This window comes from Chiloscyllium punctatum, chromosome 51 (assembly GCF_047496795.1).
Source record: "Chiloscyllium punctatum isolate Juve2018m chromosome 51, sChiPun1.3, whole genome shotgun sequence".
NCBI lineage: Eukaryota > Metazoa > Chordata > Chondrichthyes > Orectolobiformes > Hemiscylliidae > Chiloscyllium > Chiloscyllium punctatum.
Window position 1 is genome coordinate 37,729,200 of NC_092789.1, and position 71,786 is coordinate 37,800,985.

Genomic DNA, 71,786 nt, shown 5'->3' on the forward strand with positions numbered 1-71,786 from the left:
ATCTTCCTCAATCCCCTGAATTAATCTTCCACACACATGTGAAGTCTTTGAATACATTGGGTGCTAACATACTATCCAGCCCATAACGAGGCTGTGCATTCTGCTGCAGCTCCTCGACTTCTCGCAGTATTTTCTTCATTACTTTAACTCATCCCATTTGTTCAGCGCCTTTTACCACATTCTTTTTCCCTGTGTCTTTCTTAAACTGCCAGTACTTTGACTTTGTGTGCCCCACATTATTTCAACGAAAACACGAGTTCTTTCATCAATTTTCCAAACTCCTGGATTTCTTTATTTTTCATTATATGTGATAAATTGTTCCCAGTGAAATCTAATTTTTGCTTTTCATTGAAGGATCTTCCTCTTGCCCAATTTCTAGCCCTCGCGGAATGAAATTCCATTCTGACGCTAGATTTAGATTTGTGCCCAAATACATATTCACGCCATCTCTGCAGCTCTTCTCGCTGTTATAACTTCCGGCTCCTCAACATGAATTCTTATCATTTCTGTAGGTAAGTTTGCAAACTCGATAAACAGACTAATACCTCAAAGAGCCCAAGGTGTCTTTTCTATCTTTAATGCTCTCATCAATTTATCAGAGTTACTTTGTTTAATTCTTTCAAACTCGAGATAAGTCTGACTTGGTTCCTTTCATAAATGTTTGATACGCTGTTGATATGCTCTGGTACCAATTCGTAAATATTCAAGATAGCCTTTTTTTAAAAAAAAAAGCTCATCTTTTACAATTCTCTTCTGATACATCTTGCAAAAAAAATCATTAGCTCTAACTTTATTTAGATCAACAAAGCCCAACTTGTCTCTGGCCAGTTCATCTGTGTCGCCACTTTCTCAAATGCGAAACCTTTGAACCTGATGCAAATAGCAAAATGATAAGAAATTGATTGAGTCTCATAAATCCTCGATTCTCTGTTTATTTCCTATTACAGTCCAATCTTAATTATAAGGAAATCTCAATCACCTGCGTTAATAGACACATATTCATCCTGATTCTTTACTGAAGCAGGAAACGTGCAACCTAGTTTTAGTTATTTTTGTGCACTGGGAAGAAGAAGGTTGTGGAAGTGTAATCATTAAATCATCGCATCTACTAAGATTAACAGTTGAATGGAGTCTCACAAGGAATACGACCTGACAATGACAGAACTCCAACAAGCACATATTTAGTGATGTCTGCTCGATTCGAGCGAATCACCCACATGTAGATAATTAAAAACGATTATTCCTCTCAGTAACCAAATAGCACCGCTCTTAGGTGTGGTACTCTATGTTTTAAAGTAATCAGAACAGTTTGGCATTGACTGACACGCAGTAATGGACAGAACTGTGTATTGCAAGTGCTGGAGATTAGATTGGTGTTGGAAAAAACAGCGGTTGAAAGCAGGAATATCGACGTTTCGGGCAGGTGCCCCTCATCAGAAAAACCCTTCCTGATGAAGGGATCCTGCCTGAAACGTCGATTTTCCTGCTCCTCGGATGCTACCTGACTTGCTGTGCTTTTCTATCACCAATCTACTCGTGACACCCAGTAATACCTACTCGCAGATAACCTCCTGGACCTGGCTTTACAGTACAACCCGTTACATCGAAAGCAATAACTTTTCACAAAAAAAAAACAATGCCTGTGGTTTAGAAAGCATTGAGCCATTATTTTTCTGCAGACAATGTCTTCGAATGAAATGTTCCATTGCCAGTGTAATAACTTTGCACTTTGGGGGAGTTCCACAGGCATACTGAAGTTGTTTAGTTTTTGTCCACTTTGAGCACACATTTTACAACAGCCCATAAACTTTCCCATAAACTTCCTCTGTACAGCTGGGGGACCTGTGTGCAGCTGTGGTCTCTGCACGATAGGAAGGATAAGATTTCATTGGAACGGATGCAGAAGAGAATCACCAGACTGTTATCTGGTCCAGAGCGTTAGCTCCGATGACAGGCTGGATAACATTTGGTTATTTCTCTGAAGCAAGGAAGTCAGAGAGCGAACCCAACAACAGAGCATCTGTTTGCGAGAGGCATGGGTACAGTGAATAGAAAGCAGCTTCTCCCTTTTGTGAAAGCAAAGGTAGATGGGGTACGTGGCTCTTGTGGTGTAGAGACAGTATCCCTTGTTGAGCTAGGACGCCTAAGTTCAAGTCCGACCTGCTTCAGAAGTATACACTAGCATCTCTGAACAGGTTGATTAGAAAGATAGGATATCTTGTTTTAAAAGCAAGGGGCGCACTTTCAGAGACCAGAGGAGATATAAGGCTAGTTTTCACAAAGATTGGTAGTGGCGTTCTGGAATGTATTGGCTGTGAGGTTATTTGAGGGGTGCATCCTCAGAAAAATAAAGAGCATTTGGATCAGTACTTGAAGTCTCAGAAAATTCAAGGCTGCATCAAACTGATCTTTGCGATAAACACTGAAGCTCAGTGGTTGCCAGGGGATTTGAGGTGGATATTATCTTTCCCAAACTACTTCAGCAATTGGCAGTGAATGCATTGGTGTGTATATGATAGCAGCATAAGTTTGTCCAACGTGTTTAGCCCAGAATCCAGTACTACGAATGTTTAGTGTTTGGGTACCAGTCCATTACCAACAGAAACATAGAAACTCTGAGCATTCGGCGTTTCAACCTTGCTCAGTGTATCAAAGTAATCTTGGCTGATCCCACTTGCTCCTCATTCCCTTTTAACCCTTCGATCTTCAGAACTATATCAAACCCCTTCTTGAATGCTTTCAATGTTGCGCCCTCAATCATTTTCTATGGCAGAGAATTCCACTGGCTCATGAGTGTCTCAGTGAAGACACCTCTCCTGATCTGCCTACTAAGTGTCCTTCTTTGTATTCTTAGACAATCACCCCTGGTCTGGACTCCATGGTTACTGGGAATATCAAACCAGTTTTAATTCTGTCTAGCCTTGTTGGAGTTTTATCGGTTTGTACGAGATTCCCCCATCAATGTGGCAGAACTAGCTCCAATGGGAAGTGGCGGGGGGAGTATTTCGGGATCAAAGGCATTGCAGGTCAATCAGTACGATCGTTTGAGTGCCTTCACTGATGGCATCAGGGAGTTGGTGTTGAATGGGTTGTGGTTTGAGACCCCCCCTCTTTCTCATGATCTGTTGGACGATCATGACACTTGCTACGTGGAGCGCAGTCTTTACTGTGATACTGTCTCAGTGCCTTTGCGAACGAACAGTGGACCATGTGTCCAGTATTGAAGAACCCACCATCTTGTTGACCTGTATCCATAGGCTGGGCACATCTTGGCAAAACAATTTCCTTCTCCTCCCGATCCAGCTCCAGAAGGTAGGCTACGTTTCCATTTTGGGCGAAATGCTTCTAATCCTGCAGACAACGACAGGGTATTTTTCTCATTGTTGAGTAGCCATTTTCGCTCTCTCTCTCTCTCTCTCTTTCTCTTCCTGTCAAGGTGGTCTCACTCGGATAATGCTTTTAATCCTGCCCTCAGTTCCTCTTTTTGACATAATAGCCTGGGGTTAACTAAATGGCCAAAGTGGGGTGAGAGATGCAGGGTTTGGGGTAGGCCATGACCGAATGGTTGCATCACTCGAGTATTAATCCAGAGATTCAGTTTAAGCACTGCGTCTCAGTTTCGAAGCCACTCCTCATGGTTTGCAGTGAATAACACTTGGTATGAAGTGTTTAATGCCGGGCACGAAGCCATTGTTAATTATTTTATAATCCCATCTTGTTCAGTAATGTTACTGGAGGAAGACAATGTACCATCGTTAACCAATCCAGACCTGTAGCAATGGAGTGTACTCTTAAATGACCACTCGTGCAATTAGGCTTGGGAACAATAAATGCCAGCGATGCTCATGTCCATGTGATTGAATAAACGGAATACGGAAACCCTAGTTTGTATAAACATCCTGCACTGCCCAGCAGCTTCACAACATCTCAACAAACATCGTGAGATCCTTTCGTTCTTTCCTTTTAGGAGCCAGAGTTATCCATTTCGGAGAGGTCAATGTTTTCACCTCAATGTCATTTTTTTTGTGAATGGCGGGTTGCGGGTAGATGTCTCTTTGGCTCCACCACCACGCTCCTGACCAGTTTCTGCTCCCAATAAACACTTTGTCGCTATTCCATTCGCCAATTTCTCACTTCTCCCTTTCTTGACTTTGCTGTCTATCTTTCTCACCTCCTTGGCTACACCAAGGTAACCGTGTCATCCACTGAGTGGTGAGTTGCGTCCAATCGAGAAAAATTTGATTTTACCTGCTGTACACTATCTTCAGCATTTTCAAGAACGTAAGATCATTCCAGCAACAATCGTTCAACTGGGTGATTGTGTTGTCCGCTTTATTTCTCCGACCTAGGCGTTTACCTGTTTTATTTGAGTCCTCCCAAGTCCAACTGAACCCCTTTGCTTTTTTTGCTAGTTTTGTTTACATCTCTAAAATGCATGTCCTCGAATTTAGCCACACTCTTTTTGTCCACCTCCCATTTTTTCAATCAAGTCTGAATTCTTATCAAGGAGGTGTCTGATTTAATTAGAACAGGATCTGAATACTTGCTTTATGATGCCAATATCTAACACTTCCTTTCCTTATCCTCACCATCCATGTTGGTGTTATTCTATTACGGGATCTTCGGAGTGCACATCTGTTTCTCAGCTGGAGAGCAAGGATCATCACCTTGCCCCATCTGTGCTGTCTCTGTTGCTATAGGTGAACGGGTGGATTTCACCCCTTGTCCCATCATACCCTATTGTTTCATTGGCTGTTGTAATCGGCAGTTTGTCGATTGTGGCATTTAAAATGATCACCCAAATAATTAAGAAATATCTTCAGGCCTCCCACTCCTGTCAGCCATTTAAGCAGTGAGTTCTGGACACACACATTTAGTTGGCGCCTTCCCCTTCGCTCGCCTAAGGTATTTATTTTCCTTCAATTAAATCATTGCCCTCCTGCTAATTGATTAGAGTCATAGAGATGTACAGCATGGAAACAGACCCTTCGGTCCAACCCGTCCATGCCGACCAGATATCCCAACCCAATCTAGTCCCATCACTCCATTAAGAGAAAGATTTATTCTGTCTACCTAGATAACCCCTGCCAGACCCTCCAGAGAGGATAACCTCGATAAATCTCGTTCCATCTGCCAGCATTTGATCCATTTCCCTCTAAACCCTTCGTTTTTTTTCACCCATCCAGATACTTTTTTTTAAATTGCTGAAATCATACCAGCCTCCACCACTTTCTCTGGTCCTTCATTCCATACACAAATCACCCTCTGTGAAACGTAGGCGCGCTTATTTTTGTGTGAGAGAAAAAGAAGCTGTTAATGAAATTATTTCCAAGGGTCTTCGCCCCACACCTTTGCAAGAACAGAAAACTATCACTGATTAAGCCATTCTACTTGAAGTAGAATGGATATATACTATTCGAATTTTTAGATATCTCAATCTTCTCAATGGAGAAGAATTTGTTAAGTGAGTAAAAGAAACATTTCTTTCAATATGTGTATGTACCTTCTAGAGAAGGTGCAAACCCTGACTTACTTTTGGGAAATAAGGCAGAGTAGGTGAGTGAGTTATCAGTGAGGGAGCACTTTGGGGCCACCGACCATAATTTTATTAGATCTAAAATAGTGATGGAAAAGAATAGACCTCATCCAAAAGTTGGAAGAAGGCTAATTTTGATTGTACGGTTGCACAGTGGTTAGCACTGCTGCCTCACAGCGCCAGAGACCCGGGTTCAATTCCTGCCTCAGGCGACTGACTGTGTGGAGTTTGCACATTCTCCCCGTGTCTGCGTGGGTTTTCTCCGGGTGCTCCGGTTTCCTCCCACAGTCCAAAGATGTGCAGGTCAGGTGAATTGGCCATGCTAAATTGCCCGTAGTGTTAGGTAAAGGGTAGATGTAGGGGTATGGGTGGGTTGCGCTTCGACGGGGCAGTGTGGACTTGTTGGGCCGAAGGGCCTGTTTCCACACTGTAAGTAATCTAATCTAATCTAATCTAATCTAAATTTCAAAAGCGGATTGGGGCAGATGTTCGCAGGTTGCCTGGAAAATGAATAACCTTCAGAAATGAGATAACGGGAGTCCAGGGACAGTGTATTCCCGTTAGGGTGTCTGGAAAGTCTGGTAGGTGTAGTAAATCCTTGAGAATTAATAAATTAAGACTCTGGTTAAGAAGAAAAGAAAGCATGTGTCTCAGGTACAGGCAAGATAAATCAAATGAATCTTGAGAAAAGTATAACGGCAGTAGGCGCATACTTAACAGGGAAATCAGGAGGCCAGAAGGGGACATGAGATAGCTTGGCAAATAGAGTTAACGAGAATCCAAAGGGCTTTCACGAATATATTAAGGACAGAAGGGTAACTAGGGTGAGAATAGGACCCCTTAAAGATCAGCAAGGCGGTCTTTGTGTGGAAGCACAGGAGATGGGTGAGATACTAAACGAGTATTTTGCATCAGTGTTTCCTGTGGGAAAGGACATGGAACGTATAAAATGTAGGGAAATAGATGGTGACATCTTGAAAAGTATCCATATTACAGAGTAGGAAATGCTGAATGTCATGAGAAGCATAAAATTGGATAAATTTGCAGGACCTGATCGGGGTACCCGAGAACTCTGTGGGAAGCTAGGGAAATGATTGCTGCGCGCCTTCCTGAGATACTTGTATCAGCGATAGTCACAGGTGAATTGCCAGAAGACTGGAGGTTGGCCACTGTTTAAGAAGGGTGGTACGAGATCCTGTCATCTGTGTTGTGAAAGTTGTTGGAAGGATTTCTGAGATACAGGATGTACATGTATTTGGAAATGCAAGAAATTATTAGGGAGAGTCAACATCGTTTGTATATGGGAAATTATGTCTCACAAACTTGATAGAATTTTTTGAATAAGTAACAAAGAGGATTTGTGAGGGCACAGCGGTGGCCGTAGCCTACTTGGACTTCAGTAAGGCGTTCGGCAACGTTCCTTATGGGAGTCTGGTCAGCAAGGTTAGATTTCATGGAATAAAGGAAAACTAACCATTTGGTTAAAGAACTCGTTGAAAGATTGAAGAAAGAGAGTGGTGGTGGAGGGTAGTTTTTCAGAGCCCTGTGACCAGTGGAGTGGAACAAGGATGGGTGCTGGGTCCACTGCTTTTCGTTATTTACGTAAATGATTTGGATGTGAGCGTAAGAGGTATGGTTAGTAATTTGCCAATGACACCAAAATTGGAGGTGTATTGGACAGCGAAGTAGGTTACCACAGATTGCAACGGGAGTTTGATCAAATGGGCAATGGGCTGGGAAGTGGCAGATGGAGTTTAACTTAGATAAATATGAGGTGCTGCATTTTGGGAAAGCAAAATTTAGCAGGACTTATGCACTTAATGGTAAGGTCCTAAGGAGTGTGGTTGAACAAAGAGACATTGGATTGCAGGTTCTTGGCTCCTTGAAAGTGAAGTCGCAGGTAGATAGGATAATGAAGAAGGCGTTTGGTATGCTTTCCTTTATTGGTCAGAGAATTGAGTACAGGAGTTGGGAGGTCATTTTGCATTGGTTCGGCCACTTTTAGAATATTGCGTGCATTTCTGGTCTCCTTGCTATCGGAAGGATGTTGTGAATCTTGAAAGGCTTCTGAAAAGACTTATAAGAGTGTTTCCAGGGTTGGAGGATTTGAGCTGGAGGAGGACGTTGAATAGGCTTGGATTGCTTTCCTTGGCGCTTCGGAGGCTGAAGGGTGACCTTATAGAGGTCTATAAAATCATGAGGAGCATGGATAGGTTAAATAGACAGGGTCTCTTCCCTAGGGTCGGGGAGTCCAGAACGAGAGGGCATAGGTTTAGGGTGAGAGGGGAAAGATATAAGAGATTCCTAAGGGACAACTTTTTCTCGCAGAGGTTGGTACATGTATGGAATGAGCAGCCAGAGGAAGTGGTGGAAGCTAGTATGATTGCAACATTTAAAACGCATCTGCGTAGGTATATAAATAGGAAGAGTTTGGAAAGATAAGGGCAGAGTGCTGGCAGGTGGGATTAAATTGAGTCTGTATATTTGGTTGGCATGGAGATGTTGGACCAAAGGATTTGTTTCTGTGCTGTACATCTCGAAGACTCTATGAAAATATAGAAGGCATTTGCTATCGACATCGATTTTCTGAATTTGACAACAGCCTATAAACATTGCAAACACAGTAATGTACAAATATTCTGACTTCATCAGGTCACATTTAATATTGTATCTCAGTATACAAGAACCACAGTGAAACATTCAAAGGTATTAAGTATTGTGCTAACATGCCTTCGCATAAGCAAGTGTATCAAGATTAGAAAGAATTAATGTTCACGTGGTCTGGCATTCTAAATTAGAATCGATACCTGAAACTTAAAGGATTATGGATGGTAATAAAATGCACGAACAGTCTCAGCGATTTGAATGCTTTGATGGAACTTTTTTCTTATGCATTAATAGGGTATCGCTGGATAACCAGCATTCATTGCCCATCCGATCAGGCAGTTAAGAGATAACCACATTCCTGTTGGTTTATAGTCACATGTAGGCAAGCAGTTTCGTTCTCTAGAGGACATTACTGAACAAGATGGGCTTCCCCAAGAATCGACAATGGATTGCTAGAATCAGAAACGTTTGATTCCAATTATTTATTGAACTGATATTCCACGATTTGCCAAGCAAGAATTCGAACCCTGTTTCCCAGAACTTTACCTGGGTCTCTTGCTTAAATGCGCAGCGATAACACCATGAGGCCATTGCCTCCTCACTTGTCGAAAATAAATGAATTATTCAATGTGGACAAGTTTGCGAACAGATATATCAAACATATAGGGTAGGTTGCAAAGTGATTTTTTTAAAAAGTCGCTTCAGAGGAAGATAAAACAAAATATATTTTGAACAGAGATCTTTGATTTTAGTTTCAACATATTACAAGAATACGCTTCCTTGAAATTTGAATGTCGCCTGGAATTCGAGAAGCTAGTAACAGTTGAATTTCAAGATGAGATGAGGGTAAGGGATTCAGTGTGCAAATTAGTCGCGGAAGACACAAAGTAATTAATAATGGGGTGGAACAGTAATTGGGTTTAACAAGCATCCTGGGCAAAGGGATATATAGATGAGAATACTACATTTCTAGCGAGCACTTCGTCATATTTCTGTCCTTGTTTATTCTTTTCAAGAGGATTGTCTTTGATGACCGAACCACCAGAGGAAGCAGTGAGGCTATGTGCAGAGAGACAAGTGCAATCTCATATATTTTGATAATAGTATGTGAGGTATGCTCTTCCGAGGATTCATGCAGACTGAATGGGCCAAATGACCTTTGTTGTAGGGATTTGATGTGGTCAGGGGGTCAGGATGTACATTGGCTTCAGGAACTGATAACTGTAACCATTTGTTCCAAATAGTTCAGTATTCAAGAAGGTAAAGGAAAAAAAAGGGTTTGCCAAGTCTGAAATTGAAGATTCGTGACAACATTAGTACCTATCTGCGTTTTTGGGTCTGATAAGGAGTTCAAAACAAAATGCAGTGACTTATATTTTCACCGTCCTGGTAACAATCTTTTTGAGATTGACTTCTAATTATATTCATACCTTCGTTCGTCTTTTGCCATGTTTCTTTGGTGTTATTAACTCTTGGTCTTAAATTAAAAGGAGATTAGCGTCTTTTTTTGCATATCTTCAGTGCCTCAACACCAACTGCACAATAGTCGACAATTGTCCCTGAAGACAGCCTTCACGCTGGGATGTAATGTGTCCGGTGTTAACAGTACAGTTACCAGTGAGTAAACATTCACTGCTTGTTAACGTGAATTGACTGCAATGTCTCCTAAGCACAGTACTGCAGGAGAGCAAACGTACTATTGTGTGGAGAATAAATGTGCCTCAATCGCTTATCCCTGAGGAGATCTGAGTAGTGATGTTTTGTATACATCATTCACGTATGAGAGAGCAGTTTACTTTTTCTGCAGGATTCAAATCACTTTTCCGAGCGAGAGTTGCTTTGCAGGGAATGTATTATCTGATGAAGTACCGACTACTCTTTTACGCATTTTATTAATTTAGCAACTGAACTAAAAGCCTGTTTCAACACATTCTTCAATTGCTCTCTGAATTTAGTCTGGGTCACAGCATAAATAAAAGTGTTTGTACAGCAACTCAAGAGCTGGAGCATGAAACCAAATTCAAGTAGATAAGCATCTAAATATGCAGAATCATATCCAATGAGATACATTGCGTTCCATATAGAATACACCATAAACACGCTCCATAACAAAATAAAATTCCCGGAGATAACAAACAAGAGGATGATCGATTTCCTTCGATTCTCCATCTCTGAGTCTCTGGAGCTTTCTGTATTGCTGAAAGCCCGGAGTCTCTTGCGAGCTTTGCTGGTCACGATGATGTATCTGATGGTTAAGGCATTGAACAGCAGGATCAGAAGAAATGGCATGCCTGGATTTAGAATGTAGTGAGCGAATTCAATTGATGCCCAAACTTTGGAATGGACCACATTGTAATGCATAAAGCAAGGCCAAGGAAAATTCCTGAACCAATAATTGTTTGCTAGTCTGAAATACCAGAACGTATTTTTTGAACAGCTGAGCACAGTCACAGTTCCAAGAACAATATATGCCCCGTTTTCAGTGCGGTATTTACTTTTCAGCTTCCGGCAACAAATGGCGACAAATCTGTCAAATGTGAAAGTGACAGTGAACCAGACAGAACAATCTGTGACGGCATATATAAATGCTGAGTGTATATTACAGATACGGAGATCATACAGAATGTAAAAAAAGTCATCTCTATACACAACGGGTATGTGCCTCAATATTAGATCAAGGATGATGATCAGTAGATCTGCAGAGGACATGGCCGTAAGGTAGCGTGTGACACATTTGGAGAGACCGCATCTTCCTTTTGACAGGGCTACGATGGTCACAATGTTAGCTGCGAGCAAGGAAAGAAAAGATGAAAGTTATATTTCAATTGGAGGCAGAGTTACCAGTTTGTAGCAATTCTCCCTGATGATTCCAAATCCAGGAATTCTTGAACTGCTTGTGTACCACAACGTGTCATGAAATTGGAACATGAGTAGACCAATCGAGCCTGCGCTACAAATCAATAGTATCATGAAGGATCCAATAATCGTCACGCCAACCTTTCTGCCCTGTACTGGGAAACCTTGATTTCCCATTCTGTGAAGAATCTATATCAGCCTGAAATATACACAGTTCTCTGTCGCAATGCGTTCAAGAGAATCAAAAGAACGTTCTCCTCAGCTAAATCTTATAAGGATGTCCCTTAATTCTGAAATTAAGTTGAAACATCCTTTCAGCTTGTACCCAGCCAAACACATAAAGAATTCTGTACATTTCAAAGAGCGGCACCTCTCATTTTCCGAACCTCCATTGCATACTTTTATCCTTGGCCATAAGACAGTTGCTTCGAACCAAGGGTTGTTCCAATGAAACTACTCTGTAATGGTTCCAACGAAACACTATGCTTCCTTAAATAAGGTTACCAGTACTGTTCACAGTACTCCAGATGTGGTCTCACCAAATCATGCTCACTTGCTGAAACACTTCCCTGATCTTATAAGCCGGGTACCTTCAATTAAGAACCAACATTCCAATAAACGTCCAGAATATCTGCTGCCCTTCTGCACGAGCTTTCTATGTTTCAGGTACAATGTCTACATGTCCCCTCATGTTGCAGCTTTCTGCAGACTTTCCACATTTAAGCAATGTTCTATTTTTCTGTTCTCCTTTCTAAAATGGATAAGAAATGCAGTTGAAGGGAAATAAATACGAATGTGCTGGAAGGCGAGAGAGATAAATGAAAGAGGTACAAAAGTGAACTTTTTGATTTAGTTGCTAATTAACGTTTCACAATCTCCACAAAACCATTTCCTGTTTTGTCAAAAAAGGGAAAATCCACCGTGCATGATCTGTTTTGTCGTGCAATGAACAACATGTCTCCGTGAGTCTGTTGACCCTGTTTTATAGGTACTGCAAGACCTGCCGATGTTGCCTGCATGATCTGTTTTATTTCAGATCGTCAACATGAAAAGTACGTTGTTCTGGTTTCAATGTTGGACTGTCTCTGAACGTCTCTGCCATTATACAGGCAGTATTATTTCATTATTTCAAATCAGTGACAGGATTGCTTGTCTCTCCTGATCCATTTCAGCCAATTCCTCATTCCGTTCACTGCAAACAGACGATTTGGGAACATTTGCAGCAGACTGGACATGAAAGGAACAGATTAACCAATTTCTCTGGAGTTTAGAAAAATGACAGGTGAGGGATATCCAATGCAAATACTTAAACATTTAACTGGAATCAACAAGATAATTACAGTACGGAGTTCCCAATAACCGGCTAGTCCAGAAGCAGGGATCGCAGACTAAGGATATGGATTGCATTCCCGATTGAGATATGGAGAAATTGCTTCACTCAGAGAGTAGTCAGTGTGGTGATTTCAATCGGGTGGACCACATAGAATATATTTTTCCTGATAAGAGATGGTGTCAGGGAGCCTTGGTTGGCCGATATAAACAGGTGTGAAGGGCATTCTGAGACTCTGAGGGCTGTGTCTGAGGGAGATGGACCATTGTCAAGGATTTTCCACGTGTAACCGAAGAGTGACTTGGCAAAGAGAAACTGGCATCTTGAAGTCATTTCAGTGAGATTATGATAGTCTTCACAAGAAAACGATATTGACTTGAAAACATTGAAAGTTTCCAAGATGTAGTTTTCAGAACTTAAAGCTATGAGGAGAAAGCGGGAACAGTGATTGAGTTACATCGTCAGTCTTCATTAAATTGAATATTACAGCAGGATCGAGGGGAGGAATGGCCTACTCCGTCTCCTATTATATATGTTTCTGTTTTTAATGTCTCTCAGGTTACCGATTGTAGATTGTGTACACCTTTCAAGTGTGCATTGGAATAGTGGAGTTCATTGCTCAAGGATGGGGAATGAATTAGGAGATTCGATTTTTTTTCAGGGCTGTGCGTGTGTGGGCCTAATAACGTCTCTGGTACGTTTTTGGAAGCTGAACCAGTGCTAAATGTAACATGAATTTGGTGGAGACTTCCATTTCATTGCAAAGCAAGAGGGAGCTTGAAGATTTACTATGATGGATAAATTGTTTAATAAGCAAAGGGCAAACAGTTTGGAAATTTACTCACTGAAGATTAGAAGAACCAAAAGGTAATCTCATTGAAACAGGCAGGATTCTTAACATTTACCTTGCAAGGTAAATGCCAACCAGACGTTTCCTCCCCTGAGAGAGACTCGGGCCAGACGGCATAGTCTCAGAATTAAGGAGCACATTAAGACGAACATGGAACATAGATAATAGAACATTACAGCCCAGCACAGGCCCTTCTGCCCTTGATGTTGCGCCAACCTGTCATACTGATCTGAAGCCCATCTGACCTACACTATTCCATGTACGTCCATATGCTTGTCCAATGACGGCTTGAATGGACTTAAAGTTGGCGAATCTACTATCATTGCAGGCAAAGCATTCCATACACTTACTACTCTCTAAGTAAAGAAACTACCGATGATGTCTGTCCTATATCTATCGCCCCTCAATTTAAAGCTATGCCCCCTCGTGCTCGCCGTCACCATACTTGGAAAAAGGCTCTCCCTGTCCACCCTATCTATTATCTGATTATCTTATATGACTCTATTAAGTCACCTCTCAACCTTCTTCTCTCGAACGAAAACAGCCTCAAGTCCCTCAGCCTTTCCGCGTAAGACCTTCCCTCCATACCAGGCAACACCCTAGTAAATCTCTTCTACACCCTTAACAAAGCTTCCACATCCTTCGTTGAATGTGAGGGAGGATTACTTCTCAGTGTTGTGAGTCTTCAGAACTCTATGCTGCAGACAGTCGTGGGATAGTTCCTCCTTATATTGAAAGCTGAGATAAACAGATTCTTGATCAGTAAGGGAATCAAGTTTTATGGTGTAAAGGCAGGGACGTGGCTATGACTAATGTCGGATCAGCTGTGATCTTGATGAATGGTGAAGCAGAGTTGAGTGGTTGAACTGCAAACTTCTCTTCCGACTTGTTCTGATCATGCGGAGTTAGTAGTTAGGTAAAATGCTCCAGGTGGGACAAACAGACAGTGACGTCTCAGGTACGTCACCAGACAACCAGAATTGGGAATATCACATTATCTCTGGATGCGTGTTGAGAAAGAAGAAGAGCTCACTTGGGAAACTTTCAAAGATTCTTCAACAGAATCTGGATATTTGTTTCCAGATGCTAGAAGGCTAATACAGAGTTGAGCAAAGTTGTAATTTCATCATTAAAGGTCATTGGATATTGATACGGAGATAGGAGCAAAACAATTAGCAAGTGATGTTAAATCAAAATCCAACACTTCATAGATACAAATTGACACATCGGTGTGTTCACTGAGACATATCTTTCGAATGCTTTGGAGAAAGCGCAGCAAGGAGTGAAATTGAAAACGATACAATTGCCTGCACGCGTGCTGTTCCACCAACACTCGACAAACGTGACATTATCCGGGACAAAGCAGCCTGCTTGACTGGCATGACATCAACAAATATCCATTCCCACCACCACCAAAGTTCAGTCACAGCAGTATGCACTATGTACAGGGTGCGCTGAAAAAAAAATTCAGGCAGAGATCCTGGTGTGACAAATTCCAAACCCACAGCCGATACCAACTAGAAGGAGAAGGATTGTAGATGCATGGAAAGCACAACCCCTGCGAGTTTCCCTCCGAGCCAGTCACCATCCTGACTTGGAAGGACTCGCCATTCCTTCAGTTTGGCTGAGCGAAAATCCTGGATTTCCCTGTGAAAAGGTATTGTGGAACATGGTATTGCAGAGTATCAAGAAGACATTTCAACACAACTATGCAAGGACAACTGGGGACCAGCAAGCGACACCCATACCCAAAGGACAAATAAAGAGAAGTCTAACGAACACAATAATAAAGCAGTTGCCTGAACACAGATGGAAACACCAGTGTATGCACCCACACGTTTGCACATGACAGAGTAATATAGAACAACTGCAAATGCACCGTGTTCTTGTCTTAACACATGACGGCAAAATGTCACTACAGTCGATCAAGACACGATAAAACTTGGTAAATCGCCGTATTGTGTCCCATTTGGGACACAGTGTCAGCGGAGTTGTCAAAATAATACGAAGTTGCAGAGGGTATTTAATTTATGGGTAAAATACACTTTCGCTGTCTGGGCGTCATCAGTTGCAAGAAGCAAGTCGAAAACAAGGGTTTGATCAAGTAGTTTATACCAGTAACGTGGAATTAAGAAAAAATGGAGAAGCTATTTCAGACAAACTGCTTTACTGGAACTTAATAGTGAGAAATGTTTATAGTATCAGGAAATGCACAGTTGACGGCTTCAAATGATTTGAAGAGATCCAGGCACAGAACGAGGAGAGATTCCTCACACAGTGAGTGGTTGTGATTTGAAAGCAACTGCATGGAAACACTGTGAAAGTTTGGACAAGTTTTGCCACGAGGAATTTTAAAGAATTGGTAGGAGGGTTTGTGAGAGACTTGAATAAACACGGTTGTGTAGAAATCACGTGAGGACCCCGCCTTGCAGAACATAGAACAAGACCCGCAAGAACAGTCCTTGTGGCCCACGATCTTGTGCCAAACATGACGGCAAATTAAACAAGTCTCTCCTGCATTTCCTTGGACTACATTCCTTCATTTCGTGCAGAGTCATGTTCTTATGCAAAAAAGCCCCTGAAAAGCCTCTTGCCCGACCCGGCAGCGTGTTCCAGAGAACTACCAGTGTAGAAAATGCTCCTCATACTCTTGTAAAATTTCCTCCGTCACCCTAAATGCACACCCTCCGTTATTATACATTATAAATGTGGGAAAACGATTCTGACAGCCATGCTGTCTCTGCATCTCATAATTTTATAGACTTCTATCAAGTGTACCCTCAGCCACTGACACCCCAGAGAAAAGCAAGCCTAGATTTTTGAGCCTCTCATGCCCTCCTACCCTCTAATCCAGGCAGCATCCTGTTCAAACTCTTCCATATCTTCTCCAAGCCTCCACATAAATCTTGTTATGTGGCGACCAGAACTGAACGCACTTTTTCCTGACGTTTTGAATATAACATTGGGGCAAACACACTGTTCATAAAATGTGCAAAGATAATGAAAGGGATTTTTTAAAAAAACAACAAATTATCAACACACGTTAGATGTGCTGTTTAAGTAGCTGCGATTTTAAAAAAGGCGGGTAGAACTTTAACAAAGCGTTCTGAAGACAAATTCGTTTGGACTCATATTATCACATCCGAGCCTTTCTCTGAGCAGAGTCCACTGACCTGCTGAGACTAGGCAGTTTTCCTCTTTACATGAATTTCTGGATCACCATCCTGAGCAGCACCGCGCTACTACCGAAAGTTAAATAATTGAAAGAGAACATTACCGGGAAGACCAATGATAGCCAGAAACGGATAGTAAAAGTGTTGGATAATCTGAAGTAGGTATTCTATTCGTAGTACAAAGTAGTGAGTTGTAGAAAAATAATAAATGGAAGAAGACAAACTCCTCTCCACTTTAGTAACATTCCAATCTAAAGTTCTCAAATTCTGATCCATTGCAGTAACGTTCCAATCTGATGTTACCAGATTCTCTCTCTCCCTCTCTGCATGGAGCCGGGGATCTCAGCCTGTGACGGATATATCTCCCGTTGCAGGGTAATTTACGTTGTGGAAAGAGTCCACATATTTGTAGAGGAGGGAACCCCTCCAGGGACACAATTAGGCTCTGTAGAGACAAACACACAGATCTCACCCTTCAAAATCCGAACATTTCAGTCCCATCTCGCGGCAAGGTGTTTCCTGATGCGATGCTTTTGTGGCAATTGTTTGTGACGTTTTACAGATCCATTACCTGAACCCTCAATTCTTTTTGTAGATAAACTGTATTTAACTTCAAGCAATTTGAAAGTGCTATGATCTGCCCATTCTCGGTCCCATATAGTTAAACTTACAATTGTTTATTTTGAACGTAATCAGCCACAGATTTGCTCATCGACTTATTCTACCAATATACATATGTAATTTTATGCTGATACCTATATTGTCTATAATGCCTCCTCCCCTTGTGTCAGTAGCAAATTTGGATACATGACTTTCAATGCCATTTTGCACAAATAAGGTCAATCAATAATGCGAACACTTCAGTCTCTAACACACCATTGTGAGGTACCATTGGTCTCATCCTGACATAATGACACAATAGATAGCACGCACGTAAACACCTACACTCAAAAAGGTACAGTCACAACGGCACAAACACGCATTGGCATTCATTTAGACAGGCATTTAGTGACAATCTGTCAGATGCATACACATACACACACACACACACACACACAATGACCACCTTACAGTGGCACAAGCACAGAGTGAGATAATCACACTGACACCTCCCACTCACTGAACACACACAACAGGCACACGCACTGGCACTCAGACAGTGACATGCAGTCAAGGCACACAAATTTAGACAAAATGACACATTTCCAGGTAGAATTACAATCACATGCAGTCATAATGTGATATAGTTACATGCACAATACACAATCAGATACAGTCAAAATGACACTCACGATGATGCAACACATAAACTGATACTTTCATACTAACACACACAATATGACATGCACAATCACGCACAGCATACAATCAGGCACATACAATGACACACATCGTGCACACAGAATTAATTGCACACAATCAGAAAGACTCACAGTGACACACCCGTACACACAGAAAGGCTAGAATATCATTACAACCTTACAATGACAAATTGTTACTACTCGCAATTGTAGACACTCACAATGATGCATATTTACAGACCCACATGCAATGACAAACATGCACGACATAAATATACGCACAAGATCACGCAATGACGCTTTTACAATGACACAAATACATAAAATGATACCCTCACGATGACGCACTCACATAATTGCACACTATAGCACATATTCAGACACACATGCAATGGCACACAGCCAACATGCACCCAATTATACGCAACCATGCATATTCAGATGAACATACAATGACGCACTGATACCCCACGCACGCAATTGCGTACAAAATAGCATATACGACTGCAAACGTTCAAAAACATTCATACTGACGCCCTCACAATGACATGCACACTTTCACATGCACAATCACACACAAGAACAAGTAGTCACAGGTACAAGAAATGAGATGCACAAAATCACAAACACAGTGTCACAGACAATCAGAAACATTCACAATGACAGGCATACACACACGACACACACTCACATCTGAACACTCTCACAATCACACACACCCTTCCAAACCACACCCATCCGGCCATGCAACTCAAAAAAGGTCCAAATTCAGAAACACCCCCTTCAAAAGGCACTCCATCCTCGGCCACACCACCGGGACATTCTCCCCTGGGCGATAATTAAGCCCCCACGACCAATTGAAGCCAACCGCAGCCGCAACTCGAACGGAGAAATCAGTAACCAATTTAAAAAGGCACTTGGTTACTGACTTCTACTGACTCAAAAAAATTCTAAGTATCGCTGGTTAACTGATTTGTACTGACCCGATAAATTTCAAAGTGTCGCTGGTTACTGATACATGCGCACGCAAACATGTGGACAATAACACATATTCGGATTCACATAAAATGGCATACAATCAATTCCAGACTCACACCGGCAAATGCAATAACACGCAATGATAAACATTGTCCCTCCATAATAGAACAGAATCCCTATGGTGTAGAAACAGACCGTTTGGCCTCACAAGTCCACACCAACCCTTCGAATAGTGTCCCACATAGACACATTTCTGTCCCTGCATTTTTACCCCTGACTAATGCACTTAACAAACATTTCCCTGTACACGATGGGCAAATTAACATGGATAATTCACCTGACCTGCACATCTTCGCTTGTGGGAGGAAACCTGGGCAGACATTGAGAGAATGTGTATACTCCACGCAGTCGTCTGAGGCTTGAATCAAACCTGGACCACTGACGTTGTGAAGCAGCAGCACTAACCACTGAGTCAACATACCGCCCCCCCACCCCCCCCCCCATCATTGCCTCTGTTTCTCTGGATCTCTCCCTTTTGCAAAAGCTATGTCCTTTTAGTTTTTCTGCAATTGTTGAATGTGGAGTGAATTTAAAAAGAAATGAAACAAAAATATCAGGATTGCTGAAATATTTGCTCCACGTTTTATAAACGTTTACATTTTTCGCATTATATGCATTATCTACACAGCTGTTGGATCGAGCAGTAATGGTTGGGTGGGAATGGGGAAAGCAAACAGAAAAGTTGGAGCCGGTCTACCTGTGATTCACTTTCAAAAGATCGTGCACATGAATTCCAAGTTCCCTCTGTTACACTGCACTCCATCCAGTACTACTATTCAACATGAACCTCCATCTTGATTTGACTTTAACAAAATGCAAGACCTCACAAATATCTATATTAAACTCAATTTGCCATTTCCCTGCCCACCGTCCCAGCTGATCAAGGTCCTGTTGCAATTTCTAAGCATCTTCCTCACTGTCCACGGCAAGTTCTATTTTAGTGTAATCTGCAAACTTACTAATTATGCCTTGTACATTCTCAACCAAATCATTTTACATAGATAGCAAAGAGCAATGCGTCCAGCACGACGCGTGAGGCACTCCACGAATCAGAGGTCCCCAGTCCAACAAGCATCCTTCCACTCTGCTTCCGACCATCAACTCAATTATGAATCCAATTTTCCAACTCCACCTGGATTCTATGCAATCTAACCTTCCAATGCAGCCTACCATGTGGAATCTTATCAAAGGCCTTACTGAAATCCGTATCGACTCCGTCTACCACTTGCCGTCGTCAACTTTCCCAGTCAATTCAGCATGCAAAAATAGATGCTGCATGCTCTGAACCAAACCTTATCTTTTCAAATGCATGCGTATTTTATCTCTGAGAATATTGCCAAGTAATTTACAAACCACCGTTGTTAGGCTTATGGGTCGACAGTTCCAGGATATCCTTTTGCAGCCAGTTTTGAATAAGGGCACAACATTCGCGACCTTCCATTCTTCTGGAACCTCATTGGTGCTAACGATGATGCAAAAATATGAATCAGGGCTTCTGGAATATGTTCTCACACATCTTGCAGCGATCTTGGATATATCTGTTCAGGACCAGGTGATTTATCCACGTTCATGCATTCTCATTCAACCAACACCTCCGTTACTGTGATATGGACTGTACCCGAGCTTTCAGTGAGAGTAGGGCCGATCAGGGATAGTAGAAGGAACTCATGCCTAAGTCAGAGGAGTATTTTGCTTCAGTATTGTGGTGTGCACATTTTTGGAGAGGATTCTGAGAGCCAGGATTTATGATTACTGGGAAAACCACAATTTATTGGGAGATAATAAGCATGCCGATTTTGAGGTCAAACCTCAGAAGCATTATTGAATTCTTTCAGGTTGTTACAAAAAACATTGATGAAGGTAGAGCAGGTGTTTGATTTGGTACTCCGTGGTAGACTCATTCAGGAAATAAGGCGGCATCGGATGAAGGGACAGTTAGCTGTCTGAATACGGAGTTAGCTGGCCTGCAGATGACAAAGGGTGGTAGTAGATGGGCAGTATTCAGCCTGGAGCTCAGTGACCAATGGTGTTGGACAGGGATCTGTTCTAGGATTTCTACTCTTTCTGATATTTATAAATGACTTGCATGAGCAAGTCAAAAGGTCAGTTAGTAAGCTGGCACGAAGGAAAGTGGAGGGTTTTTTTTAGATTAGATTACATTACAGTGTGGAAACAGGCCCTTCGGCCCAACAAGTCCACACCGACCCGCCGAAGCGCAACCCACCCATACCCCTACATTTACCCCTTACCTAACACTATGGGCAATTTAGCATGGCCAATTCACCTGACCTGCACATCTTTGGACTGTGGGAGGAAACCGGAGCACCCGGAGGAAACCCACGCAGACACGGGGATAACGTGCAAACTCCACACAGTCAGTCGCCTGAGGCGAGAATTGAACCCAGGTCTCTGGCGCTGTGAGGCAACAGTGCTAACCACTGTGCCACCGTGCCGCCCACGGATAGCTGTGAGGTCATGCAGCAGCTCTATCGACTCCTAGTTCGACCACATTTGGAATGTTGTGTTCCGTTCTGTTTACCTCAATGTAGAAATGAAGTGGAAACTTTGCAGATGGTGCAGCGGAGATTTACCAGGATGCTGACTGGACTGGAGCGCATGTTGTATGAAGGAAGGTTGAGCGAGCGAGGGCTTTCCTCATTGAAACAAAGAAGGGGGAGAAGGTGACTTGATAGAGGCATAAAAGATGATGAGGGACACGGAGAGAGTGAATTGCCAGAGACTTTTTTTTCCATCAGGCCAGTAATGGCTATCAAAAGGGAACATAATTTAAAGATCTTTGTAGGAAGGTTCATGGGGAATGTTAGATGTTGGTTCTTTACTCAGAGAGTGGAGGGTTCGTGTGATGCACTGCCAGCAGTGGGAGAAGAGTCAGATACATTAGGGACATTTATCTGACTCTTAGATAGGTACATGGTTAATAGTAAATTGACAGATATCGCGGTTAGGTTGATCTTAGTTGAGGATAAAGGATCTGCACAACATCGAGATCTGAACGGTCTGTCCGTTACTGTACAGTTGTCTGTTGTATGTCACCACTAACTTCCCAAATTTCCAAAGTCTTTATGTCTTTCTCCACAGTAAATACAGAGGAGAAGCATTCATTGAGGCCTCGTCCACCTCCTATGGTCCTACAGATACACACATGTCAATTTTGGTCCTTTGCAGGTCCTATTCTCTCCATAGTTATCCTTTTCTTCTAATATATTTTAAAAAACCTCTTTGGATTCACCCTTTGTGTTTAAGCCAAAAGTAACTCCTGTCCCTTTCTCCCTCTTGAACCTTTTCTTCAGTAAACTCCTGTATTCTTGGTATAACTCCAGGATTTCCTTAATCCCAAACCTCTATGCCTGAGCTGAACCTCCTTTTTTATATGAATAAGCCTTAATGTTGCTTGTCATCCAGGATTCCCTGTTCCTGCCAACCTTGTATTTCACCCTCTCAAGAATAACTAGACCTTGGGCTATAGCTATCTCACTATTAAAGGCATCCCACTCGTCAGAGATCATTTTTCCAGCAAACAAACCACTACAATCAAACCTTGAAAGCTCCTGTCTAATTCCATTTTATTTTTTATTTGCCCCAGTTACGCTCTTGAACGTGAGAACCACTTTCGTGCCTCTCCAAAACTATTTTAATACCAACAGGACTATGATCACTAGTCCCAAAGCACTCCCCGATTGATAGTTCTGTCGCATGTTTCACTCTATTTCCTAAGAATAGGTCAGGTTTTGCTGCTTCTCAAGTCGGACCCTCCGTATATTGCTTGAGGAAAAGTTGCTGGACGTACAGAACCAATTCTCTTAATGCTCTGGCAGTCCCAATGCACAATATGAATATTAAAATCCCCCACTACGACAACCCTATTGCCCCTGCAACGCTCCCCAATCGCCCTGTATATTTGTTCAGAAGATTTGGTTGGGTGGGGGGGGGGGGGGGGGATGCTGTACGACATTCCCAATTAACATCACCTTCCTCTTCTTATTTCTTACCTGCATCAATGAAGCCTCACTGGATGATTCCACAATTATTTAATCTCTGAGTACTGCTGTGATACTTGTCTGAATCAAAAATACAACTCCAACCTTCCTTCTTTCCAGCACCCGTGTTCAGCTGCAATAATCACAAGAAGGTCACTTTGTTAGGGTTTGCAATCCGCTGCTTGGGAGAATGGTGAAGTCGGATTGAAGGTGAACTTTCGAAAGCCAGTCAATATATCAAAAGGAGATGATGCATTTGACTGGCAGAGGTATCCAGATAAAGATGGAAAATTAGAATAGCTATTTCAGAAGCCAGGTCAGACACGGTGGGTCAAATGACCTCCTTCTATGCTACCATATACAATTATTCTTATCTGATGGTCACTTGAACAAATCCTGATCGAAGAGGAATGACAAGTCTTAAAGGAGGAGGTAGACACTGTTAGTTTTAGAGACGAGGTATCTGATCTTAGAGAATGAGCATTTTGAGGCGTGACTTGCAATGATACCATCATTAATGCAGCGTCAACCACGAAATGCCAGACCTGGAGGTGCTCAGATATCACTTGCAGAGATCAGGCCACAAAACTAAGGAGCAGAAGTCCACCATTGAGTCCATCAAGTCTGCTCTGCCATTCAATGAGATCGTGGCTGATCTGACTGTCCTCAATTCCACCTTCGTGCATTTTCATGATGATTCCTCGATATCGTCCTTCATTAAAATTCAGTCTGTCTCCGTGATCACTGTACTCTCTCTGGACTATCTCTAAATGCCAGTGTAACTTTCCTGAGATAAGGTATCGAAAATTGTTCGTAGTTTTCAAGGTGTGCACTTACTGGAGTATTGTAGAACCTCAGCAAAACATCCTGGTTTTTGTACATCATTTCATTTGAAATAATATTTGAGCAAAGTCATGGGTGTGTTTCAAGCCCTCGTGGAACTGCTTTGTCATCAATCCGTTCAAAGATTTTTTTTACAGACGACTGGATCAGGGAGGACTTGAAAATCATTCTTCCTCGCTCACAGTTAGCAGCACTGCCATTTCGATCCAAGAGCCCATTGTCAATGAGGCACAACAAGCCAAAGGGACAGCTGAGAGGACAGGGAGTCGCTCCTTGGCCATCATTGTTTGCAATATGAAACTGCTGAGCACGTACCTCAACAGCAACAAGCACCTAAAGAGCACTGTTCCAACCCGTGGTTCCCCTGTTTACTGGTGGGGAGATGTACAAACTTCTGAGGTAAGATTAAACATGAACGTGCCAGCAGTGGTAGCTTCCATTAATACCAGTGCTCCAAGCAGCAAAAGCAGTGTCAAAGACAAGAACACTGTACTTCTGAGAGATTGGATGATACGACTGGGACAGAGATCATCTCTTCACGGGCTCACAGAAAATGCTAGGGGTTAGGAATGACAGCAGATGCTAGAGATCAGAGTAGAAAAGTGTGATGCTGGAGAAGCACAGACGGATAGACTGTATATAAGGAGCACGAGAGTAACATTTTTGAGCAAAACCTCTTCCGCAGGAAAGAGGGGGTAACTCAAGGGGGATATGAGAAAAATGGGAGTGGGGTGTGGGTCCATGGGGATTGGTCCTCAGAATTCAATGAGTAAATGGAGGTGAGGGGTTGACTGTGATAGGTCACAAAGGAGGGTTGTGTGGATAGGTGAGAAGGAAGATGAACAGGTAGAACAGTTCAAGAGGGTGGTGCAGAGTTGGAAGGTTGGATCTGGGATAAGGTGGGGTGGGGGTGATGATGAAAGTGGTGAAATCTATATTGTTCCTGTGTCATTTGAGGGCTCCAAGGTGGAAGACAAGGTTTTCCTGTTCCAGTCCTCGGATGGCTAGATTTCGGTGCTGGAGGACACCCAGGACTTGCCTGTCCTTGGCAGAGTGGGAGGGGGGGTTTAACTGTTTGGGCACAGGGCGGTGGTGTGGTTTCATGCATGGTTCACAGCGATGTCCTCTGAACCTTTCCACAGGGTGGCGTCCTGTCTCCACAGTGTAGAACAGTCCATCTTCCTCAGCTTCAACGGCATCATTCCCCACCTTCTCCTCCATTTCATCGATGATGGTATCAGCGCCACCTCGTGCTCCTGCGAAGAGGTTCAACAGTTCATCAACTTCACCAACACCTTCCACCATGACCACAAATTCACCTGGACCATCTCGGACACCACCCTCCCCTTCCTGGACCTCTCCATCTCCATTTCTGGCATATGGACATTTGCTTCACACCCACTGACTCTCACAGCTAACTGGAGTCCACCTTCTCCCACATTACCTCCTGTAAAAACGTCATCCCTTGATCACAATTTCACCGCCTCCACTGCATCCGCTCCCATGAAGACCAATTTCACTGTAAAACATGACAGATGGCCTCCTTCTTCAAGTACTGCAATGGAATTGGTCACTACAAAAAGCTTTCTTGGACTCTTCATGTGGATGCACTGGTTACAAAGGCCCAACAACATCTCTTTTTTTTCTGAGGCTGCTGAGGAAATTTAGCGTGACAGCGAATACCCTTGCCAATTCTTATAGGTGTGCTATCGACAGCATTTGGTCTGGATAGCTCACAAACTGGAATGGCAACTGTGCCATTCATGATGGGTGACGGTTACAGAGAGTTGTGAACTCGGCCTGGACATTCACAAAGGTTAACCAATGATCTACAGAATCCATCCACCAGGCTAGCTGTCAAGGAAAGGCAGCCAGCGTTTTCAAAGATCCATCCCACCCTGGCAATCGTTCTTCTGCAACCTCTACCATCGGGGAGAAGGTACAGAAGCCTGAACACATCACACAAGCCAATTTCGTAACAGTTTCTATCCTACCTGTTGTTAGAATACTGAATTGACTCACAAACTACTTTACATTTGCCTGTGCCTGTGTTTTTGTTTTTGCCGCTGTTTTCCTATTATTTACTATGCATGCTAATTACCTATGTGATCTGCCTGCATTGCTCGCAAGAAAATGCTTTTCACTGTGCCTCAGTACACGTGCTAAAAAATTCAATTCAATTAATTTCAATTCAATTCAATTTATGTACGCGTCACTGGCTGAGACCAATATTTATTGTCTGCCCCCAGTCGCCCTTGAGAAGGTGGTGGTCAGACACCATCGTGGCAGAAGTAGTTTCACGTGCTGTAGATGGAGGGAATTCCAGGAATTTTTATCCGCATGTTCTTGACTTCAATTTCAACCTACGGAAAAATTTGGTTTTATTGACCCTTACTCTCCCTATTTACATCGATAAGGCTTCAGTTTTATCATCCTTTAACTATCTACATTCCAGGGAATAAAGTTCTTCCATTTTCTATTCTTCCCTCAAAATATAAGTTCGAAGACCCTGAATGTCCTTTCAAGCCTGCACAACGTTCACTCGAAGATGAAAACCACCTTCCTCAGGCCTAGTGCCCCGATGTGCGGACTGCGCTTTTAAGGAGCTATGGTCTTGGATGCAAAGATCCCTCTCCATACTTTCATACAAATACTTCTTTAGTGTGATGAGGAATTCTTGCTCCACCGGCCTTGCAGGCACTGAGTTCTCGTTTGTCAGCAGAGTCTGGGTGAAAAAAAAACACATCGTACATCCCCTCCAGATCATTCACCTCTTCCTGTAAATCTATGCTCCTGGTCATTGATACCTCTGTCAAGCGTAATCGTTCCTTCCTTATGTTATGTTTGGGACTATCATTATTTAAGCATCTCAGTCATGTCCTCTCTTAATCTCCTCTGTTCTGTGGAAAACAACTCCAGTCTGTCCCAGTGTTTCTCCAGAACCGAATCTCTTCAAACACAGGCAATATTAGATTAGATTAGATTACTTACAGTGTGCCCAACAAGTCCACACCGCCCCGCCGAAGCACAACCCACCCATACCCCTACATCTACCCCTTACCTAACACTACGGGCAATTTAGCATGGCCAATTCACCTAACCTGCACATCTTTGGACTGTGGGAGGAAACCGGAGCACCCGGAGGAAACCCACGCAAACAAGGGGGGAATGTGCAAACTCCACACAGTCAGTCGCCTGAGGCGGGACGTGAACCCGGGTCTCTGGTGCTATGAGGCAGCAGTGCTAACCACTGTGCCACCGTGCCCCCTACTCCGTCACCAGGACTGTCCTATTTCTCCTATTATATGGATTCCAGAAGTGCACACAATACTCTCGTTGTGTCCAGAGCCACTCTTTATACAGTTCAAGCAGAATATATAAGGGAGGCGCCACGACTGAATCGAATGATTGATCAAGTTCTGAAGTACAATCTTAGAGCCCTGAGTAGTTGAGCAGGAGCTCTTCAAGACATTGCGCTTTGGAGACCTGCTTCCGGGATAGCCTGTCAATAGCTGAGGATTTGGATAACCTTCCTGATTTCATTCTTGGATCTTGAGCCCAGTTTCCCACCTTGGTTTTGAGAAGTTTCACCAAGGTGATTCCAGGTATGGTGGACTGTCTCAAAAGAGTTGTTGAATTGATTGAGCCTGTACTCGTTGGAGTTTAGAAGAATGAAAGAAAACTTTATTGTGATTGACAGGGAACTTGACAGAGTAGATGAGGAAAGGTTATTACCCCTTGTATGACAGAGTCTTGAAACAGAGGGCATCATCTCTGAATAAGTAGTTGGCTATTTAAACAAAGATGAGGAGGAATTTCTTCTCTCAGACAGTAATGAATCTGTGGACGTGGTTATTGCAGAGACCTGTGGAGAGTGGGTCCTTATTTACATTCTGTGTTGGGAATGAGATATTTTTAATCAGGAAGGGACTCCAAGGTATCGGAATAAGGCAGGAAAGTGTTGCTGAGGAAGATCAGATGCGCCATGATCTTATTTAGTGGTGGGGCAGTCTTGACAAGTAGCGCATGTGTGTTGAGAATGCCCTCTTTAAGGTGGAGAGACCAAAACTACGCAAAAAACTCCAGGAGCGCTCACACTCAGACCGTGTATAACTGTAATGGCACATCGCTTTGCCTGAAATCCAGGCGTTTTGTAGTGAAAACGAATGACTCATTTTCTTTCCTTTTGTCTTGCTGCAAGTCAGGCAGAGAGAATACTGGTGGTTCACTGGTTGAAAGCAGCTCTGAGAATGAGAAATAGACAGGGTGGCAACTGGCGCCGCTTCAGAGGTAAGCATTGAAGAAAACTATAAAGCAGCTCATACAAAATGTTTCACCATTAGGGGATAACTGGTCGGGATTTGACGTGAGCGTTACCACGCCTGAGGATGCAGAAGCTGGGGTCTGCAGGGTATGAGAGAGTTGGAGCAAGGAAGTGAGCGTTCTGCTATCAAAATTGCAGAACTCATAACAACAGATGGAATGGCAGTTTGATGAGAAATCCAAGCAGCGAATACTGCTTGGCTGAAATCAGGGTGGGGATGGGGGTACGGGTTGGAGAGATGTGGTAGTGGTGACTGGAATGGCAAATGCTGTATAATGTAGACTTAGAACAGCTTCATGATGCAGTTGAAGACGAGCAGAAAGGAACAGGAATCTACACTGCACATCAGCGAACAGGTTCGTGACAAAAACTGTGAGAAAGAGTGCAGAAAATTTCAATTTTCTGTTTTGGAAAGGACATAGTATCTGCAAAAAAATAGATGGACATATGAAGTTTAAAAGTGACCACACAAAAGACAAAGAACAATCAGAAACAGCAACAAAGCCAGTGACATGGGTGTGAGTGGACAACTAACTGAGTTCAGCACAATAAATTGTCTGGAATGCATGGCTGCAAGTGAACAGTTAAAACATTTCAAGGCACTGCGTAAAATATTCAACAGAGGAACATTCCACTGAAACAGACAGAATTTCAGCAAGAAATTCCCACCTGCACCTCACTCAGGATGTAAGCTATCATAGTTGATTAAGAGGGGCTCAGAAGAATATCAAAAGAAAACCTATTAATTCTGAAGGAAAGTAATGTTTTACAAAATGACAAAGGGCTAGCAAATATGGAAATAAGTCTTAAAGGGATTGCAAGGGGAATCAATGTAGGAGGCGAGCAGTAGGAAGAGAAAATATTGTCGGGGTGTAATGAGCTGTCAAGAACACAGGGATTTGCGGGCACTGGACATGCTGACAGTTTTATGAATAATGTAAAGCCAGTACGAGCTGTTGCAGCTGGAGGTGTTTGCAGGGTTCGGGAGGGAAGTATATGCTTATATTGGTTCATTCATGGGATGTGGATGTCACTGGTTGGACCAGCATTCATTGCCCAATGCTAAATGTTCAGAGCACACTGCAGAGTCAGCGATATCGCTGTGGGTCGGGAGTGACATGTCGGTCAGCCCAGTGAAGAATGTTAGCTATCAATTCCTGGAGGACACGGGTGAAGCAAATGATGATCAGCAACACATTTCTGGCAGTCTCACTAATAGCTTTTCCAGCCACAACATGACTCCTACTCTCAGTGCATCAACCAATAAAAGAAATTGCCTCAAGTGCTTTATTCAACATCTGGTATATCTGTGATGCTACTTTCAACAACTGGGTGCCTTCAACTTCGGTCTCTGTTTGACAACATTACCCAGGCCCTACCGTTAACAGTATAAGTCTTGCATTTCTCTAAATTAAACTCCATCTTCTATTCATTGGCCTAGCAGTGCTATTGGTCCCATTGTATTCTCACATAACCTTCTTCACTTCCCACTGTACCATAACTTTAGTGTCACACACAAACTGACGAGCCATTACTCTTATATTCTCATCAAAATTTGTTTATATGAATGGCACACAACAGTGAACCCAGCACTGAACCGCATGGCACTGTTAGTTTCAGCCCACCAGTCTGAGTAACAACCCTGTATGAACACCCATACCTCCTACCATTAAGCCAATTATTGTGTCATAGACTCATAGAGGCAGACCCATCAACCCAAACTGGTCCATGTCGACCAAACTGTCCATCCACATTAACCCCATTTCCCTGAACTTGACCCATGTTGTTCTAAAACTTTCTTATTCAGATAGTTGCCCAAATACCTTTCAAATGCAATTATTGTACATGTCTCAAGTACTTTCGCTGACAGCTCATTCCATATGTTCCAGAAATGTAGAGGACAGGATAATAAAGATGATTTTGTCCAGGAGCGAGAGAAACAGGGTAGTTGTTACAAGGGCTTCAACTTTCGAAATATTGACTGGAAATACTATAGTTCGAGTCCTTTTGATGGGTCAGATTCTGTCCAATGTGTGCAGAATTGTTTCATCACAGAGTATGTGGACAAGCCCACAAATTTCGACGCCATATTTGATTTGGTACCGGAGAATGCAACTGACCAGGTGTTAGATTTGGAGGTAGGTCAACACATGGTGATAGTGACAACAATCCAGTTTATGTTTACTTTAGCGATGGAAAGGAATAGGTATATAACACAGGGCAAGATTTATTGCCGGGGAAAGGCAATTACGAAGCAACTAAGCAAAATTTAGCATGTGTAGGAACAGGAAGGAGACTGCAGGGGATGGGCACAATTGAAATGTGGAGCTTATTCAAGGAACAGCTACTGCTTGTCCTTGATAACTATGTATCTATCAGGAAGAAGGAAGTTGTTCAGCGAAGGAACAGTAAATTACGAAAGAATGTGAATATCTTGTGAAGAGGAAGAAGAAGGCTTATGTTAGGATTGGACGTGAGAGCTCAGTTAGAGCGTTTGCGAGTTACAAGTCGGCCAGGAAAGACCTAAAGACAGAGCTAAGAAGAACCAGGAGTGGAAATGAGAAGTCGTTGGCAGGTGGAAACAAGGAAAACCCTAACGCTTTCCAGAGATATATCAGGAATAAACGAATGAGTAGAGAAAGATTAGGGCCAATCAAGGATACTATTGGGATGTCGTGTGTCGAGCCCAAAGTTTTAGGGGAAGCATTAAATGAATAGATTTCGTCAATATTCACACTGGAAAAAAGACAATGTTATCGAGGAAAATACAGGCTACTAGACTAGGTGGGAATGGACAATCACAAGGAGGAGGTGTTATCAAATCTGGAAAGTGAGCATATAGATAAGTCCCTTGGGCCGAATGGGATTTATCCTAGGATTCTCTGGGAAGCTTTGGAGGACACAGCAGATACTTTGGCTTTGATCTTTATGTCGTCACTTTCTAAAGCAAGATTGCCAGAAGACTCAAGGAGAGCAAATGTTGTCTCCTTATTCAGGAGGGGCATAGAGACAACCCTTGTATCTATAGACCTGTGAGTCATATTTCAGTTGTGGGTAAAGTGTTGGGAAAGTTTGTAAGAGACAAGATTTATAATCATCAAGAGAGAAATAGTCAGAATGGTTTAGTGAAGGGTAGATCGTATCTCACAAACCTTATTGAGTTCATTTGGATGGTGATCAACAGGTAGATGAGGGTCAAACGGTTGATATTTCAGTAGGTTTTCAGTAGGGCGTTTGATACCTTTCCTCACGGTAGGCTAATGCACAAAATACGGAAGGCATGGGATTGAGGGTGTTTTAGCGATTTGGATTATAAATTGGATAGTTGATAGAGGACAGAGTGTAGTGGTTGAGGGGAAATATTCATCCTGGAGTTCATTTACGAGCGGTGTCCTGCAAGGATCTATTCTGAGGCCACTGCTGTTTGTCATTTTTATAAATGACCTAGCTGATGGAGTAGGAGAATGGGTTAGTAAATTTGCAGATGACACAAAGGTCGGTGGAGTTCTGGATAGTGCTGAAGGACATTGCAGGTTACAGGGGGACATGGAAAAGCTGCAGAGCTGCGCTGAGAGGTGGCAAATAGAGTTTAATGTGGAAAAGTGTGATTCATTTTGAAAGGAGTAAAGAGTACTGGGCTAATGGTAGTGTTGATGAGCAGAGAGATCTCTGTGTCTATGTTCATAGATCCCTGAAAGTTGCCACCCAGATTGATAGGGTTGTTAAGCAGGTTTATGCTGTATTAGCTTCGATAGGTAGAGGAATTGAGTTTTGGAAACATGAGATCGCACTGCATCTGTACAAAACTCTGGGTGCAGCAGTACTTCCAGGTTTGCATACAGTTCTGATCACCACATTATAGGAAGGATGTGGAAGCTTTTTAAATGGTTCAGAGGTGACGGAATGTTGCCTGATATAGAGGGAACGTCTTATGAGGAAAGGATGAGGCACTTGAGGCTTTTTTCGTTAGAGAGAAAAATGTTGAGAGGTGACTTAATTGAAACATATAAGATAATCAGAGTGTTAGATACAGTGGACAGTGAGAGCCTTTTTCCTTGGATGGTGATGGCCAGCACGAGAGGACATAGCTTTAAATTGAGGGGTGGTAGATATAGGATAGATGTCACAGGTAGTTTCTTTACTCAGACATCTGTAGGGCCATGGAACTCACAGTCTGTTAACAGCAGTAGCCACGCCCACTTTAAGGACATTTAAATGGTCATTGGATAAAGATAAGGATGAAAATTGAATAGTGTAAAATAGATGTGCTTCAGACTGGTTCCACAGGTCGGTGCAACATCGCGGGCCAAAAGGTCTGTACTGCGGTTTAATGTTCTATGTTCTGTTTTATTTGTGTACCTCCCTCTGCCAAAAAGCTTTGCCCTTTCGTTTCCCTTTTCTTCTTTCCCTTCTAAACTTAAACTGATGCTCTCTACTTCTCGATTCCCAAATCTTGGGAAACATTCTGACTGCATTCACCCGATTCATGCCTCTCATGATCTCATCTGCTTCTATAAGATCCCCCCTTAGATTGCAGTGCTTTAAAGCAAAAAGTCCTAACTTTTCGAAACTCTCACTATAACTTAGATCCATGAGGTCTGGCAACATCCTTTTAAATTTCTCCTGCACACTTTCCAGTTTAATAACATCCTTACTATAGCAAAGTCACCGAGAGTGATACAATACTCCAAGTGCTGCCACATCAATGTGCTGTACAACTGCAACATAACTCCAAAGCTCTGTACTCAATGCCTGACTGATGAAGGCCAGTGTGCCAAAAGCCTTCTTGACTGTCTTGTCGGCATGTGATTCCACTTGCAAAGAACTGCACTTATGAACTCCAATGTCCCTCTGATCCACTACACTCCTCAAGGCCCTACCATTCATCATTATCTCCTACCATTTGATTTTCCAAAATGCAAGCCCTTACACTTATCTACATGAAACACCATTTGCCATTACAAGTTGGTGAGTACTTCCTGATCCTGTGTAATCTTACCTCATTTAACCTGGTGGAAACTTGTTGACTTTCTTTCTAAAGTCCATGTGGACAACATCTAGTGTTTGCCTTCATGTATCTCTTGGTAACCATCTCAGAAACTCACGTGCAGACTATGCTTAATCATTCCTTGCCTCTCCAAATGATGGAGATTCTTTTCTCAGACTCTCCTCCAACAACTTAATCACTCCCCCCATCAGTCTCACTGCTCTGTATTTTCCTGGTGTTTTCTTGCAGCCTGTAATTCATGTACAAACATGAGCCACCCTCCAATCTTTGGGCTCCTCACAGTGGCTGTTGATGACACAAATATCTTCTGAAGGTTCCCATAATGTCGTGGGATAATCTGATAAATTCCTGAGGATTTCTCTACCTTTATGCATTATAAGACCTCCAGCACCGCCTGTTCTCTCTTGTGCATTCTTTTGAAGACATCACTATTTATTTTCTGAAGTTCCCGAGCTTCCATGTCTTTCTCCAGAATAAACACTGACACAAGAGTTTTCTTTTGGATGACATCCGGTTCCACACATGGAATCTATAAGCAGCATTCTTCTATCCCCAGTTACTCTTTACCTCTTGTTGAACATGAATATTCAAATAAGCCATATCCCCCTACCATGACCACCCTTCCCCACCAATTTATTCTACCATTTTAAGCCACACCAAAATATAAAATCCAGCAAGTTCACCAAAAATAAACTCACTTTGATCAAATCATACGTCTTCCATTATTTCTAAGGGTCCAGTTATTGTTTATTGTCATATCCTTTGTAGTATATTCCAGCACATTCCTCAACTTACTGTCAGACGAACACCATTCCGTTTCAGATTGGCTGCACAAAGACTTCAGGAATTCTTGTGTATCAAACTGAAAAGGGTAGCTTACAGGTTCAACATGCAATAGAGAAGGCAAATTGATAATTATCACAAAGGGAATGGATTGTCCAAATAATGAGAACTTTCTAAGATACAAGTCAGACCACACCACATATTGTGAACTGGATGAGTGCATTTAGAAAAGACACTCTTGCATTGAAGGCAGGGAAGAGAAGTTTCACTTGGTTGATGTTGCGAATGGAGGAATTTTCTAATGAGAAGAGGTTAAGAAGAATGAGCTTGAACTGATTGGAGTTCAGAAGAATGAGAGAAAAAAAATAATGAAACATCCATATATTTACGTGGACAGAGAACTGGTTGGCGGGCAGGAAGCAGACAGCGAGATTAAATGGCCCTTTTCAGAGCGGCAGGTAGTGATACGTAGGGATACCACAGGGTTCACTGCTGGGACACCAGCTATTCGCAATATATGACCCAAATCCTCCGTACAATAATATAATGTTGCACATCTTCTGAGGTCATTCCAGGCTACTCCTGCCCATCTCCTCCCTCTTTAACTTTTTCACATACACACATCATTCTATTGTGGATTGAGAAATGGGGTTTTAACTTGTCAATCTCTCACAGGCGCTGAATGTGGTCTGCAACTGCTTGTTTCTTCTGCCTACGTGCCTGGTGCATGACTCTTATTGCTACTTGTAGATCTGCACACTCCATGCGACTCACTTCATTCTCAGCAGCCCCTTAACTGACACTACACGCTAGGTATCCGAATACGCTTTCTTACACTCAGTTTGGAGTTACCCCATGTGTATAAGTTTGCCTAATCTCTTTGGTCCTGTGCTGCATTTTCCGTGATTTCTTCCTTTGCGTCTTCTAATTCTTTACAGAACATTTTCAAATCCTGCTCCAACCGTAACAATTGTCCCAGGCAGCACATCGTTGCTTTGACCATTTCGAGTTTGGAAGCCTGCTTCCCTTGAACTTCCTAAAATCCTCCCAGTGTTTCTGCCTGAGGAATAGTGGCCCCATTTCATCATTACAGCAAAATTCTGCCAATCTAGGCTACATTTTCTTACTAATGTATTTCCTTAGCTTATTTTCCTATATGGGACAATCTTCTACTTCAGCGCCTTTGTCTGCCATTCACAATTAATTAAAGGGTATGGGGGTGAATCCATCTCTGGCTACTACTTTTGCTTTGTTCCATTCGTAATCCTACCGAGTCTCTAACTGACTTTCTATATTTTACCTTACCTATCCCACTAAGGAAACCATTCCCCATCTCTCCTCTTTCTCTCTCACAAACACACACACATACAGAGGAAACAGTCACATTCTTAATCAGGCGTAAACATCTGTTGGTTTCATCCTTGAAAGACCAGATCAATATTGACCTTTCTATTCAATTCAATTTATTGAATACTTGGCCATTGTAAGGGACAGCTATCATCATAACAAATGGCTCAGGCAAAATCTCAATGAATATTAGGTTCTGTGGGATTCGATCTTGAAACATTGAAGTCACATCTTACGGAGGCACCATCTGGGATGCCAATTTGTTGTGCCTACCACGTAGTGTATTTTCACTCTTATATCTCGCAAAGAAACGGCAAGTCAACTCTTAATATGAATAAACCAGAATATTTATTTATTCAACACAATGAATATTATAACAAAATATACCACAAAGTAACAAGTTACATTTTAAATCTCATCAACTATTTTGTGTTGATGTACCACCACAGTAGATCTTGATCCATGTGGCAATGATCAGCTGATTCTTATAATCAGAAGACTTTGCGCTCTTTTGGGAGAATCTTCAATGTCTACTAATAGATTGCTCAAGGCTCGATCACCCTGTCAATTGGACCAGAACAGGTGTTGATATGTTGATGTCAGGATGGTCCTTGGGCATCCATTCCTGGGGGTGTTGGGGGCACTTAGGTCAGGTAGCCCTTTCCAAATAAGTTTGTGAGGTGCCCCCTCGTCTGGTAAACAACTCAATGTTTCCAATTGTCACGGGGATGGCAATCAGGTCAATTCCATTCAATTCAAATCCATCTTGCGGCTGTACAGAAAATTGGTTCAGCCACTTTGGTAACATTGTGTGCAATTCTGGTCTCGCTCCACTAGGAAAGATGTTGTGAAATTTGAAATGGCTCAGAAAAGATTAACAGGGATATTGTCAGGGTTGAAGGGTTTGAGCTACAGAGAGGAGCCCATCGTTTTGGGTGGCCTGTCCAGCGACAGTATTTGGATTGCAGTGGTTAAAAAAAGTAGCTCACTTCCGATTTCTCAAGCCCAACTACAAATGGGTAAGATGTACTCACTGAGCCCGTCATGTCCATGTACCATGAGGGAATTAAAAAATTGAGGCTAAGAAGTATCAGATTTAACAGAATGATGAGGGGGAATTATTCCCTCAATTGGTTGTGAAACAATGGAATTAATTCTCCCATGATGTGGTGCATGACAGAATATTGAGACGATAGAGACAAATGTTTAGTTAGTAACTGGTTGAAGGGTTATGACGGGCGGACAGGAAAGTGGATTTGAGGCCGAGATGAGATCAGCCATGGTGGTGTAGGGGTGGAATTGTCCATTCCTGCTCCCTAATCTCAGGTGCTCATAGTGGGATGTGGGTGAGATTCCTTCAACTATAGCGTTAGAAAGTGCTATGGGGAAGAGAGAGAGAGGAAGAGAGATGGAGATCTCTTCCCTAATTGCATAAAGATTAATCCTGGCTTGTCCAGTTTCTGGGGAAGCTGAGATCCCGCAGCTCAGAGTTGCCTGGTAGAGCTTTGAGTTGTGAGGCAGTGATCTGTTTGAGTGACAGACGTAGCGATAGAGAGGTATTCAAAAAGGCATCATGAACAGGCGTAAAGTACAAAAATGCTTTTATGCATTCGATTAAAACATATCTCTCAATACCACTCCCAGTGGTGAGGCTGCTCCTTCAGATCAATGTCGAGAGTGTGGTTGCACGAAACGTCGATTTTCCTGCTCTTCGGACGCTGCCTGACCTGCTGTGCTTTTCCAGCATCACACTCTCGACTCTAACCTCCAACATCTGCAATCTCACTTTCGCCGAGCTTGAGATCAATGTCTCAACCAAAAGAAACATTTGTTTCCGCACCTTGACGTCCTTTAGCTTTAAATGAGAAAGCTCCTGAAGATTCGGATCTGGATGACTGAACACGGAGGATGACAGATTCTCACGTCCCAGTTGGACACAGGAAATTTTGAATGCGCTGGTTTTGCACTGGGTTTGACGTGAGACTGGCGCATGCTTACTCACAGGGACATGTACGCTACCGATTGAAGAGCATCACAATTGGCCAATGAGAAACACTGGAGGACCGGAAGCAAACCGGTCCTCCAGCCAATCTGCAGTCCCCTATTGTCTGAATACGGAAGTTGGGCAATGTGCTTTTGAAGCTGCTGGTGCTCCCGATCTCTCTCTGAATGAAGATTGAACTTCAGCCGGACTGAAACATCCTGCAGTATCAATCATCGGTGAGCATTACCCTTTTTTTCAGTTGTTTTCTCATTCGGAGTTAAATTGTTGACTTGCACGTTAGGGAAGTGAATACAGGGAAGGGGCAGATTCTGGAAAAATTGGCCCAGGTGTCCCGCTCTGTAAAAGACAGTGACATCGTTTACTGTTTTGAGGACCTGAAACGTTAACTCTGATTTCTCTCCACTAATGCTGCCAGACCCGCTGAACTTTTCCAGCAATTCCTATTTTTGTTTCTAACATAGAGTCATAGAGACGTACAGCATGGAAACAGACCCTTCGATCCAACCCGTCCATGTCCACACTTAACAAATTCCTCTCCATCTAAACCCTTAACACTATGGCAGTCCCAGTCTATGTTTGGAAACTTAAAATCCCCTACCTTAAACACCCTATTATTCTTACAGATAGCTGGGATCTCCTTACAAGTTTGTTTCTCAATTTCCCTCTGACTATTAGGGGGGTCTATAATACAATCTCAGTAAGGTGATCATCCCTTTCTTATTTCTCAGTTTCACCCAAATCACTTCCCTGGATGTATTTCCAGGAATATCCTCCCTCAGCACAGCTGGAATGCTATCCCTTATCAAAAATGCCACTCCCCCTCCTCTCTTGCCTCCCTTTCTATCCTTCCTGTAGCATTTGTATCCTGGAACATTAAGCTGCCAGTCCTGAGCCATGTTTATGTAATTGCTATGATATCCCAGTCCCATGTTCCTAACCATGTCCTGAGTTCATCTGCCTTCTCTGTTAGGCCCCTTGCATTGAAATAAATGCAGTTAAATTTACTACTCCCAACTTGTCCCTGCCTGCCCTGACTGTTTGACTCACTTCTGTTCTCAACTGTACCAGTCTCAGATTGATCTGTTTCCTCACTATCTCTCTGCCCCCCCACCACCTTACTAGTTTAAATCCTCCTGAGCAGCTCTACGAAATCTCCCTGCCAGTATATTAGTCCGCTTCTGATTTAGGTGCAATCCATCTGTCTTGTAGAGATCACTTCTACCCCAAAAGAGATTCCAAGATCCAAAAATATGAATCCTTCTCCCATACACCAGCTCTATCCTCCCATTCCTGCCCTCACTAGCTCGTAGCACTAGGAGTAATCCAGATATTACTATTCTCAAGGACCTCCTCTTTAAATTCCTGCCTAGCTCTCTGTAATCTCCCTTCAGAATCTCAACCTTTTCCCTTCCTAAGTTGTTGGTTCCAATGTGGACAATGACTTCTTGCTGGCCCCTCTCCCCCATGAGAACATTCTGCACCTTCTCTGAGACATCTTTGATCCTGGCACCAGGGAAACAACACACCATTCTGCTTTTATGCTGCTGACCACAGAAATGTCTGTCTGTACCTCAGGCTAGAGAATCCCCTAACAGAATTGATCTCTTGGGACCCAACGTATTCCACTTTTACAGCCAGTCTCAATACCAGGAACTTGGCTGTTCGTGCTACGTTCCCCTGAGAATCCATCACCCCCTACAGTTTCCAAAATAACATACCTGTTTGAAATGGGTATAGCCACAAAAGACTCCTGCACTAGCTGCCTACCTCTCTTACCTTTCCTGAAGTTAACACATCTATGTGACTGTATCCAAGACTTCCCCCCCCCCCACCTTCCTATAACTGCCAGCCATCACATACTGTTGCTGTTGCAAATTCCTCATTGCTTCTAACTGTTTCTCCAACTGATCCATTCGATCTGATAAAATTCACAACCAACAGCATTTATGGCAGATGTAATCCGCAGTCGCACTTAAACTCTCTTTAAACTTCCAGATCTGACAAGAAGTACACATCACTCTACTAAAGGCCATTTTTGCTCCTTCACAATCGACAGATCCAGAAAATAACACCATCTTATTCCTCTACAAACACTGCCCCAGGTTAAATTAATAGTTATGGCTTATATTTTAAGTGTAATCAAGAGACAAATCTCCAAAAACATATAATCAAGAAAAACCCACTGTACTCACTACTGCAGACTTTCTGTACGCCACACTTAAAACAACAATTAACTTATCTGATTCTGTGCTGTGAACTTTGCCCAACAGTTCCTCCAAGATCAGTTGTGAATTTTACTGATGGTTAATTTTCCCAGATGCACTCCGATGTCCAGCGATACATGAATTTGAACAGCAAAGGCAGCGGTCAGTTTCTTTCTCTCTCTCTCTCTCTCCCCTGCACTGACCTCACCATGTGCTTCCTTTGTCAGCTCTTCTTTTTAAAACTGCTGTTGTTTTGACTTTTTTTTCCAAAGTTCCAAAACAATGCAACAGCATATGAAACAGTAATTGCTGCTCCTGGAACTTGAGGAAATCGCCTCCAGCACCTAAAATACCCCAAAAAAGGAGCAGCTGTTACAGCCAGAAATTTTTCCCGCCTTCCACGTGGTACACCGATTCCTAATGAAGGACTTGTGCCCGAAATGTCGACTGTCCTGTTCCTTGGAGGCTGCCTGACATGCTGTGCTTTTCCAGTGCCACACTTTTTCACTCTGATCTCCAGCATCTGCAGTCCTCCCTTTCTCCATGCTTATTTGTTTGGCTAACAGAATGGTGTCTTTTCTTAATGTTCACAATTAAAAGGGTATTTTCAGGTAACAACTGACATCTGTCGAAGAGTGTGGTACTGGAAAATCAGGATTAAGAGCTGATGCTTAAAACGTTGATTCTCCAGCTCCTCGGATGCTGCCTGACCAGCTGTGCTTTTTCAGCACCACACTCTTCAACTCTGACCTCCAGCATCTGCATTGCTCACTTTCGCCCCACCAAGAGCTGACATATGATGAGGCATTAAATTAATATCTGATTGAACTTTGCCTTGTATTGTTATTGTGTACGTATTTGGTATTATCATGCTATTATAACATTCACATGTTGTTTCCATCCTTGGGTAAGTGTATTGCTATGAAAATCTAGATGTCAGTGATGGACTCATTGTGATGCAGCAGTTCAGCAATTTGAATCTGTGCCAACTCTCGAGCAATCCTGTCTCTCTCTCTCTCTCTCTCTATCATCCACCACGTTCATTTCCCTTAATTGCTCATCCAATTTTATTTTGAAATCTTTGAAATTTTGAATCCTTTCAATTTTGAATCAATTATTTGAAATAATTCTCACTGCTTCCTCATACGTTGAAACTTCCAGGTTGTGACTAGTTGATGGCTAACTAACTTTCTTCCTTACATCCCCTTGCATCTTTAATCAAGTATTGAAGTTAATTAATTTGAATATTTTTAGACTAGAAATATATCGTGAACAACAAGCATTCAACCATGCAATGTATGATTCGGCCCATTGAGTCTTCACCAACAGTAAATAGAAATCTATCAAACAGCATCACCTTTCGAATATTTTCTTTTGAATTTTGATCTTGTGCTGAGACATTTACGACTTTTTAAACCTCTTACAGGATAGTAGATGGGGAGGATTTGAAGAAAGAAATCTGAAACTTAATGTCACGTCAAGATTTGAAATCATTCGATTTGTCAGGATCTGAACGTCACGGACCTTTCACTGTGGAGGGAGAAATGTTTCTCTGTTCTGTCTGCTTCAAAACATTTTAAACACAGGACTGTCATACACGCACATCCGAGTGAGAGTGTTTCAGTGCACCGACAATGAAAACGCTTTAACCAGCAAAATGATCTGAAAAAAAATTTCATAATTCACAGCAGAGAGAGACATTTCATGTGCTTTGGGTGTGGCCAATGCTTCAACTGATTATTCAACCTGGAGTGGGAATGAGAACGTACTCAGCATGGACAAACCCTGGAAATGTGGGCATTGTGGGAAGGGATTCTATTACCCATCTGCTCTTGAGATTCATGAGCGCAGACACACTGGGGAGAGGCCGTTCACCTGTTTTGTGTGTGAGAAAGGATTCAGTGCTATCTCCAATCTGCTGACACACCAGAAAGTTCATGCTGTGGAGAGGCCGTTCAACTCCAACAGTGGGAAGGTACTCGCGGATACATCCACCGCAGTAACACGCCAGCAAGTTCCCACCCAGAAGAAGATATTCCCCTGCTCAGATTGTGAGAAGGAATTCACCAGTTCAGCCAATCTGCTGAGACACAAGCGAGTTCACACTGGGGAGAGACCGTACACTTGCTGTGAGTGTGGGAAAGGATTTGCTCAGTCGTCTGGCTTGGTTATTCACCAACGGATTCACACTGGGGAGAGGCCATTCACCTGCTCTCAGTGTGGGAAGGGATTCACTGATTCGCACACCCTGCTGCAACACGAACGAGTTCACACCGGGGAGAGGCCTTTTGTCTGTTCTCAGTGTGGGAAGGGATTCACACAGTTATCCAACCTGCAAGCTCACCAGCGGGTTCACACTGGAGAGAGGCCATTCACCTGCTCTCAGTGCGGAAAGGGATTCACGCATCTATCCAGCCTGCAAGTACATCAGCGGGTTCACACTGGGGAGAGGCCGTTCACCTGCTCTCAGTGCGGGAAAGGGTTTTCTCGATTATCCAGCCTGCAGAAACACCAGCGAGTTCACACGGGGGAGAGGCCATTCATCTGCTCGCAGTGTGGGAAGGGATTCACGCAGTTATCCAACCTGCAGAGACACCAGCGAGTTCACACCCGGGAGAGATCATTCACCTGCTGTCAGTGTGGGAAGGGATTCACACAGTCATTGCACCTGCAGGAACACCAGCGAGTTCACACTGGGGAGAGTCCGTTCAGCTGCTCTCAGTGCGGGAAGGAATTCACATGTTCATCCCGCCTGCAGAGACACCAGCGAGTTCACACCAGGGAGAGATCTTTCAACTGCTCCGTGTGCGGGAAGGGATTCACACAGTCATCCCATCTGCAAGCACACCAGCGAGTTCACACTGGAGAGAGGCCGTTCGCCTGCTCTCAGTGTGGGAAAGGATTCACATGTTCATCCCACCTGCAGAGGCACCAGCGAGTTCACACCGGGGAGAAGCTGTTCAGCTGCTCTCAGTGCGGGAAAGGATTCTCTCAATTATCCAACCTACAAGCACACCAGCGAGTCCACACTGGGGAGAGGCCATTCACCTGCTCTCAGTGCGGGAAGGGATTCTCTCACTTATCCAACCTGCAGAGACACCAGCGAGTTCACACTGGGGAGAGGCCATTCACCTGCTCTCAGTGCGGGAAGGGATTCACGCAGTTGTCCAGCGTGCAGAAACACCAGCGCGATCACCACTGACAGCATGCTGTGAACTGCTGTTAGTGCTGCTGCTCATTCACGTTCAGGACTGAACCCTTGTTCGTTCTGCACGTGGGTGAAGTGGGCGGCTCAGAGGGTTTCTTTCTGCTGAAATGGCCATCCTCACTGCTTCCAGTGAGGTGGATGCTTCAAACTTCATCTGAATTGTTGAATGAAAGGAAAGGTTGGAAGGTACAAGTTCTTCAGTTTGCGTTTCATTTTCTCCAATAGCATGCCACGTTGGCATGGAGACGGTCACGTTTGGAAGTTGTTTTGTTGAATTGACGTGGGTGCTTCTCACAGAAGGTATTTGGAGATTTGTAAATGTGGCAGCTCATTTGGAATTGCTGAGGGGAAATGAAGCTGAGCTTGGAGCTGAAGGAAGAAATCTCCAATAAGGCTGTCTGTTAAAGGCACTGAGTCTTGTGTTGGCAGGAAACTGTCATACATTGGAGATATCAATGAGGAGCAGGAAGGGCATTCAGCTCTCGAGACTGCCTAACCATGTGATAAGATCGTGATTAATCTGTTTGTCATCTCCACACCATGTTCCTGCCTGAACCCTTGAAGCCTTGCCCCAAGGTGGCCAAAAAGATGGTGCCAACAATGGAACTGAGGCAGTAGAACTGGTATGTTCTCACTGTCAAAGGGTGGAACTTTTAAAGCAAGTTGCTGGAGATCAAGGAGTAAATCACTGTTGGGAAAAGCGGCTGGTTTTTCTTCAAGGATTGTTGCACCAAAGAGAGAAGCTTCTAAGAAAGCAATCCTTTCTACTGTGTTTATCATGAGTGTAAATAGATGCGAGCAATTCTGAAGCATTTATATTTTCAGGGAAGTCACTCTGGATGTCCAAGAAAGCCACAAAAAAGTTTTCATTTTATGTTGCTGGCTCAACTGAAACATTATTATGAAAAGCTTTGGACCATTACCAAAATGTTCATTGTTTAATTACAGGTTATTGTGGGGAAATGTACGTGCAGGGTATTTGTCAGAGCACAGTAGAATATTGTGGACGTTTCTGGGCCCCTGATCAATAGAAAGGTACACTGGCAGCAGAGGCAATCGAGAGCATGTTCATTCATCTGATGAGTGAATGTGGAAAGGAGAAGATGAACAGATTGGGCCTGCAGTTGTTAGAACATAGAAGAACGATACGTGACCTTACCAAAATAGACAAGATTCTTTGGGGATCTGACAAAATGCGTAATCTCAGAAAATTTGGTAATTTACTTAAGACAGAGATGAGGAACTTCTTCTCAAGGGTAGTGTGTTTGGAATTTTTATCACTGAGGACTATTGAGGTTGGCTTATTAAGTATGAGGAAGGCAGGCAACAGCCTTAGGAAAAACGCATTGTGGGTTTTCCGATCAATGGTGACCTAATTGAATAGCTGTCCAGCCTTGATGGGCTGAATAGTCTACTTCTGCTCCTTTGTCTTATTTTCTGTAATTGAGAGTGAATTTAAGTTGTATTCTGGGAGCAAAGACTTTGAATATTGGTTTTATTTCCATATTATTCATTCGTCATGTGCATTTAATACAGGGAAATGATTTTACAGGCCATATACTGTTACACAGACTTGGCTGGAGAGACATAATTTGGAAGTGAAAACTCCTCAGCATTTGTAATCCACTTAAGCATGGCACTGTTTGAATACTAGAAACTAAAATATTTACCTCAGTAATGGACAATACGGAAGCTGCAAAACTACCTGCAGAATTTCAAACAAAAAATTTTCAACAGAATAGACAAAGGCATTCGCAATTATGTGTTCATGACATCAAACATTACATGTGCTTGCCGTGCTGAAAATGCAGAATACAACCAGGAAATAACTAGTTCATAAATGAGCATTTTAAACCTCAGCATGATGTTTAAGAATCAAAACCTTAGAAAGAAAATAAAATCCAAATTGAGGAAGCTGTTGATATTATTGATAGTTCAATACTTTTTTATTCTGAATGGGGAACAAGAATTTTTTAAAAAATCAAACCGCCCCTTGAACATAAAAATCCATTGATATAACGTCAACAAGGAAGGCTGTAACCAACAGTGAAAGAGTTGCAGGTCTTTGGACAGACAAACTGCTTTTATACAGTAAGCTCTGATAACACAGACAGTATATTTGCACAGAGAAAGAACTCTTGAAATCTTAGTATCTGAATGAGAAACTGCAAAGAAATCAAAGTAAATTCTAGTGGCCTGTGGGATACATTTGGGTCGATCCCTTTAGAAAGTGAACGAACCTTCAGGACATCATGAGATAAAATCCTGGGCTGTTAAAGTAAAACTGAATTCACAACGTTACATAGATATTTATGATTGTGTTAAATTATGATGTTTCTTCATTTAACTTTTCACTTGCACAATAAACTTAATTTTTGTTTAACAGTGTGACCTGTGGTACCATGCATCTTTTGATTACTTACTGAATGTTAGAAAGTATCTTTAAACATTGACGGACCTGACAAAAATTGCAGGATTCTTGTTCCCGGGGGACAAAGGTGACCAAGGTTAGTCAGTGACAATCTCCCAAGAGTGAGGGAGGAGGAGCCAGACAGGTTCAGAAACTGATCACCAGATAAAACACATATTCAAATTGCAAAGCAGAAGCATTTGTTTTTGGTTGATACAGGACGCATGTCGGAAGAAAGATTTTTGAAATGTTTGATTGGGTGTGTGACTGGCAAGGCCAGGAGTGGGTGCCCACCTTTAATTGTCCTTGAACAGTGATGGTCTATCATTCAGCTGCTTTAAGTGCTTCAGACTGGGAAGCTCTGTGTCTCCACTTCGCACACGCACCTCACCCCACCCCCTTCACCCCCTCACCCCATCCCCTTCACCCCCCACCCCATCCCCCCTCAACCCCCACCCCATCCCCCCTCACCCCCCACCCCATCCCCTTCACCCCCACCCCATTCCCTCCTCACCCTGTCCCCTTCACACCCCATCCCCCCTCACCCCAACCCTTCACCCCCTCAGCCCATCCCCCTCACCCCAGCCCCTTCAGCTCCCACCCCATTTCCCCTCACCCCATCCCCTTCAACCCCCATCCCATCCCCTTCATCCCCCTCACCCCACCCCCTTCACCCCCCACTCCACCTCCTTCACCCCGTACCCCATCAGCCCCCCACCCCATCATATCCCTTTCACCCCCCCAACCTATCAACCCCCACCCCATCCCCTTCATCCCATCCTCCCTCACCCGATCCCCTTCACCACGACCCCATCCCCTTCACCACGACCCCATCCCCTTCACCCCCACCCCATTCCATCCCCCTCACCCCCACCCCGCCCCCCAATCCACTTCACCCCCCACACCATCCCCCAAACCCCCTCACCTCATCCCCACCCCTCACCCCATCCCCACTCCCTCACCCCATTCCTACAACCCCCTCACGCCCCCACCCCATCCCCCTCACCCCCCACCCCATCCTCCTCACCCCCCATCCCATCCCCCCCACCCCCATCCCCTTCACTCCCCACCCCATCCACCACCCCCCCCACCCCATCCTCTTATCCCACCCCATCCACTTATCCTATCGCCCACCCCCCTCACCCCATCCACTTATCCCAGCCCCCTCAACCCATTCCCCACCCCCTTACCCCATCCCCCACCCCCTCACCCCATCCACTTATCTCACCCCCTCATCCCTCACCCCCACCCATCCTACACCCCCACCCATCCCTCACCCCCCATCCCTCACCCTACACCCCATCCCTCATCCCCCACCCCCCCACCCCTACCCATCCCTCATCCCCACCCATCCCTCAATCCCCCTCACCCTCACCAATCCCTCACCTTCCCCACACCCATCTATCCCTCACCCCCACCCATCCCTCACCCTCCCCACCCCCACCTATCCCTCACCCTCCCCACCCCCACCTATCCCTCACCCTACACCCCATTCCTCATCCCCCACCCCTACCCATCCCTCATCCCCCTCAGCCCTCACCCCACGCATCCTCCCCCTCACCCCTCGCCATCCCTCAACCTCCATCCCTCACCCCTCCTCACTCCAACCCATGCCTCACCCACCTCATCCCTCACCCCCACCCATCCCTCACCACGCCTCACCCCCCCATCCCCAGCCATCATTCACCCTCCATCCTCAACCCCCCATCCCTCAACCCCCACCCATCACACCCCCATCCCCAAACCCCCATCCCTCAAACCTCACCCCCTCAATCCCTCACCCCCACCCCCACTCATACCGATCCATCTCTCCCTCACCCCCCACCACTACTCACCCCCACCGATCCCTTAACCCCCCCCTCACCCATCCCTCATCCCCCACCCCCCTCACCCATCCCTCACCCCCTCACCCCCAACACCCATCCCACCCACCCCCACGCAACCTCAATAACCCTACCCATCCCCCCAAACCCCACCCCCACCCATCACCCCCACTCCACCCATCCCTCCCTACCCCCACCCAGCCCCCCCACCCCCACCCCCACGCATCCCCCTCACCCTAACATCTCCGAACTCCACCCCACTACCCCCGACCCCACCCCACCCCCACATCTCCCCCCATCCCCACCCATCACCTCCCACCCATTACCCCCACCCATCATCTCCCACCCATCCCCACCTCACCCATTACACCCACCCATCGCCCACTCATCACTCCCCCACACCCCCACCCATACCCCACCCATCACCCCCACCCCACCCAATCTCCACCCATCCACCCACACCTCAATCCATCACTCCCACCCACACCCATCACTCCCCCACCCTCACCCATCCACCCCCACCCATCACTCACCCATCCCCAACCCATCACTCACCCATCCCCGACTCCCACCCATCACTCACCCATCCCCCATCCTCCTATCCCCCCCCCACCCATCACTCACCCATCCCCCCAACCCCACCCATCACTCACCCATCCCCCCATCCTCTTATTCCCCCACCCCTACCATCACTCACCCATCCTCCTACCCCCCACCCCCACCCATCACTCACCCATCCCCCCCAACCCCACCCATCCCATGCCCCCACCCATCACTCACCCATCCCCCCACCCCCCATCCTCACCCATCCCCCCACCCCCATCCCCCCATCCTCACCCATCCCCCCACCCTCACCCATCCCCCCACCCCCACCCATCCCCCATCCTCACCCATCCCCCCCACCCCCCATCCCCCTACCCATCACCCCCACCCCATTCCCCCTCACCCCACCCATCCCCCCTTTCACCCCACCCCCACCCATCCCCCCTCATCACCCCCACCCCCTCACCCCCCCTCATCACCCCCACCCCCTCACCCCCCCTCATCACCCCCACCCCTCACCCCCCCTCATTCCCCCCTCCCCCCCTCATTCCCCCCTCCCCCTCATCCCCACCCCCTCATTCCCCCCTCCCCCTCATCCCCCCCTCCCCCTTCCCCTCATCCCCCCCCCCCTCATCCCCCCCCCCCTCATCCCCCCCCCCTCCTCATCCCCCCCCTCCCCCTCATCCCCCCTCCCCCCCCCCACTCCCCCCCCCCCTCCCCCCCCCACTCCTCCCCCCTCCCCCCCCCCACTCCCCCCCCACTCCTCCCCCCCACTCCCCCCCCACTCCCCCCCCCCACTCCCCCCCCCCCCTCCTCCCCCCCCCCTCCCCCCTCCCCCCTCCCCCCCCCCCCCCCCTCCCCCCCCCCCCTCCCCCCCCCCCCCTCCCCCTCCCCCTCCCCCTTCCCCTCCCCCTTCCCCTCATCCCCCCCTCCCCCTTCCCCTCATCCCCCCCTCCCCCTCCTCTCCCCCTCCCCCCCCCCTCCCCCCCACTCCCCCCCCCCACCCCCCCCCTCCCCCCCCCTCCCCCTCTCTCCCTTCCCCCCCCCTCTCCCTCCCTCACCACCCACCCAGTAGGGCGGAGTGAGCGTCTCCTCCAATCAGAACAAGGAGACGGCTAGGGGCGCACTGCCGATTGGCCATTACAACATCGAAGGGCTCGGTGGGCGGTTTGACCAACGGAAGGCTGCGCGCACGTGGCCAATCAGAGGACGTCAAGGGGGCGGGATATCATGATGGACAGCGTTAAGACCGAATCGCAAGGAGGATAACGGTCGAGCGCCTAGGATGGACAGACGCGGGGTCCAACCGGAAAGCCGAGGCGGGGCGGACGCCGATGATCGACGGTCCTGCCGACCAATCGGTGGCGGCGGCGGCGGCGCCGTCGGGGTCCATTTTGAAAGGAAAATGTGACGCAGTTGAAAAATGAGCGAGAGAAGGAGGAATCGAGAGGTGAATGTGTCTGTTATAGTGTGTGTGTGTGTCACTGAGTGTGTCTGGGGGCAGTTTCAGGGCCCGGCCCATATCCATGTCAACCCTTCCTACTCGTGTCCCCATCCAGATGCCTTTTAAATGCTGTAACTGTACCACCCTCTGTGTGAAAAAGCTGCCCATTTAGGTCCCTTTTATATCTCTCCCCTCTCACCCTAAACCTACGCCCCTCTCTAGTTCTGTGGATGAACATAAGCAATAAGAAGGTGACGGTGAACATTATTATTGCGGTTGTAGCGCAGACCTTCGAAACAGTCATTGGACTGAAGGGTCTGTTTCCGTGCTGTGTATCTGTACGACTCTATGTACAGCATGGAAACACGTCCAGACCCGATATCCCAATGCAATCTAGTCCCACTTGCCAGCACTGCTGCCTCACAGCGCCTGAGACCCGGGTTCAATTCCCGCCTCAGGCGACTGACTGTGTGGAGTTTGCACGTTCTCCCCGTGTCTGCGTGGGTTTCCTCCGGGTGCTCCGGTTTCCTCCCACAGTCCAAAGATGTGCAGGTCAGGTGAATTGGTCATGCTAAATTGCCCATAGTGTTAGGTAAGGGGTAAATGTAGATGTAGGGGTATGGGTGGGTTACGCTTCGGCGGGTCGGTGTGGACTTGTTGGGCCGAAGGGCCTGTTTCCACACTGTAACTAATCTAATCTAATCTAATCTAATCACTCGGCCCATGTCCCTCTAAACCGTTCCTGTTCGTGTCCCCCCCCCTCCAATTGCCTTTTCAGTGCTGTAACTGTACCAGCCTCCACCACTTCCTCCCGCAGCTCGTTCCGCACACGTACTACCCCGTAACAGTATGGAAAAGTTGCCCCTTTTCGGTCTGTTTTATATCTTGCCCCTCTCACCCTCATCCTGTGCCCCTCTAGTTCTGGACTCCCAACCCCAGGGAAAAGATTTTGCCTATTTACCCTGTCCATGCCCCCTCATGGTTTTATAAGGTCACCCCTCAGCCTCCGACGCCCCAGGGAAGACAGCCCCAGCCTGTTCAGCCTCTCCCTCTGTCGCTCAAACCCTGCATCCCTGGCAACATCCTTGTCGATCTTTTCTGAACCCTTTCAAGCTTCACAACGTGTTTGCTGCACCACGGAGACCAGAACGGATTTAGATTAGGTTACCGACAGTGAGGAAACAGGCCCTTCGGCCCAACTGTTTCACACCGACCCTCTGAAGAACAAACCACCCAGACCCATTCCCCTACATTTATCCCTTCACCTAACACTATGGGCAATTTAGCATGGCCAATTCACCCAACCTGCACACCTTTGGACTGTAGGAGGAAACCGGAGCACCCAGAGGAAACCCACGCAGACACAGGGAGAATGTGCAAACTCCACACAGACTGAGGACGGAAATTAACCCGGGTCTCTAGCATTGTAAGGCAGCAGTGCTAACCACTGTGCCACCGTGCCGCCACGGAATGCAATACAGGGCGACCCCCGTACCCGCAGAATTGTTTTCCGCGGTTTTTGTTACTGCGCCCCAAACATATTGCATGGCATGTTCCAGAACCAGAAGGCTGCCGGGAAGGAACGTTTCCCATTTAAATGAATGTGTTCGCTCCTATTCGCGGTTTTGGGCTTCCACGGTAGGTCCTGGAATGGATCCCCCGTGGGTATTGGATGGGGTGGGGAGACACTACAGTATTCCAAATTTGTCTTCACCGATGTCCTGTACAGCTGCAACAAGACCTCCCAGCTCCTAGACTCATCGTTATGACTGATGAAGGCAAGCCAATAGACTTCTCATTCCTGATAAAGGGCTTTTGCCCAAAATGTCGAGTCTCCAGCTCCTCGGATGCTGCCTGATCTGCTGAGCTTTTCCAGCAGCACACTCTCGATTCTAATCTCCAGCATCTGCAATACTCACTTTCGCCGCCTTCACCAGTCTGTCGATCTGAGACTCTGTTTTCGATGAACTGTGCATCTCCAAACCGAGTTCTTGGATCTGCAACACGTCCCGGGATATGCTGTCTAAATCCTGCCTGGGGTTGCCTTACCAAAATGCAGCATCTCACAATTTTCGATCTTCATGTCCGACTGCCATTCATTGGCCCATCTGATTAAGATCTGGCCCAGTCGGTGTTGACCCTGATCCTGTTGTTGTCACATTGTTTCCAGCTGGAGCTCAGCAGTGAACTGGAGCTAAATGACTCCTCTCGCCATGTCTGCCAGCCCCAAATCAAACATCACAGGATCCTTGACAGCACCAACACACTCACCGTCCCCATTTACAGCAGACAGGTAAGTCTCTCATGCAGCACTGCTCCCTTCCACCTTCCTTCTCTCATCCACTCCTGTTTCTTTATAGTTCAGCCTCCTGTTCTGTCCAACGCACCACTTCCCACGTTAGGTTCACACCCCTCTCAGGCTCCATCTTGGCACCTACAGCCTCTCCCTTTGACACGTGCTAGTGCTTCCCAACTGTATCCCAGCTCTCTGGCCCTTGGGCAGCACGATGGCTCAGTGGTTAGCACTGCTGCCTCACAGTGCCAGGGACCCGGGTTTCAGCTCGAGCCTCTGACGACTTGCATGTTCTCCCCGTGTCTGTGTGGGTTTCCTCTGGGTGCTCCGGTTTCCTCCTGCAATCCAAAGATGTGCAGGTTAGGGTGAATTGGCCATGCTCCGTTGCTCATAGTGTTCAGGGATGTGTACGTTAGAGGCATTAGTCAGGGGAAATGTAGAGCAATAGGTTCGGGGAAGCGGTGGGGGTGGGATAGCCTTGGGAGGGTTGATGTGGACTTGTTGGTCCAAATGGCCTGTTTCCACACTGTAGGGATTCTATTTGAGGAGAAAGTGAGGACTGCAGATGCTGAAGATCAGTTCAGAGTGGGGTGCTGGAAAGCACAGCAGGTCGGGCAGCATCAGAGGAGCAGGAGAATCGACGTTTTGGGTAAGAGCATTTCATCAGGAAGGCCTCTTGCCCGAAATGTCGATTCTCCTGCTCCTCGGATTCTATTCTAGCCCCAACTGCTTCGCCATTTAGACTTACTCCCCCTCCCGATCTTAGATCTCACACGCCCCCTTCCCTCTTCAGAGTCTGACGAAGCTTCTCTTTGCCCTGCTCACAGTCCTGGCTGTCTGACTGTCATAGCGAGGGTGTTCTCAGACAGAGGTTTTTCCTGTTGAGATCTGCTCCCTTATCCGCACCAATCAGCATCACTGTTAGCCAGCCTTTGGCCTTCATTCCATTTCTGAACGAAGCCCCCGCCCACAGCTACAAAAACGGGGCTCACAGAGCGCACTCGATTCTGTCAGGGCACAGTTTGAGGAAAAAAAAACAATGGTTGAAAGTTGCTGGCCTGTTGTTCTCTTCCTCAGCTCCACTACCCTCGCCTGTTGACACCCCTCCGCCATTCCCTATCTTCCTCCCACCCAACCTACCTACTCATCCAGTGAACCAGCCCTGTTCATTGGTTCCCTTCTCTCTGACCCTTTTCCCCCTCCCTCTCTGTTCCTCTCCTCTCTCCCTCTGTCTCTGTCTGTGTGCCTTGTCCTTGACCTCTTGCCCCCTCCCCTGAAGCCCACCCACCCCACCCACGTGCAGTAGTCTGGCTTTGACAGTAGGGCAGAGAGTTGGGATAAAAGGTTCTTTTTCGGAATGGCAGCTGGTGACAAATGCTGTCCTGCAGGGTTCAGTGTTGGGGCCGCGGCTGTTCGCTTTATATATAAATGATGTGGATGAAGAGACTGGGGGCATTTTGGCGAAGTTCGCCGTTGATACGAAGTTAGGTGGACAGACAGATAGTTCTGAGGAGGTGGGGAGGCGACAGAAAGATTTAGCCAGTTTAGGAGAATGGTCCAAGAAATGGCTGATGAAATTCAAGTGCGAGGTCTTCCACTTTGGAAAAAAGGACACAGGCATGGACTATTTTATAAATGGTGAGAAAATTCATAAAGCCGAAGTACAAAAGGATCTGGGAGTGCTAGTCCAGGATTCTCTAAAGGTTGACATGCAGGTTGAAATTGTGGTTAAGAAAATAAATGTAACGTCATTTGTTTCAAGAGGGTTGGAACCGAAACGCAGTGAGGTGCTACTAAGACTTTATAAAGCTCTAATTATGCCCCATTTAGAATATTGTGTCCAGTTTTGGGCCCCACACCTCAGGAAGGAGCATATCCAGTGCAGATTCACACGGATGATCCCTGGAATGGTAGGCCTAACATATGACAAGCGGCTGAGGATCCTGGGATTGTATTCGTTCGAGTTCAGAAGGTTGAGGGGAGATCCAATCGAAATGTACAAGGTAATGCATGGCTTAGAAAGGGTGGACGCTGGCAAATTGTTTCCGTCAGGTGGGGAGACTAGGACTTGTGGGCACAGCCTTCGAATTAGAGGGGGTCAGTTTAGAACGGAAGTGTGGAGACATTTCTTCAGCCAGAGACTGGTGGGCCTGTGCAATTCATTGCCACGGAGCGCAGTGGAGGCCGGGACTTTAAGTGTCTTCAAGGCAGAGATTGATATGAAGGAATTAAGGGATACGGGGAGAGTGTGGGTAAGTGGTGTTGACATGCCCATCAGCCATGATTGAATGGTGGAGTGGACTCGATGGGCCGAATGGCCTTGCTTTCACTCCTATTTCTTATGCTCTTGTCTCCTCGTCAGGTCAGCTGGACATTGACGCTGTCCCAGGAGGACCCCAGAGAGGTGGATCGGGTGTTCCAGCGGCTGGGGCCTGAGCCCGGTGAACCATGGCGGATGCTGCAGGTACAAAGATCTAGCAAGACCCAGATCATTATCTCACATTGGCAGCAGTAAGGGTCCTAAAGGGAGAGGCATCGTTAAACACTTGCCACCCGACGCCTGGAGGAAGAACGCCTCATCTTCTGCCTTGGGACTTTGCAACCACACGGGATTAATGTGGGTTTCACCAGTTTCCTCCTTTCCCCTCCCCCCACCTTATCTCTGTCCCAAGCCTCCAACTCGGCACCGCCCTCTTGACCTGTCCATCTTCCTTCCCACCTATCCGCTCCACCCTCTCCGATCTATCACTGTTGCCCCCCCCACCTCCATCTACCTATCGCACTCTCAGCTATGTTTCAACCAAATGTTACCTTTTTAATTTGTTCAGCACTCTCTGTGCTTCTCTGTCGTTGCCAGCTTCCTCCCTGTCTCTGAAAGGTACAGTACACACCTGCACCTTCAGAACCCCTGCACATCTGGACTGTGGAAGGAAACCGGAGCACCCGGAGGAAACCTGCACAGACGCGGAGAATGTGCGAACTCCACACAGATGTTCACCTGATGCAGGAATTGAATATGGGTCCTTGGTGTTGTGAGGCAGCAGTGCGAGCCACCCGTGCCACCCAGAATGATATGGATGAGACTTTAGGAAACATGGTTCGGACATTTGCGGATGGCATCAAAATTGATGGTGTAGTAGACCGTGAAGAAGGTTATCCCAGATTACCAAGAGATGTTAATTGGTCGGGTCAATGGACCGAGGAGTGGCAGATGGTGTTTCATTTGGATAAATGCATGGTATTGCTGTTTGGTAAAACAAATGAGGGCAGGACTCCTACTCATAACGGGAGAACCCTGGGTAGTATTGTCGAACAGAGAGACCAAGGTGTTCAGTTATGTAGTTTCGTGAAAGTTACATCACCAGGTGACAGGGTGGTTAAGATGGCATTGGCATGCTTGCCTTTATCGGTCAGAGTGTTAATTCTGATACCTTTCTGATATGGGCGGCACGGTGGCACAGTGGTTAGCACTGCTGCCTCACAGCGCCCGGGTTCAATTCCCGCCTCAGGTGACTGACTGTGTGGAGTTTGCACGTTCTCCCCGTGTCTGCGTGGGTTTCCTCTGGGTGCTCCGGTTTCCTCCCACAGTCCAAAGATGTGCAGGTCAGATGAATTGGCCATGCTAAATTGCCCGTAGTGTTAGGTAAAGGGTAGATGTAGGGGTATGGGTGGGTTGCGCTTCGGCGGGGCGGTGTGGACTTGTTGGGCCGAAGGGTCTGTTTCCACACTATAAGTAATATAAAAAAGTAATCTAATCTAATCTAATCTTTCTACATTTCCCTCCTTAATTCTGATGGAGATTTCACACTGGATTTGAAACGTTAACACTGTTTTTCTCTCTCTCTCTCTCTCGCTCTTTCCCCCCCCCCCCCACCCCGCCACACAGTTGAAACAGATGCTGCCAAACCTGCTGAGTTTCTGCAACATTTAGTGTTTATTACCTGTAAAATTAATTATTTTCCTCTCTTTCTTTCTCTTTCAACAGATGTTCCCAGACCTGCTGCTTCTCCAGCAATTATTTGTGTTTATAACGTGTAACATTAACTTTGTTCTTTCTCTTCATAGATGGTGCCAGACCTGCTGAGTCTCTCCAGTATTATCTGTGTGGGTTTGCGATCTCCAGAATTCTGCACTACGTTACTTCTGGAATCTAACATAGTGGGTACATTGGTTCAGACATCAGTGGTCCCACTCCTGGTGAAATTGTGTACTCTGCTTCTCAAGCGAAGAGGAAAGGAGGAGGTAACAAGTTTCAAAAAGCTCTGCGTTGCTCTGTCAAAACAGAAACACAAGACTGTGGGATTACAACTTCTGGGAATGGGGTATCTATCCTCAAACTATTCCCACTGCCTGGCACTCGCCTCAGACCCTGTATCAGTGGCAAAACTGAACCACACTGTCCCATGCTCTCCAAATAGCCCAGAATCAAACCAAATTTAATTCCACCTCCCTGTATCATTTGCTTTAATTAAAATCTCCTCTGCTCGGCTTTCTTGTTTCTTATCTTCCTTTCCCTTCCTCTCTTCTTATGTTCTGTTTTCCGTCCATATTCAATCCTGCCACGTTGCTCGCTTGCTCGCTCTCTCCCTCTCCAACCACCTCTCTTTCTCCTTTCCTCACCCCCATTTATCACCAATCTGTTTTGTTGCCTTCCCCCTCTCTCTCGCTGCCCTCGCTGATCTTCTCTTGCTTCCTTCCTCTCTCTTTCTGCTCTCTTCTTCCTTCCTCTCTCCCCCCTCTTGTGCTGTCCTCCTCACTTTGTCTCTCTCCCTCTCTCTCTCTATCCTCTTCTCTCTTTCTATATCAATAGCCTCCTCCCTCTTCTCTTGCTTGCTGCCCTCTTCTCTCTCTCTTCCCCCCCCCCTCCCCCCACTGCTATCTCTCTCTCCCCCTTCTCTGCCAAAAACATTCATTGCCCCTTTCTAATAAAAAATCTCAGCCTTGAATACTCTTCGTGACCCAGCCTCGACAGCTCTCTGTGGTAAAGAATTTCACTAATTTTCTCCCTATGGTCAAAAGAAATTATTCCTCATCTCCGTCTTCAATGGGCTACCCACCCCCCGCTTATTCTGAGACACTGCCCCCCCCAGACTCTCCCACACAAGGGGAAACAGTCCCTCTTTGCATGTCTCCTGTCAGGTCCCTCTAAGCGTCTTCAATAAGGTTATCTCTCCTTCCTCCAAACTCCAAAGATGTAAGACTCAGCCTACTCAACCAGTGATTGCCAGTGTTCGTATACGAGGTTCTACGTTTCTACCTCTCTCACAGGGAAGCAGACAGCAATCAGGAGAAGCTTCAAGGTTTCCACTTGATCCCATCAGGGTACAGCATGATTCCGAAGACGTGGCATTGGTGGATGTGTTACAAATGGCTCCCACCACACTCTGAGAGATTACGGTCAAGGTCTGATGTCAGGGAGAAATCTACCGAGTGTCGTTCAGCGTGGTGAGTGATTTCGTCCTCTTCAATTCTCACATCTTGGATCAATCCTCAAACTATTCCTGCTGCCTGGCTCTCGCACCAGACCCTGTATCAGTGCCAAAACTGAACCATACTGTCCAGTGCTCTCCGAGTAGCCCAGTATCAATGCCAATTCCACTGCCCTGTGCTCTCCCCATCGCCCCTGTATCATTTGCTCAAATTAAAATCTCCTCTGCTTGGCTTTCTTGTTTCTTATCTTCTTCCTTCCCTCCCTCTCATGTTCCATTTTAACACACCGACAGACGCCACGTCTTCGGAATCACACTATACGCTGTCCTATTCAATCTTGCCACGCTGCTGTCTCTCTCCAACCACTTCTCTCTCTCTTTTCCTCACCCCCATTTACCACCAGTCCGTCTTGCTGCCTTCCCCTCCCTGTATTGCTGCCTCCCTCTGTCTTGCTGTTCTCTTCTTCCTCCCCCCCCCTCTTTTCTCTCTTCTGTCTTTCTTGCTGCCCTCTTCTCTATCTCTCTGTCTCTTGCAGCCCTCTTCGTCCCCCTCGCAGCTCTTGTCTCCCCTCACCTGCCACCCCCTCTCTCTCGCTGCTGCCCTCTCCTCTCTCTCTCTCTCTCTCTCTCTCTCCCCCGCACTGCCCTCTCCTCTACTCTCTCTCTCTCTCTATCTAGCTCCCCCCACCCCCCCGCTGCCCTCTTTTCTCTCTCAACCTGTCTCTCTGTCCTCTTCTCTCTTATTGCTCTCTCACTACCTGTCTCTAACTGTCCTTTCTTTGTCTCTTGCTGCCCTCTTCTCTCTCTGTCTGTGTCGTTTTGTCTCTCTCCCTGCTGTCTCTCTCATTCCTTGCTGCCCTCTTCTCTCTCCCTCACTGAACTCTTTTCTCTCTCTCTCTCTCTCTCTGCCCTCTTTCTCCCTCGCAGAGCTCTTTTTCTCTCTCTCTCTCTCTTCTCCCTCTCTCTCCCTTCCTGCCCTGTCTGCCCTCTCCCCTCTCTCTCTCACTGCCCTTTCTTTGTCTCTCACTGCCTTCTTCTCTCTTTCTCGTTGCCCTGTCTCTTTGTCGCTGCCCCCTCTCTGACCTCTTCTCTTGCTATTTCTTGCTCTTGTTGCCATCTTTTCTCTCACTGCCCTCTTTTCCTTCTCTCTCACTGCACTCTTCTCTCTTTTTCCCTCTCTCTCACTGACTTCTCTCTCTCTCTCTCTCTCTCTCTCTCTCACTCGCTGCCCTCTTTTCTCTCCCTCTCGCGTGCTGCCTCTCTCTCGATCTCTCTCTCGTTATACTCTGTCTCGCTCTCCCCCTCCCCTCTTTGTGCTCTCTTTCGCTGTCCTCTCCCACACAATCTCACTGCTGTCTTTTTCTCTCTCGCTCTCTCTCTCTCGCTGTCTTGTTCTCTCCCTCTCTCTCGCTACCCTCTCTGTCTCACTCTAGCTGCCATTCCATCTTTCTCTGCCATCTCTCTCTCTCCCTCCCTGATCTCTCTCACCCCCTCGCTGCCCTTTTCTCTCTTTCTCCCTCGCTGAACTCTTTTCCATCTCTCTCTTCCTCCCTCTCACTGCCCATTTCAGTCTCTTTGCTGCCCTCTTTTCTTTTCTCTCCCTCTGTCTTGTTGCCCGTTTTTGTCTCCCTGTCTCTCCTTGCCCTCTTTTCTCTCCCACTCGCATGCTGACTTGTTTTCTCTCCCACTCTCTGGCTGCCCCCTTTTCTCTCTCACTGTCCATTTTTCTCTACTTCTCTTGGGCTGCCCCCTCTCTCTTTCTCTCTCTCTCGCTTTCTTTTTCTCGCGCTCTCTTTTTCTTTCTCTCTGTCTCTCTCTCTCTCTTTCTCTCTTTTTCTCTGTCTCTGTTCCCTCTCTCTCTTCCGCTCTCTCTCTCGCTTTCGCGCTCTCTCTACTGCGCTCTCTCTCTTCCGCTCTCTCTGTCTCTGCCTCTCTCTTTGTCTTTGCCTCTCTCTGTCTCTCTCTCTCTCTCTCTGTCTGTGTGTGTCTCTCTATCTCTCTCTATCTCTCTCTCTCTCTCTCTCTCTCTCTGTCGCTGTCTCTCTCGCTCCCCTCTTTGTGCTCTTTCTCTTTCTCTCGCTTTGTCTTTCTCTCTTGCTCGCTGCCCTGTTCGCTCCCTCTCTCTTGCAGGGTTTTTCTCTCTCTCCCTCGCTGCCCTCTTCTCTATCTCCATCTCTCTGTCTCTCGCTACCCTCTTTTCTCTCCCTTTATCTCGCTGGCCTCTCATCTCTCTCTGTCATTGCCCTCTTCTCTCTCTCTCTCTCTCTCTCTCTCTCTCTCTCTGTCTGTCTGTCTGTCTCTCTCTCTTTGTCTCTCTCTCTCGCTGTCTCTCTCTCTCGCTGTCTCTGTCTCTCGCTCTCCCTCTGTGTCTCTCTCTCTCCCTCTCTGTGTCTCTCTCTCTCTGTCTTCTGTCACTCTCTCTCTCTCTCTCTCTGTCTGTGTCTGTCTGTCTATCTCTCTCTCTCTCTCTGTCTCTCTCTCCCTCTGTTTCTCTGTCTCTCTCTGTATGTCTCTCTCTCTCTGTCTGTCCCCCTCTCTCTCTCTCTCTCTGTCTGCCTCTCTCTGTCTGCCTCTCTCTGTCTGCCTCTCTCTGTCTGCCTCTCTCTGTCTGCCTCTCTCTGTCTGCCTCTCTCTGTCTGCCTCTCTCTGTCTGCCTCTCTCTGTCTGCCTCTCTCTGTCTGCCTCTCTCTGTCTGCCTCTCTCTGTCTGCCTCTCTCTGTCTGCCTCTCTCTGTCTGCCTCTCTCTGTCTGCCTCTCTCTGTCTGCCTCTCTCTGTCTGCCTCTCTGTCTGCCTCTCTGTCTCTCTATCTGTCTCTCTCTATCTGTCTCTTTCTCTGTGTCTCTCTCTCTCTCTGTCTCTCTATCTGTTTGTCTCTCTCTCTCTATCTGTGTCTCTCTGACTCTCTCGCTCTGTCTGTCTCTCGCTCTGTCTGTCTCTCGCTCTGTCTGTCTCTCGCTCTGTCTGTCTCTCGCTCTCTGTCTGTCTCTCGCTCTCTGTCTGTCTCTCGCTCTCTGTCTGTCTCTCGCTCTCTGTCTGTCTCTCGCTCTCTGACTGTCTCTCGCTCTCTGACTGTCTCTCGCTCTCTGACTGTCTCTCGCTCTCTGACTGTCTCTCGCTCTCTGTCTGTCTCTCGCTCTCTGTCTGTCTCTCGCTCTCTGTCTGTCTCTCGCTCTCTGTCTGTCTCTCGCTCTCTGTCTGTCTCTCGCTCTCTGTCTGTCTCTCGCTCTCTGTCTGTCTCTCGCTCTCTGTCTGTCTCTCGCTCTCTGTCTGTCTCTCGCTCTCTGTCTGCCTCTCGCTCTCTGTCTGCCTCTCGCTCTCTGTCTGCCTCTCTGTCTCTCTCTATCTGTCTCTCTCTATCTGTCTCTTTCTCTGTGTCTCTCTCTGTCTCTCTATCTGTTTGTCTCTCTCTCTCTATCTGTGTCTCTCTGACTGTCTCGCTCTGTCTGTCTCTCGCTCTCTGTCTCTCTCTCGCTCTCTGTCTCTCTCTCGCTCTCTGTCTCTCTCTCGCTCTCTGTCTCTCTCTCGCTCTCTGTCTCTCTCTCGCTCTCTGTCTCTCTCTCGCTCTCTGCCTCTCTCTCGCTCTCTGCCTCTCTCTCGCTCTCTGCCTCTCTCTCGCTCTCTGCCTCTCTCTCGCTCTCTGCCTCTCTCTCGCTCTCTGCCTCTCTCTCGCTCTCTGCCTCTCTCTCGCTCTCTGCCTCTCTCTCGCTCTCTGCCTCTTTTTCTGTCTCTCTCTATCTCTCTGTCTGTCTGTCTCTGTCTGTCTGTCTCTGTCTGTCTATCTCTGTCTGTTTATCTCTCTGTCTGTCTCTCACGCTCTGTCTGTTTGTCTCTCTGTCTCTCTCTCTTTCTGTCTCTCTCTCTGTCTCTCTCTCTTTCTGTCTCTCTCTCTGTCTCTCTCTCTTTCTGTCTCTCTCTCTGTCTCTCTCTCTTTCTGTCTCTCTCTCTGTCTCTCTTTCTCTCTTCTGTCTCTCTCTCTGTCTCTCTTTTTCTCTCTTTCTGTCTCTCTCTCTGTCTCTGTCTGTCTGTCTGTCTGTCTCTCTCTCTGTCTCTCTTTCTCTCTTTCTGTCTCTCTCTCTGTCTCTGTCTGTCTGTCTGTCTGTCTCTCTCTCTGTCTCTCTCTCTCGGTACCCTCCCAGCTCCCTCTCCCTCGCTGCCCACTTCTCTCTGTCTCTCTCTCTCTCCCCACGCTGCCCTCCTCTCTCTCTCTCTCCCTCGCTGTCCTCTTCGCCTTCTTCCTTGCTGCCTCTTCTTCTCCCTCGCTTCCCTCTTCTCATCGCTCGCTGCCTTCTTGTCTCTCCTCCTCGCTGAACTCTTTCTCTCTCTCTCTCTCTCCCTCGCTGCCGTCTTCTCTCTCTCCCCTCGCTGCCCTCTCCTCTATCCCTCGCTGCCCTCCTCTCTCTCCCACTCTCTCCCTCACTGCCCTCTTCTCCTTCTTCCTCGCTGCCCTCTTCGCCTTCTTTCTCGCTGTCCACTTCACTTCCCTCGCTGCCTCTTCTCTCTCCTCCTTGTTGCCCTCTTCTCTCTCTCCCATCTCCCTCGCTGCCCTCTCCCGTCTCCCTCGCTGCCCTCTCCCATCTCACTCGCTGCCCCCTGCCATCTCCCTCGCTGCCCTCTCTCTTTCTCTGTGTACCTCGCTGCCCTCTTTTCTTTCTCTCTCTCTCACTCTCTCTCTCTCTCCCTCGCTGCACTTTTCTCTCTCTCTCCACTATCTCCCTCTCGCTGCCCTCTTCACTCTCTGTCTCCCTCGCTGCTCTCTTCTCCTTCTCCCTCGCTGTCCACTTCACCTCCCTCGCTACCCTCTTCTCTCTCCTCCTTGCTGCCCTCTTCTCTCCCTCTCTCCCTCGCTGCTCTCTCCCTCTCTCCCTCGCTGCCCTCTCCCGTCTCCCTCGCTGCTCTCGTCCCTCGCTGCTCTCTCCTCTCTCCCTCGCTCCTCTCTCCCTCGCTGCCCTCTCCCTCGCTGCCCTCTCCCTCGCTGCCCTCCTCCCGTCTCCCTCGCTGCCCTCTCCCGTCTCCCTCGCTGCCCTCTCCCGTCTCCCTCATTGCCCTCTCCCGTCTCCCTCGCTGCCCTCTCTCTCTCTCTGGCTCGCTGCCCGCTTCTCTCTCTCTGCCTTGCTGCCCCCCCTCTCTCTCTTTCTTTCTCCCTCGGTACCCTCCCATCTCCCCTCTCCCTCGCTGCCCTGTACTCCCTCTCTCTCTCCCCGCCCTCTTCTCTCTCTCTCTCTCTCTCTTCTCTCTCTCTCTCTCTCTCTCTCTCTCTCTCTCTTTCTCCCTCTCGCCGTTCTCTTCTCCTTCTCCCTTGCTGCTCTCTTATCTCTCTCCCTCGCTGCCCTCTTCTCGCTCTCTCCCCCACGCTGCCTTCTTCTCTCTCACTCTCTATCCCTCGCTGCCCTCTTCGCCTTCTTCCTCGCTGTCTTCTTCTTCTTCCTCGCTGCCCTCTTCTCCTTCTCCCTCACTGCCTTCTTCTCCTCCCTCGCTGCCCTCTTCTCTCTCCTCCTCGCTGAACACTTTCTCTCTCTCCCTCGCTGCCCCCTCCAGTCTCCCTCGTTGCCGCCTCCCATCTCCCTCGCTGCCCCCCCTCTCTGTCTCTCTCTCTGTCTCTCTCTCTCTCCCTCTCGGTACCCTCCCATCTCCCTCTCCCTCGCTGCCCTCTTTTCTCTCTCTCTCTCTCTCTCTCTCTCTCTCTCTCTCTCTCTCTCTCTCTCTCTCTCTCTCTCTCCCTCTCTCTCCCCGCCCTCTTCTCTCTCTCTCCCTCGCTGCCCCCTCCTGTCTCTCTCTCTGCCCTCTTCTCTCTCTCTCTCTCTCTCTCTCTCTCTCTCTTTCTCCCCTCGCCGTGCTCTTCTCCTTCTCCCTTGCTGCTTTCTTCTCTCTCTCCCTCGCTGCCCTCTTCGCCTTCTTCCTTGCTGCCTCCTCTTCTCCCTCGCTTCCCATTGCTACCATCTTCTCTCTCTCTCTCCCTCTCTTTCTCTCGCTGCCCCTCTTCTCTCTCTCTCCTCGCTGCCCCTCTTTTCACTCTCTCCATTGCTGCCCTCTTCTCTCTGTCTCTCTATCACCGCCCTCTTCTCTCTCTCGCTGCCCTCCTCTCACACTCTCTAACTCCCTCGCTGCCCTCTTCTCTCTCTTTTTCATGCTACCCTCGTCTTCTCTCACTCTCCTTCTCCCCCCACCTCTCTCTCTCTCTTTCATTGCCCTCTTCTCTCTCTCTCTGTCTCCCTCGTTGCACTGTTCGCCTTCTTCTTCGCTGCCCTCTGCTCCTTCTCCCTCGCTGCCCTCTTCTGTCTCCTCCTTGCTGCCCTCTTCTCTCTCCCCTTGCGCTCTCTCTCTCTCTCTCTCTCTCTCTCTCTCTCCCCTCTTCTTTCTCTCTCTCTCTCTCACTCTCTTTCTCCCTCGCCGTTCTCTTCTACTCTCTCCCCCAAGCTGCCCTCCTCTCTCTCTCTCTCTCTCTCTCTCTCTCTCTCTCCCTCGCTGCCCTCTTTGCCTTCTTCCTTGCTGCCTCTTCTTCTCCCTCGCTTCCCTCTTCTCCTCGCTTGCTGCCCTCTTCTCTCTCCTCCTCGCTGAACTCTTTTTCTCTCTCTTTCTCTCTCTCTCTCTCTCCCTCGCTGCCCTCTCCTGTCTCCCTCGCTGCCCTCTCCCGTCTCCCTCGCTGCCCCCTGCCGTCTCCCTCGCGGCCCTCTCTCTTTCTCTCTGTACCTCGCTGCCCTCTTTTCTTTCTCTCTCTCTATCACTCTCTCTCACACTCTCTCTCTCTCTTACCCCCTCTCTCTCCCTCGCTGCCCTCTTCTCCTGTTTCCTCGGTGCCCTCTTCTTCCTCATTGCCCTCTTCTCCTTCTCCCTCGCTGCTCTCTTCTCTCTCTCTCTCTCTCTCTCTCTCTCTCTCTCTCTCTCTCTCTCTCTCTCTCTCTCTCTCTCTCTCGATACCCTCCCATCTCCCTCTTGCTAGCTGCCCTCTTCTCTCTCTCTCCCTCTCTTTCTCTCTCTCCGTCTCTCTCCATTGCTGCCCTCCTCCTGCTTCCTCGGTGCCCTCTTCTTCTTCCTCATTGCCCTCTTCCCCTTCTTCCTCGCTGCTCTCTTCTCTCTCTCTGCCTCACTGCCCGCTTCTCTCTCTCCCTCTCCTTCCCTCACTGCCCTCCCTCTCCCCCGTCCCCTCGCTGCCCCCTCCCGTCTCCCTCGCTGCCCCCCTCCCGTCTCCCTCGCTGCCCCCTCCCGTCTCCCTCGCTGCCCCCTCCCGTCTCCCTCGCTGCCCCCTCACCGTCTCCCTCGCTGCCCCCTCCCGTCTCCCTCGCTGCCCCCTCCCGTCTCCCTCGCTGCCCCCTTCCCGTCTCCCTCGCTGCCCCCTCCCGTCTCCCTCGCTGCCCCTCCCGTCTCCCTCGCTGCCCCCTCCCGTCTCCCTCGCTGCCCCCTCCCGTCTCCCTCGCTGCCCCCTCCCGTCTCCCTCGCTGCCCCCCTCCCGTCTCCCTCGCTGCCCCCTCCCGTCCTCTCCTCGCTGCCCCCCTCCCGTCTCCCTCGCTGCCCCCTCCCGTCTCCCTCGCTGCCCCCTCCCGTCTCCCTCGCTGCCCCCTCCCGTCTCCCTCGCTGCCCCCCTCCCGTCTCCCTCGCTGCCCCCTCCCGTCTCCCTCGCTGCCCCCTCCCGTCTCCCCTCGCTGCCCCCTCCCGTCTCCCTCGCTGCCCCCTCCCGTCTCTGTCCCTCTCTTTCGCTGCCCTATTCTCTCTGTCTCTCCCTCGCTGCACTCTTCTCTCTGTCTCTCCCTCGCTGCACTCTTCTCTCTGTCTCTCCCTCGCTGCACTCTTCTCTCTCTCTTTCTCCATTGCTGCCCTCTTCTCTCTCTCTCTCTCTCCCTCTCCATTGCTGCCCTCTTCTCTCTCTCTCTTTCTTTCTTGCTGCCCTTCTCTCACACACTCTAACTCCCTCGCTGCCCTCTTCTCTCTCTTTCTCATGCTACCCCCCTTCTTCTCTCACTCTCCCTCTCCAACCCCCTTCTCTCTCTCTCTCTCTCTCTTTCATTGCCCTCTTCTATCGCTCTCTCTCTCTCTTTCATTGCCCTCTTCTATCGCTCTCTCTCTCTCTCCATCGCTGCTCACTTCTCTCTCTCTCCCTCGCTGCCCTCTTCTCTCTCCTCCTCGCTGCTCTCTTTTCTCTCTCTCTGTCTCGCTGCCCTCTTCTCCGTCTCCCTCGCTGTCCTCTTCTCCGTCTTCCTCGCTGCCCTCTTCTCTTCTTTCTCTGTCTCTTTCTCTCGCTGCCCTCTCCCGTCTCCCTCGCTGCCCTCTTTTTTTTCTCTCTCTCTGTCTCTCTCTCTCTCTCTCTCTCTCTCTCTCTATCTATCTCCCTCGCTGCCGTCTTCTCCTGGCCGTCTTCTCCTGCTTCCTCGGTGCCCTCTTCTCCTTCTCCCTCACTCTCCTCCTCTCCCGTCTCCCTCGCTGCTCTCTGTCTCTCTCTCTTGGTACCCTCCCATCTCCCTCTCCCTCCCATCCTCGCTGCCCTCTTTTTTTTCTCCCTCTCTCCCCCTCTCTCTCTCTTTCATTACCCTCTTCTCTCTGTCTCTCTTTCGCTGCCTTCTTCTCTGTCTCTCTCACTCACTGCCCTCGTCTCTCTCTCTCCATCGCTGCACTTTTATCTCTCTTTCCCATGCTACCCTCTGCTACCCATACTCTCCCACTCCATCTCTCTCTCTCTCTCTGTCTCTCACTCTTTCACTGCCCTCTGTTCTCTCTCTCTCAATCTCTCTCCCTCGCCTCCCTCTTGTGTCTCTCTCAATCCCTCGCTGCCCGCTTCTCTGTCTCCCTCGCTGCCCTCCTCTCCGTCTCCCTCGCTGCCCTCTTCTCCTTCTCCATTGCTGTCGCCTTCTCCCTTGCTATCGTCTTCTCCCTCACTGCCCTCTTCTCTCTCTCTCTCTCGCTGCCCTCTTCTCTCTCTCTCTCCCTCGCTGCTCTCTTCTCCTTCTCCCACGCTGTTCTTTTCTCCTTCACCCTCGTTCCCCTCTTCGCTGTCTCCTTCGCTGCTGTCTTCTCTCTCTCCATCGCTGCCCTCTTCTCTGTATCTTCCGTGCTGCCCTCTTTTCTCTCTTTTCTCTCTCTCTCTCTCTCTCTCCATCGCTACCCTTTCTCTCTCTCTCCCTCGCTGCCGTCTTCTCTCTTTCCCATGCTACCCTCTTCTTCTCTCACTCTCCCTCTCCATCTCTCTCTCTCTCTCTCACTCTTTCACCTCTCTCTTTTTTCTCTCTCTCTCTCTCTCTCTATTTCATTGCCCTCCTCTCTCTTTCTCTCCGTCGCTGCCCTCTTCTCTATCCCTCGCTGCCCTCTCCTCTCTCTCCCCCACGCTGCCCTCTTTTCTCTCTCTCTCTCTCTCTCTCTCTCTGTCCCTCGTTGCCCTTTTTTCCTTCTCCCTCGCTGCCCTCTTCGCCTTCTCCCTCGCTGCCCTCCTCTCTCGCCTCCTTGCTGCCCTCTTCTCTCTCTCCCGTCTCCCTCGCTGCCCTCTCCCGTCTCCCTCGCTGCCCTCTCCCGTCTCCCTCGCTGCCCTCTCCCGTCTCCCTCGCTGCCCTCTCCCGTCTCCCTCGCTGCCCTCTCCCGTCTCCCTCGCTGCCCTCTCCCGTCTCCCTCGCTGCCCTCTCCCGTCTTTCTCTCTGTACCCTCGCTGCCCTCTTTTTCTCTCTCTCTCTCTCTCTCTCTCTCCGTCGCTGCCCTCGTCTGTGTACCTCTCTTTAGCTGCCCTATTCTCTCTGTCTCTCCATCGCTGCCCTCTTTTCTCTCTCTCTCTCTCTCTCTCTCTCTTTCATTGCCCTCTTCTCTCTGTCTCTCTTTCGCTGCCTTCTTCTCTGTCTCTCCACTCGCTGCCCTCTTCTCTCTCTCCATCGCTGCCCTCTTATCTCTCTTTCCGTGGCTACCCTCTTCTCTCACTCTCCCACTCCATTTCTCTGTCTCTCACTCTTTCACTGCCCTCTTTTCTCTCTCTCTCTCTTTCTCTCTCCTCGCTGCACTCTTCTCTCTCCTTGCTGCTCTCTTCTCTCTCTCTACCTCGCTGCCCTCTTCTCTGTCTCCCTCGCTGCCCTCTTCTCTGTCTCCCTCGCTGCCCTGTTCTCTGTCTCCCTCGCTGCCCTGTTCTCTGTCTCCCTCGCTGCCCTGTTCTCTGTCTCCCTCGCTGCCCTGTTCTCTGTCTCCCTCGCTGCCCTGTTCTCCGTCTCCCTCACTGTCGTCTTCTCTCTCTCCCTCGCTGCCCTCTTCTCTCTCTCCTCGCTGCTCTCTTCTCCTTCTCCCACGCTGTTCTTTTCTCCTTCACCCTCATTCCCCTCTTTGCTGTCTCCCTTGCTGCTCTCTTCTCTATCTCCATCGCTGCCCTCTTCTTTCTATCTCCCTTGCTGCCCTCTCTCTCTCTCTCTCTCCATTGCTGCCCTCTTCTCTCTTTCTTCCTCGCTGCCGTCTTCTCTCTTTCCCATGCTACCCTCTTCTTCTCTCACTCTCCCTCTCCATCTCTCTCTCTCTGTCTCTCACTCTTTCACCTCTCTTTTTTTTCTCTCTCTCTCTCTATTTCATTGCCCTCCTCTCTCTTTCTCTCCATCGCTGCCCTCTTCTCTCTCCATCGCTGCCCTTTTCTCTGTCTCTCCCGCGCTGCCCTCTTCTCACTCTCCCTTGCTCCCTCTCCTCTCCTCTCTCCCCACGCTGCCCTCTTTTCTCTCTCTCTCTCTTTCTTTCTCTCTCCCTCATTGCCCTCTTCGCCGCCTTCCTCGCTGCCCTCTTCGCCTTCTTCCTCACTGCCCTTTTCTCCTTCTCCCTCGCTGCCCTCCTCTCTCTCTCTCTCTCTACCTCGCTGCCCCCTCCCGTCTCCCTCGCTGCCCCCTGCCATCTGCCTCGCTGCCCTCTCTCTTTCTCTCTGTACCTCGCTGCCCTCTTTTTTCTCTCTCCCCCTCTCTCTCTTTCTTTCTCTCTCTCTCCCCTCGTTGCCCTTTTCTCCTTCTCCCTCGCTACTCTCTTCTCCTTCTCCCTCGCTGCCCTCCTCTCTCTGCTCCTTGCAGCCCTCTTCTCTCTCTCTCTCTCTCTACCTCGCTGCCCCCTGCCGTCTGCCTCGCTGGCCTCTCTCTTTCACTCTCTACCTCGCTGCCCTCTTTTTTTCTCTCTCTCTCTCTGTCTCCCTCGCTGCCCTCTTCTCTCTCTCTTTCCCTCGCTGCCCCCTTCTCTCTCTTTCTTATGCTGCCCCCTTCTTCTCTCACTCTCCCTCTCCAACCCCCCCTCTCTTTCATTGCCCTCTTCTATCTCTCTCTCTCTCTCTCTCTCCATCTCCCTCTCCCTCGCTGCCCTCTTTTTTTTCTCTCTCTCTCTTTCCCTCTCTCTCTCTCTCTCTCTCTCTCTCTCTCTCTCTATCTCCCTCGCTGCCGTCTTCTCCTGCTTCCTCGGTGCCCTCTTCTTCTCCCTCGCTGCCCTCCCCTCCCATCTCCCTCGCTGCTCTCTCCATCTCCCTCGCTGCTCTCTCTCTCTCTCTCCCCCCTGCTGCCCTCTTCGCCGCCCTCTTCTCCTTCTCCCTCACTGTCCTCCCGTCTCCCTCGCCGCCCTCCCGTCTCCCTCACTGCCCTCTCCCATTTCCCTCGCTAGCCTCTCTCTCTCTCTCTCTCTCTCTCTCTCTCTCTCTCTCTCTCTGTCTCTCTCTCTCTCTCTCTCTCTCTGTCCCTCGCTGCCCTGTCTCTCTCCCTTGCTACCCTGCTGTCTCCCTCGCTGTCCCCTCCCGTCTCCCTCGCTGTCCCCTCCTGTCTCCCTTGCTGCCCCCTCCCATCTCCCTCGCTGCTCTCTCTCTGTCTCTCTCTCTCTCTCTCGGTACCCTCCCATCTCCCTCTCCCTCGCTGCCCTCTTTTTTTTCTCTCTCTCTCTCTCTCTCTCTCTCACTCTCTTTCATTGCCCTCTTCTCTCTGTCTCTCTTTCGCTCGCCTTCTTCTCTGTCTGTCTCACTCTCTGTCCTCTTCTCTCTCTCCATCACTGCCATCTTATTTCTCTTTCCCATGCTCACCTCTTCTTCTCTCACTCTCCCACTCCATCTCTCTCTCTCTGTCTCTCACTCTTTCACTGCCCTCTTTTCTCTCTCTCTCTATCTCTCCCCCTCGCTCTCCTCTTGTCTCTCTCTCTCTCTCTCCCTCGCTGCTCTCTTCTCCTTTTCCCATGCTGTTCTTTTCTCCTTCACCCTCGTTCCCCTCTTTGCTGTCTCCCTCGCTGCTCTCTTCTCTCTCTCCATCGCTGCCCTCCTCTCTCTGTCTCCCTTGCTGTCCTCTTCTGTCTCTCTTTCTCTCCATCGCTGCCCTCTTCTCTCTCTCTCCCTCGCTGCCGTCTTCTCCCTTTCCTATGCTACCCTCTTCTTCTCTCACTCTCACTCTCCCTCTCCATCTCTCTCTCTGTCTCTCTCTCTCTCTTTCACCTCTCTTTTTTTCTCTCTCTCTCTATTTCATTGCCCTCGTCTCTGTCTCTCTCCCTCGCTGCCCTCTTCTCCCTCTCTCCACCGCTGCCCTCTTCTCTCTCCCTCGCTGCCCTCTTCTCTCTCTCTCTCTCCTTCTCCCTTGCTGCCCTCTTCTCCTTCTCCCTCGCTGCCCTCCTCTCTCTCCTCCTTGCTGCCGTCTTCTCTCTCTCCCGTCTCCCTCGCTGCCCTCTCCCGTCTCCCTCGCTGCCCTCTCCCGTCTCCCTCGCTGCCCCTTGCCATCTCCCTCGCTGCCTTCTCTCTTTCTCTCTGTACCTCGCTGCCAACTTTTTTCTCTCTCTCTCTCTCTTACTCTCCCTCGCTGCCCTGTTCTCTTTCTCGCCGCCCTGTTCTCTCTCTGTCTCCCTCGCTCCCCTCTTCTGTCTCTCTCTCTCTCTCTGTCTCTCCCTCGCTGCCCACTTCTCTGTCTCCCTCGCTGCCCTCTTCTCTCTCTTTCTCATGTTTCCCCCTTCTTCTCTCACTCTCCCTCTCCAACCCCCCACTCTCTCTCTCTCTTTCTCTTTCATTGCCCTCTTCTATATCTCTCTCTCTCTCTCCATCGCTGCTCACTTCTCTCTCTCGCTCCATCCCTGCACTTTTCTGTGTCTCTCTCCCTCGCTGCCCTATTCTCCTTCTCCCTCACTGTCCTCCCATCTCCCTCGCGGCCCTCTTCTCTCTCTCTCTCTCTCTCTCTCTCTCTCTCTCTCTCTCTCTCTCTCTCTCTCTCTCTCTCTCTCTCTGTCTCTGTTTCTCTCTCTCTCTCTCTCTCTCTCTCTCTCTCTCTCTCGATCTATCTCCCTTGCTGCCGTCTTCTCCTGCTTCCTCGCTGCCCTCTTCTCTCTCTCTCCCTCGCTGCCCTTTTCTCTCTCTCTCCCCCCACTCTGCCCCCCTCTCTCTCTCTCCCTCTCTCCCTCGCTGCCCCCTCCCGTCTCCCTCGCCGCCCCCTCCCGTCTCCCTCGCCGCCCCCTCCCGTCTCCCTCGCTGCCCTCTCTCTTTCTCTCTGTACCTCGCTGTCCTCTTTTTTTTTTCTCTCTCTTTTTCTCTCCCTCGCTGCCCTGTTCTCTCTCTCGCTGCCCTGTTCTCTCTCTCTCTCTCTCTCCATTGTTGCCCTCTTCTCTCTCTTTCTCCCTCGCTGCCCTCTTCTCTCTCTTTCTCATGCTACCCCCTTCTTCTCTCACTCTCCAGCCCCCCCCTCTCTCTCTCTCTCTCTCTTTCATTGCCCTCTTCTATCTCTCTCTCTCCGTCGCTGCTCACTTCTCTCTCTCTCCATCGCTGCACTTTTCTGTGTCTCTCTCCCTCGCTATCCTATTCTCCTTCTCCTTCTCCCTCACTGCCCTGTTTTCCTTCTTCCTCGCTGCCCTCTTCTCCTTCTTCCTCGCTGCCCTCTTCTCCTTCTTCCTCGCTGCCCTCTTCTCCTTCTCCCTCGCTGCCCTCCCATCTCCCTCGCTACCCTCTCTCTCTGTCTCTCTCTCTCTCCCCCTCGCTGCCCCCTCCCGTCTCCCTCGCTGCCCCCTCCCGTCTCCCTCGCTGCCCCTCCCGTCTCCCTCGCTGCCCCTCCCGTCTCCCTCGCTGCCCCTCCCGTCTCCCTCGCTGCCCCTCCCGTCTCCCTCGCTGCCCCTCCCGTCTCCCTCGCTGCCCCTCCCGTCTCCCTCGCTGCCCCTCCCGTCTCCCTCGCTGCCCCTCCCGTCTCCCTCGCTGCCCCTCCCGTCTCCCTCGCTGCCCCTCCCGTCTCCCTCGCTGCCCCTCCCGTCTCCCTCGCTGGCCCGTCCTGTCTCCCTCGCTGCCCCCTCCTGTCTCCCTCGCTGCCCCTCCTGTCTCCCTCGCTGCCCCTCCTGTCTCCCTCGCTGCCCCTCCTGTCTCCCTCGCTGCCCCTCCTGTCTCCCTCGCTGGCCCGTCCTGTCTCCCTCGCTGTCCCCTCCTGTCTCCCTCGCTGTCCTCTCCCATCTCCCTCACTGCCCTCTTCTCTCTCACTTCACTCACTGCCCTCTTCTCTCCCTCGCTGCCCTCTTCTTTCTCTCTCCCCCACGCTGCCCTCTTCTCTCTCTCTCTCTCTTCCTCGTTGCCCTCTTCGCCTTCTTCCTCGTGCCCTTTTCTCCTTCTCCCTCACTGCCCTTTTCTCCTTCTCCCTCACTGCCCTTTTCTCCTTCTCCCTCACTGCCCTTTTCTCCTTCTCCCTCACTGCCCTCTTCTCTCTCCTTCTTGCTGGCCTCTTCTTTCTCTCTCTCTCTCTCTCTCTCTCTCTCTCTCTCTCTCTCTCTCTCTCTCTCTGCCCTCTTCACTCTCTCTCTCTCGCTGCCCTCTCCCGTCTCCCTCGCTGCCCTCCCATCTCCCTCGTTGCCCCCTGCCTTCTCCCTCGCTGCCTTCTCTCTTTCTCTCTGTACCTTGCTGCCCTCTTTTTTTTCTCTCTCTCTCTTTCTCTCCCTCGCTGCCCTCTCTCTCTCTCTCTCTCTCTCTCGCTGCCATCTCTCTCTCTCCCTCGCTGCCCTCTTCCCTCTGACTTCCCTCGCTGCCCTCTTTTCTCTCATCTCTTCCCCCCCCCCCCGCTGCCCTCTTCTCCCTCTCTCTCTTTCTCGCTGCCCTCTTCTCTCTCTCTCTTTCTCCCTCGCTGCTCTCTTCTCTCTCTCTCTCTGTATCTCCCCCTCGCTGCCCTTTTCATCTCTCTCTCCCTCGTCTCGCTCTTCTCTCTCTCTCCTTCGCCGCTGTCTTCTCCTTCTCCCTTGCTCCTCTCTTCTCTCTCTCTCTCCCTCACTGCCCTCTTTTTTCTCTCTCCCCCACGCTGCCGTCTTCTCTCTTTCTCTCTCTCTCACTGCCCTCTTCGCCTTCTTCCTTGCTGCCCTCTTCTTCCTCGCTGCCCTTTTTTCCTTCTCCCTCGCTGCCCGCTTCTCTCTCACTTCCCTCGCTGCCCTCTTCTCTCTCTCTCTCTCTCTCTCTCCCTCGCTGCCCTCTTCTCTCTCTCTCCCTCGCTTCTCTCTCCCTCGCTGCCCTCTTCTCTCTCTTTCCCTCGCTGCCCT

General features: G+C 47.9%; 1 protein-coding gene across 1 annotated transcript; it reads left to right on the forward strand.

The window, feature by feature from the left end:
* The first annotated feature begins 37,109 nt into the window (after positions 1–37,109).
* On the forward strand, positions 37,110–44,798 carry LOC140470492 (uncharacterized). Its single transcript, XM_072566603.1, has 2 exons — positions 37,110–37,214; positions 40,630–44,798. The coding sequence occupies exon 2, from the start codon at positions 40,978–40,980 to the stop codon at positions 42,403–42,405; it is 1,428 nt and encodes a 475-aa protein (XP_072422704.1). The 5' UTR covers positions 37,110–37,214; positions 40,630–40,977; the 3' UTR covers positions 42,406–44,798.
* Positions 44,799–71,786: the final 26,988 nt, after the last annotated feature.

Excerpts from the sequence above, each read along its gene's own strand:
- LOC140470492 (XM_072566603.1), top strand. The coding sequence starts at position 40,978 with ATGGACAAACCCTGGAAATGTGGGCATTGTGGGAAGGGATTCTATTAC.